At 42.6% G+C, this 65,692-nt stretch overlaps 2 protein-coding genes across 3 annotated transcripts; one reads left to right on the forward strand and one right to left on the reverse strand.

Moving 5' to 3' along the window:
* Positions 1-25,545: 25,545 nt before the first annotated feature.
* Positions 25,546-37,776, reverse strand: CCNE1 (cyclin E1). The gene is made up of 11 exons (XM_065733197.1): positions 37,688-37,776; positions 37,511-37,601; positions 37,257-37,325; positions 32,086-32,228; positions 31,870-32,005; positions 30,595-30,741; positions 28,767-28,862; positions 28,290-28,424; positions 28,089-28,200; positions 27,841-27,998; positions 25,546-27,033 (listed from the first exon to the last, which is right to left on the reverse strand). Exons 1-11 carry the CDS (start codon positions 37,699-37,701, stop codon positions 26,911-26,913), a joined length of 1,224 nt encoding a protein of 407 aa, XP_065589269.1. The 5' UTR covers positions 37,702-37,776; the 3' UTR covers positions 25,546-26,910.
* Positions 37,777-38,164: 388 nt separating this feature from the next.
* LOC136046590 (uncharacterized protein F13E9.13, mitochondrial-like) lies at positions 38,165-60,017 on the forward strand. Of its 2 annotated transcripts, XM_065733199.1 has the most exons (7): positions 38,165-38,397; positions 38,909-38,991; positions 45,187-45,367; positions 50,880-51,030; positions 52,968-53,095; positions 58,987-59,082; positions 59,893-60,017. In XM_065733199.1, exons 1-7 carry the CDS (start codon positions 38,325-38,327, stop codon positions 59,937-59,939), a joined length of 759 nt encoding a protein of 252 aa, XP_065589271.1. In that variant the 5' UTR covers positions 38,165-38,324; the 3' UTR covers positions 59,940-60,017. The 2 variants fall into 2 exon arrangements, with proteins under 2 accessions (XP_065589271.1, XP_065589270.1); XM_065733198.1 differs by lacking the exon at positions 59,893-60,017 and having other exon boundaries at positions 58,987-59,281.
* The last annotated feature ends 5,675 nt before the right edge of the window (positions 60,018-65,692 follow it).

Consider the following 65,692-nt stretch of genomic DNA (forward strand, 5'->3'; position numbering starts at 1 on the left):
AAACTAATTGGTCATGGATAATAATATAACATGCTTGCCCTCCACCATTAATATGTGGCTATATTAATATATCATAGCTTGGTAACATGGTTTGACTGGATCTATATCAAATGATTATGTCAATGGTCCATTAAGCAAATAGTATATTAAACCAGTAGAAGAACATTGAGTGTTTGCTCCATAAATGGATGTCTAACAGCAGGTTTAGGATTTAGCTAGAATCTCCAATAAATGAAATACTATATAAGCTGTAGGTTAGCAACAAATTTGCTCTACCTCGTTGGTTTCTATATAGAACCAGATACGAGGAGGCATTTCCTATCCTAAGATTTGTACTGCAGCCAATTAATATGAAATATTTTCTTATGAAAAGCCATACAAACATGACCATGTAATTCCCTTCTAACAGAAATGTTCTATTAACATTTCTGATAGAGGTCATCAATTCTTCATCATGGTATTTTCACCATGTCCAGCAGTTATAACGCTGAGGACACCAAGCATGCCTCCTATGCTTTTTCCCCTCCAGTGCTTGACTTGCTCAGAAGTTTAATGATGATGGAAGCTCATAGACAGGAGCCTGTACAGCCTGCCTGGAAGGAGGGTGAGCTTCCTCTTCCCATTTCACCCCTTGTGTTGGGAGGCAATTGCTAAGCCTAAAAGTTTTTGATTTCTGTGCCCATTCCCCCTAAAGCCTTGTTATTAGGGCTTACACTAAAAGAGGAAAAATTCAAGCTGAAACGTGGATGCGAATCCATTGAGGAATGTATTAAAGTTGCAATGCCTGCACAGGTCCCCAGCCATCCAGCCCTTAAACCAACTCCCAGAGCCACACTCAAAGCCTATGAGACGTCACATTCAGGTAGAATTGCCACTGCACTGGGAATGCCAGCCCTGCACTGAGCAGGTCACAGACATCAGGAAGCCAGCAGCAGAGGCCACGCAGCAAGCATGAAAGGCTTCATAATGCAGCCTTCAGGAGGGACACCTTACAAAGGCTACATCTTCCTAGTGCTCCCCCTAGCCCTTTAGCCCCAGGTGGGAAAGAAACTCCATCCACCTTATAAAGAAAATACAGGAGCATCTTTGCAAACAAGAAAACAGCAGTTGAATTATTAAAAAAAAAAACCACACTTAAGCACTTCTCTGTATATTGAGCCACCAAAGCACAGGGTTCATGTCTTCTCTGACATGAGGACCCCTTCATCTGCCCTTCAGCATACAGCTAGGTGATGGCAGCAGTCACTCCCTCAACACCACCGACCCCAGCATAGTGATGCTGTATACAATATCAAGAGTCACCTTTCTTGTGTATCCTTTAACAAATTCACATAAACAACAAACATGTGGGATTGATAGACCCTAAAGTTTCAATCCAGATATTATAAACCAGAAAGGAATCCAAAAATAAACTTCCAAGTCACTCAGTACAGACTACAGCTGGGGCTGCACTCACAGCACTGCACAAGGAACAGTCCAGCACTCCCACCCTGTTCCACACCTTACAGCAGGTCACTGCCCAGGCCAGGATGCTTGGATATAGGGATCAGGAGACAGCAGTCCTTATTTTCAAGGCAGTTAGTGGATTTATGCTCAATTTATCCAAACTTTGTGTACAGCCTAATGGCCTACGTGAAGTGAGCATAAAAGGTATTGTCTAACACTTTCTGTTCACTGTACACACGTGTAAAGGGCTTGAAAAGATGCAAGATAGTGAAAAATCAGTCTGGTGTCTTTCTGAATCACTCATGCCTGCCAATATCATTAAAAAAATAATCAATAGATTGCAATTTGCATTAATTGTAATAAATTTACATAAATGCTGGCAAATGTATCAAAAGCTTCGTCCCTAACAATTTTAAAGTTACGCTGGAGCACAATTGCAGCACAGAGCTCCCAGCCAGCAGCTGTGTGACAAGGGCCTGTTCCCTTCCTCACACAGGACATGAGTTGGGCACAACCCTGCCCCAGCAGCATGCTCCTGAGGGACAGACATCTCAGCTACAGCACAGACGTCGCTGCAGGGCAGGTGTGGCCAGGCCACCCTACACTCAGCAGTGGGCCTGCCTTGGCCATATCCCCACAATAAATCCTTGGGGAGCTCTCTGGGAGCTGTACTGCTGGAGATGCTGCTGACCCAGCGGCAACTTTTCACAAGTTGACCTACTCCAGAGTCACCCAGCCATCTCCAGGCAAGGATTGTCTTTTCTGAAACCACTTCTTGTGTCCCAGATTCATAACTGATCAGGTTTAAAGACTACTAGGCATTGAGATTACTTCAAATGCCCCAGATTTCCTGGCTCTCAGTTGGCATTGTCAGCTGTAGATGCTTTCTCTCAGCCTTGTGGTACAATCAGCCCTGTGAAGGGACTGTCCCCTTGCCCCACAGATGGGAGCACACCACTGGTAATGTGAGGAACACACACCAATGGGCACAGGCAAGGTAAACGCCAGGGAATTCAGCAGCACCGTGCCAGCAGGGAATACATGAGGCTCAAACATACACAGGGACAGCAAGCTCTTTCATACACCATATCAGCCCTTCACTGGGGGCAGAAAGGCAATCACACCCCTTTCTCTAGCCAGTTAGTCCAGGCTGAGCAGGAACAGGGCCTTCCTGAGAGTGTTTTAAGCCAGCTTATTCTTCAGAAGCAAGGTGACAACCATAGCACAGTGCTCTGAAAGCCTCAGCATTTGGTCACAGACAACCAGTGGCACACACAAGCCCCTACTAAGATTTAAAGGGGGAGAAAAACGTTGCTGCTTACAGGCCCAAAAGCAGAAATACAAGGGTAAAAGTGAAGTAAATAACCACTTTTCTATGAAACATATACAGCAAACATCACAAATATCATTGAAAGAATAAAATCTGCAGTTGGCTGGAATATAAATAACAAAAATCTCACCAAGTCATAAAAAACTGCAGCTAGACCAAAGAGCAGCAGTATACTGGAAAACACTCTTTCAAACTGAGTTCAGAGAAGCTGAATTCTGATCTTCTTCAACTCAGAGCTTAGAATAATTTTTTCCCTATAGGAACTTACACAGAAATGACAAAGAAGGAAAAATATATAAAAAGCCAAGAAATAATGACTTTTTAATCTTTGATGATATCTACTCAGAGGGTAACTATCTGTGAGGATTGCAAAATTTAACCTATCATTTTCATAGTGACAACAGAATTTATAGATTAAAGATTTATAGATTTTAAACATTTGGAACGAAACCATCTGGCTCTGAGATAGCCAGCCCAAGACTCAGCGCTTCAATAGCTAGAGCTCTTCGAACTGAACAAAAGCCAAACCTCAAGTCGTCAACAGCATCTGGCTATGATAAAGCCTTTCTCCAACACAAAGTTTTCAGAAATACACCACTAAATTAGCAGGACACGCCTGAGGAGTCAGGCTACACAAAGGAGTAGCTGGAGATGCAGTAGGTGTCCTTTGAGAGGGCTCAACACAGTGCTGAACTCATGCCTCACTGGTCTGGGCAGAGGCCAAATAAAGCTGACTGGACATGACATGTTTAAAGCCTCGCTCTCTTGTGCTAAGTGAGCAAGCACTCCGTGGGTGCTTGCAGATGTATCCGGCTGGGGAGGAGAAGGAGGCTCCCGGGATCAGCGAGTGGGACCAGGCAACACCCAGCTCTGTTTGCATGCAAAAGGCTCTCCAGCATCCCTCCCCAGGGATGGAAACCAAAAACTCCAGGGCCTGCTCCTCACAGCCTTCGGGCTTGCTGCCAGCCTGGCCACTCACCTGTCATACCACTCCACATGAAACCACTCTTCCTCAACCACAAGGTAGGAGCAAAAGGCTTCTGACAAATTTCTTTGGCATAACTGCATTTGTACTAACAACTGTAGGCAATGCAATTATTGACGCTGTAACAACTCCTTCAGGACAACAGCATTTTTTAAAAAATGGAAGAGTAAAGATAAATCTCCCCTAGATATTGCAATGAATCTTACACTGACATCGTAACGGCTCTGATTCAATCCTTGAATAGGGAAGAGCTCATTAAAAATATCTTCCACAGTCTCTGCATGGGGCCTATGGCTCCTTCAGACGAACTCCAGTGACAATGCAGGCACTGTGACTCACACATGCAGCTGGTGATGCCAGACACGAAAAATTTATGGTTTCATGAAATTGATGAAGTGACATATACGCTCAGATTAGTATGTTAGCAAGAGTTGTAAAGGTTTCAGGGCCAGATTTCGCAAACTACGAGTTTAATTGGCCCGCGATTACCATGACTGCATATGCAAATTAGAGCAGAGCAATTTCACATGTAAATGGCCATAAATTGGGCACTCCAGGCCCGCTGCGGACTCTGCCGCTCTACACGCATGGCACACACTCCAGCCCCATGGCTCTCTACACCTGCATACATTAGTGCTGCACTCGAGATCCCATCTTCATGAGCAGTACTGAACACTGTCATAAGGCATGTCCAAAGGATTAAGCACTGGGACAGGGTGGGAAAGAATGGAAGCAATGCACGATTGCGAATGCAGGAGATGGAAGGACGGGGTTGCAACCTGAAGGGTGCACTGACTCTCTCCTCTGTTGATGCAGTTCTCTTGCCACCTGAAATGTTCAGCCAGGCCTTCATGAGGGGCTCAACCACACTGTAAACTGACCAGCTATGTGAAGTGAGCATCATACAAAATTTTGCTTAGATTGTCTATTTCTAAGAACTTTCACAAGTTTTTCACACTTTAGTACATTCTCCTCCAGGACAGACCATCCTTCCCAAGCCTTGGCTGAAGGCAACCAGGACCTGCTGCTAATGACAACCACCAGCAGAAGCCACAGAAGTTGATGGAGCCCTCAAGGTTAAAGTGGTTTAGTACATTAGGGCCTAGACTGATACTCTTCCATCCAGAGCCTTGAAGGGTTGAGAGAAAGAAGCATATCATTGAGTACATTCATTTCTGTCCAGACTGAGGGCATCCTGCAAGCTCTAGTCACATGGCTAACACAGGCTCTGCTCTTGCCAGTGTGCAGGACAAAACCACACATTATTGTAAATGCAACAACATAATTCAAGTGAGAAACCTTTGCTATGAATTCAAGCTGCAGTTTTGGTGGCAGAGGGGCATGGCCAGGGCAGCACCCTGCCCTGATGCACCCAGAGCTGAGAAGAGCTGCAACAGTGCCTGGGGATACTACAGAAGAGCCACCAGCTCCAGACAGCAGCTCCTTCTCTGTTCCCCTAAATATCTCATTTGCACTCTGTATTTGTTGTTGTTCTTTTTAATGAAGAAAGACTTCAGATCTTGTGCTGTGGACTTTAAGCTCTTCAAAAAACTGAAAGGATAAAAGCCTAATATTAATGAAGAAAAACAGAGCTATGCAAGTCTGAGACAACTAATAACCTATGCAGAGCTATAAACTGATAAAGATTTGCTGGTCTCCAGTAGAAACACCAAGAGTTTTCATATAATACGCTCTTAAGGAAGACTCCAGCATTCAGTATATGTGAGTGGGATGCTTTAGGCTTAGCTTGCTGAAGACTTTTGTGCCATTTATAGACCATTCTGCATGTAAAACAGGAAATTAGTGCACTAAAAATGACTTATGCACCAAATTAGTCTGTTTTCATACCCACAAAATCCCAAAGCAGCTGTATTTAACTCTGACCCAAGTATTCACCTCAGGGGTGAATTACCTAGAGAAGCCAGAGTCAGAAGGAAAAGCATTCACCATTTCAGAAAGCACATTTCGCATGTTTGCTAATAGCTGCATTTCTTGGAAAAAGCTCCAATTCTGTGTGCATTGCACCATGACCCAGAGTGGCAGCAGCAACTTTCATAACACCGAATCCCCACAGCGCCTGACCATTGTTATTTTGCATCTTTCCATTTCAGAAGAGCTCTAAGAATATTTTGCCAACAAGAAAACAAGACCAGAAGGTGTTGCACCTCAACAGGGCAGTGCCACACTTCCCATATCCAGTGCACACAGGTAGGCACTCTGCAATTCTCACTCAAGGGTGGGCACTTAGACCTTGGGCCCATGCATCAGTTTATGTAATCATCACAACCTCTGTGTGTGCATTACCTTGGGGAAGTCACTAGCGAGAGCTAGAATTGGAGCGTGCATCCTTTGCTCATTTTAACTCAGAGCAATTCCCTCTGCCTACATCTACAAGATAGACTCAGCAAAAATTTCCTGGACAGATGAACTCTACAAGTGTGTAATAAATAAATAATAACAATAACAGTTTGTGTTAATATAGCACCTCTAATCTAATTATCTGAAAGCTCTTTGCAAATACTAATTAATTAAGTCTTGTGACACCCCTTTGACGTAGGTTATTATTATCCCCACTTTGCACATGATAAACTGGAGTCGCCACAAGCTGGTTTCCTCGAGCACATGGTTAGCAGAGTAGCCAAAGCAAACCTCAGCTGCACAGACCCCTCACTCTGCATGCCAGCACCAGCTCTCATTTTGTATATGTATAGCACTAATTTAAAAAAAAAAAACAAAAACAAAAAAAAACAAGGGTTTTTTTTTCCAGAAAGACTATCACACTACCACACCTGAGTGCTGGGGAGCCCTCATGCTGCAAGCACCAGGCTCCCACTTGCTGCTTTTCTGTTCCAGAAGACTCCCAACATGCATGTAGATCCATACAAAGAAAAGATGAGATTACACCTTGCCTTACTCCTCCAACCACCAGAGAAAGGCACCGCAGCAGAAACAGTAATTGCTTGCCTTGGGTTGGCTCCAAGGCAAGGACTGCAAAACAAGGAGATGCAGAGCAAGAGCTCAGGCCCCAAAAGCATTCACAAGCACACTGGACACTTTTATGGGGAGCTTTGGTGTCCTCCAGGTGCTGTGAATTGAAGCATCTCAAGGAAAAAAAAAAAAAATTGTTATTTATCACAGGTGGAACCATTTATGTTTAGTCAGGAAACGGCTCCTCCCCAGAAGTGAGGGTGGATGGCTCCTGGAAGACTGCGAGTGCCTCCAAATGGCTCTGATACCTTTCCCATGGCAGCGGGGGAGGGAGAATTAGCCCAGCACTGCCCACAAGGGTGTTTACACAAATAGGTTTACGTTCCTGTTGTATCTTTTGAGGAACAGGCAGGGTTTTTACCCCAGAAGGTCGTAGCTTTAAAGCTGTGCCACCTCTGCCACACAATGGGCTGCCTGGTAATACTGGGGGAAAACACCCCTTAGTCTGCAATGAAATCCATCCTCATGTTTTAACGTCCAAGTAATAAAATTCACACTGCTAAATGAAAGATGTTGTTAATTATTTTACAGACTCGTTGCCAATTCATTCTCTCCCGTGTTATATTGGGGTCAGTTAAGTGCTGCAGCTCGTTCCATACTTCACCAGCGGTGTGGCGCGTGCAGTGCCAAGAAGAATGGGCAAGAAGGTGTATTTCTTTAAATCAAACAATGTAAAGCATGTTTGCTCGTTGATCACTAAACCTGGGAAAGATCAAACGGCTCCAGTCGAGGAGAACTGGCTACAGCAGCTCCTAGCAAGTGCAGTGGCTAATTCCAGACCAAAGGGGAAGCAGGATAAGAGGAAATTTATGAGTAAGCTCTTGAAGTAATGAAACGAAAGTAATGCTGATTGGCCTCATTTACGGCAGTTCAAAAGCTGATCGTCATCGCTGAAGAAGTGGAGGATCAACGGGCAATCAGCTCAGTGTGAGGAGCAGTGCAGGCCGCAGGGCCACACAGAGCAGCATGGCACGCAGCCTGGCCTCTGCACAAGGGGCTTGCTCGCAGCATCCATCACCACCAAACCAATGGTCCCAGATCCTAGGTTTAGGACCGGGACATCTGGCTTGAGTGCTTGCCCAGAAGCAGGGCCAGGAGAGCGAGCCGCACATTTGTTACCAATAAGCATTCACTTTGAGACAGAGCTTGACCCGTGTCTGGGTTGGAGCTGTATGGGCAAATGTTATTTGTGAACACGGATGCATGTGGAAAGCAGGTGAACGCCGCTTGCCCACGGGTCAGTCCTGGCTGGGCGAGGACACGTTGCGACTGACTGCTGCAGGCTGCACTGCACAGGGTCAGGACGTGCAGTGACAACACCGCTCCTGACAACGCTTTATGAGAGACGATGAAAGAAAATGCATTTATTTCACAACGGCGGAACTAAGAGCCGCGTGTCCCAGCTGCGCATCCTTGCGGAAGCACTGCACTGCTGCCTATCACCCCATGCGGCCAAAAGCCTGGTGCTGCCAGCGGCCTTCCTCACACCTGCGGTTTCCCCCGGCAGACGCAGCGTGGCGGCAGCTCGCAGCTCTCAGCCCAGCCCGCCCGCTCCGCCGCAGCGCGGGAAGAAGCGCAGCGGGCGCCCAGAGGCGCGGGGCGGCCCCGCCGTGCCGCCAGGTGGCAGCAGAGCTCCGGCAATGGCGGGCAGCGCCCGCGGGCACGGCTCCGCGTCGTGGACGGAGCGGTGGCGACGCGCCCGGGGAGCGGCGGGAGGTGCTCCTTATGAAGCCGAAGCTGAGCTCCACGCGTAGCTCTGCGAGACTGTGGAGACCGCAGCCTCAGCTGAGCAGCCGCACTGTGTTTGCGGGGGGAAACCGCAGGTGTGAGGAAGGCGCGGTGGCATCTTGCCCCCTCCTCATATGCCTTCGGTGTAAAAGTGGCAAAGAGGGTGAACGGAATGAGTGCGGTTTGCGGTTAGCGCCTGGGTGGGCGGAACACGAGCATTCAAAGCGTCGCGGCAGTCCGTGGATGCAGGCGAATTCCTGGCTGCTCAGGGAAACGATTGTTCAATAAATGCAAACAGACAAAGCAAAGCATCGCTGAACTTGGGAGATAAAGGTCCTCACAATAGAGGCTTCTCAGATCGCTTTTTGTCTTTTTGGGGTTTTTATGTTTTGGTTTTTTTTTTTCCTTTGGCCTGTTTGTATAAGTCAAATGCAATTTGAGCAAGTGGAGCATCAATTCTTTGCAGTGAAAGATAATTTGGCTGGAGCAGCCAAAAAGATCACGTAAGATCCTCTAAAGAAAGCCCAAATGTATCTTCAATTCGTTAATAAGTGGCTTGAATTCAAGCATAAAAATGGCGTGACCTTAATGGTTCATCCAACTGGTAGCCACGCTCCTGCTTAGCAAGGGATCCCATGTGGGAATGTTGGGATAAGACATCCCCACATCGTCTGGGAGCGATGAAACATGACCGAGCAGCTCCAGCATGGAGCAGGGCAATCAAATGTTCAAATAAGCAGCTCAGCCCGAAATGTTTCTGTACCTTCTGGACATGCAGATTTCAGAACTGGGATTTAAAGATCTTTGTATTTCTGTGTGCCAAGTTTCCATCAGTAAATCTGAAACAAAATGTAACAAGCTGAAAATTAGGACCCAGTTTGTCACTGGGAATGTAACAGGAATCATTTAAACCCATGCTTTGGCTTTGCTGCGGAAAACCAGCAGAACCTTTCATCTCTCTGTGAATAAATCCTTGTGAACTTGGCATGCCACAGGTGGAAGAGGGACCATGTGATATGGTAGGTTCTCATTTTTTGCTTCAGTACACTCATTTTTTATTGAATAGCAGAGTAAATATTTAAGCAAAACTAGTGTAAACTGCTGGCAGGTATGCCATGCTAAGTAGCAGTCATTTACTTTTAAATAATTAAAAGTCAATATACAAGCATAGCATTCTTGTTTCTGCGCAGAGCACAGTACCACCACTTTGCCTACACATCACTTCTGAGCTTGATTTATTAATAAAACGTTTAGTTCAGCTCATTTCTGGGGGGGAAGGAGGAAGGATTTTTTTAAAAGCAGCCCACTCTGTTGTGTACAGTTTCAGGTATTTTGGCTACACAGACCCCAGCAATTTCTGTGTAAGGCTGAATTCGCATTACTTGTGGGGCTGATAAGGAAAGCGCTGATTTCCTTTGCATTATGCATAGTGGAAGTGTCAGGATGGCTCTGATGGCGTTTAATTAAATATTTGGCAGTGTTTAATTAATTAAATATTTAAACATTAAATACTAAATAGGATGTGATATCTGCTTAGTGGACATTATGTCTCAATAGCCATTAGTCATTAAATAGGACTCAAATTGGCCCTAGAAGACTCCCCTTAGCTAAGCAAGGTCTTAAGTACATGCACTTTCGGATCTTCATTAATAAGTAATAGAGGCCAATTCAGACTATGTAGCAACACAGATATCCCTATTAACGAAAATGTTAATGTCTCTGTTTGAGACCGAGCTCTCCAGCCCAGACAGCTGGCGAGGCACTGGGCTCGCCACTGATTTACGGGGCGGCCGGCCGGAGCACGAGCACTGCCCAGACCTTCCCGGGGAGGAACAAAGGCACGGAGCTCGGATGCCTGTGGTCTGCCAGGCTCAGTATGTCCGTATGGGACTATTTTAGGCTAACTTCAGGGGATTTTAAATTAATGACATGGTTTAGTGTTTGCACACACTTACACTCTCTGCAAGAGCCCTGCTGCCCAGGGCACCGTGTAGAGCTGCCTCGGCGTAAATGAGAATCAGGCTCTGCACATCCTCCCTCTGCCAGATTCTCACAGCCGTTTGCCACGGTGGGATCCAGCCAGATGCTAACACATGCCAACACTTCCAATGCACGTTCTTCCCACAGACATCGGGGGAATGACTTACATGCTTAACATTAAGCACGTGCGTAAGCACTTGGATGAAACAAGGTCATAAAAGGAGGGAGGGGGAGATGATGCTTTAAAGATTTTTCTGTGAGATATTTTTAGCAGGAAAACAGTGTTTTACAGGCTCTTGTGGTTTTGAATTTGCTATTTCATTATTCTCCATTCCCTAGACAACTACTAGTGGCAAACACTTCGTGCTTTTCATCTCGGCGATAGTTTTGGTGAGATTTATCATTTTTGCCATGCAGCTTGAGTGCCACACTCCAGGATTCACTCTGAGTTTCTTTCAGCACCACCTTGCTCAGCATTTTGCAGCCCACACAGGTGGTGCCCAAGAGTCTGGTGGGTCCCAGGGTGGGCACCCCACTGCCAGCCCCATACTCGTCCCAAGCTGTCCCGCCAACCGCAGCTCCTGGGCTGCTGACATGCTGCTAATCAAACTGCACTTCTGCCAAGTGGCTTTACTCAGTGTGTCATTGAGCTAGCTGTTGAAGGATTTGTGTCTGGTGGCATATACATTGGTATGGAAGTCAGAGGTCTCCTATTGCAAAGATCCTCTTGATAGGATGATTATGGAAAAGCCGCTCTGGTTAGAAGACCCTCTAGCTAGATTTGATCTTCTCCCTTCAGCCTCATATTACCGACTCCTGGTTTCTCTCTCTCTTTTAGTGATTCAGTCTTTCTTCTTATGAATTTCTCCCATGGGACCTCTCTACACAGACATTTTAATATTTCACACTATTCTCTGCAGAAATCATTCGCTCAATAAAGAGACCAGATTTTTTTTTAATTGTACCATTAGCAGCACTGTGCAGCAGCAGTTAGCCCTGTGTCTGTGCCTGGCAGAGGCTGGGAGGGGCCAATCCTGAACCAAAACCTCTTTGGTATGGAGTCAGCCCTCTCACCTGGGTGTCCACACTGCACAGCTCCCATTGAATCATAGAATCATTTGAATTAGAAGGGACTCTCAAAGGTCATCTAGTCTAACTGCCCTGCAATGAACAGTGGCTCCTACATCAGGTGCTCACAGTCCAGCCTGACCTTGGGTTTCTCCAAGGATGGGGCATCCACCTCCTCTCTGGGCATCCTGTTCCAGTGCCTCACCACCCGTACTGTAAAAAACTTCTTCCTAATGTCCAATCTAAATCTCTCCTCTTTTAGTTTGAAACCATTTCTTTCATCCTGTCACAACAGACCCTTCTAAAGAGTCAGTCCCCTTTTTCCTTACAGCCCCACTTTGGATACTGAAAGGCTGCTCTCAGGTCTCCCCAGAGCCTTCTCCAGGTTAAACAGCCCCAGCTCTCAGCCTGTCCTCACAGGGGAGGTGTTTCATTCATTTTTGTGGCACTCCTCTGGACATGCTCCGACAGGTCCATGTCTCTCCTGTACTGAGGACTCCACATCTGGATGCAGCCATCCATCAGCATTTTGTTCCATGAAAAATCCTGCTGCACCCTTGGTGTGCTTTAAGGAGTTGTTAGAGGTGGGACAGACACAATCAAGCCAGCCACACATCAACTATTAAGCAGCATATAAACCACTTGCTGCATTACTAGTTAACTGCCAAATGCAGATTTATTTCTCAGTTTTAGTGTTTCCTGTTGTGCAATGTCAAATTGTCAGCAGACCCCATCAGAAGAGCACACAACAAATCTCCCTTGCACTCACAGTGGCTCTGGCTCAGCACCCTCTGCCTGCAGCACTGCACCAGGTGAGCACAGGGGCAGGCTGCTCTGCTCCCCTCCCTGCTGCTCTCACAGTTATTTCTCTTGGTGCTTTTGCATGCTCGTTGCGTGCTGTTAAAAGGCTTTTCATTTCCTGACAATTTATAAATATGTATTGGGCCTGAAGGATGAGGGTAAAGCAACTGCTGTTTCTTTTTTTAAAGAAAATTAAACATGACAAACTTAGTTATTCATGCAAACCATCCGCCTGTTATCTCTGATTATGCAGGATCCAAATGGTGAATATGAGTGAATGAGTGCATTCATCAAAGTAAACTGTCAGAGGCAGGAACACAGCTTTAACCCACCCTTACCTATTCTCCTTTGTACTTCCATTTCATCATCTTCAACAGGCAGCTCAGTTGCTCGCTACCACAAGCACCTATTCCACGGCTCTCTATTTTAAGGGGATTAATTAGCCTCCAGAGAGCAGAGAAACACTGCATGTAGCACTCATGCTTTAAAACACCACTCGTTGGGGTATTTTAAGCTCACTGGCCAGAACATATGGTGTTTCAGGAAGGGAAGCTGGCAGTGCAGTACCCGTGTGCACATGCAGCACTGGGGGAGGCTGCGTACTGTGCTCTGTTCAGTCTCTCTGCGTGCATATGGACGTGTGTGGGGGAGAAAGAAGCAGAAATAAACTTCCCACACAGAAAGGTGACAGAGCTATTTTCACCCATCCGCCAGCCTGTCCAACACCAACAGGGATATGTAAACTGGAGAAAACAAGACACATTCCATCACTCTGTCTGAAATCCATGCAAGTGTCAGCGCTCACCTTCCTGTCTCAACCTGGAGAAGCTGCCTCAGAGACATCAGCTGTGGTGCTGCTGGAGCATTTCTGCTGCTGCTGTGACTCCAGGGCTGCTCATACATGGGCATGAGTGCAGGGGAAGCCACCCACAGTGCAGTCCTGGTAACAGAGGGAGTTCAGAGTGGCTCAGTGGGCACCCAGCACAACAGAAAGTGGAGCTGGGAGGGAGACCACAACGAAGATGCGCTCAAGTGAAGACAGAATCTCTTGCCGCACACTTGCTTTGAGTAACTGGCAGGGTAAAGGCTGCAGGCAGGCAAAAGGCGGCTACCATAATGCCTTACTCACACAAACAGAGCCATTTGCCCTGCCAGTTCTACCCAAACTGTAACAGCTGGCGTCAGAAACCGTGCTCAAGCACACGCTCACATTAAGAGGCCCACGCTACCCCGGGTGTGCACATGCAACTCTCTGTAATGTCTTTTAATACCTTTTTATTTATCTCAGAGTGCACATACACACTGGGAAGGACCAATTACTGTTTAATGTGGCACACTTGGATCATCTGTGCAAAATTTGCAAGTTAATTAATTGGTTACAATTCTTCTTTTCTTCTTCCACCCAAAACATTAACAAAGTGCTGTGTAGCGACGCTCTGGAGACCACAGAGGTCCCCTATTCTCCAACAGCTCTGCCGTACACCTTCCTCTCACTGCTGATCTCACCCATTCTGGTGCACACTGGGGAGATTTTCACATGGTGGGGATGCTGACAGCAGGCACCGGCCCCGTGGCACCGTGTGGTGCTAGTGTTTCAGCTGGTCAGGGGAGTGCAGTGGAGGGCAAGAAAGGCTCTGTGCAACATGAGACCCCAGCTGCGGTGGGATGTGATGTTTCAGCACCAGGAAGAAGAGGCTGCCCGCTCTGCACCGTGATTTAAATGCTGGTTGAGTCAGTGTGACAGCGGGACTACTTAGCGCTACCCTCCGCCCCCACTGTTACAGAGTTACGGCTTTAAACGCCGGGTATGAATCAAGAGTTTCCTTCCCATTGAAATCCTCCTTCTGCCCTTCTCATCTGACTCATTTCCAAGCTGCCCACTGACCTTCATGCTAATTGATCATTACTAAAAGATAAGGATAATGCAGCTTTTGAACTGTACTTACTGTATGCTCTGTGCTTCCTGATTGGCACTTACTGCATTTCCTTTTTTTTTCTTTTTTTTTTTTGCCTGGGCTAATATCATCTGAAATTAAATCGTAAGTCAGTGGACAATACATCAAAAACACCACGGCACACTGGAGGGAGCTGCTTCATTGCTGCACATGTCACCAGAAACATCTGGAAAAGCCCACTTCCACCTGAGGTGTGGGTGATAAGGTGACAATGTAGGTGACACAAGTTGCACTGCACCAAACCCCGTGGTCCCTCGGTGGTGAATGCTCCTCAATGAGCTCAGTCTGCCTGCCATCGGGTACAGAGAGCAGGAAAAGTGCTGGTGATTCAGCAGGAGTTATCAAAGAGCCCAAGGCACAGCTCGGAGCATTGCTGTCTGCAGGCTCTGCTCCAGCTGTCGGGTAACACCAGCACTAACACTGAAGAACACGTTTTGTACACAAATGGATTATTGCTGGATTCTTGTAGACTCATCTTCTGAGGCCCTTGGGAGCCTGAGTAGTTAATACATATCACAGCAGCAAGATATATGAAGCACAAAGTACAAAGACACAGCGAGAAGCATGTATAGAAGTGTTGAAAGGGAGAGTAGAGCTGGAGGAGAAGAGCAAATCTGCATGAGGTACAGAAACCAGCAGATGGACATGTGAGTTGGCCATATAAACCCAATTGTCAGGAACTTTGAGGCAGCAACTTCAAAATTGCCACATAAAGCAAAACCTTCAGGCTCCTACTGTTTGGCCACCAGCAATGACACAGCACTGCTCCTTCCAGACCAGATCTGCATGGGCAGGGCTGCAGACACACATGTAATGGAGTGCATCGTGGCACAGAGACACACAGCCCACACCGCTCAGCTGCTTGTACTTCTGCCCCTTCATCCAAGCCCTGGTGCCCCAAATGAAGAGCAGCAATCTCTATGCCCTGCTTTTGACAGTGCTTTTGCCTTCCAAGTGCCCATTTTAGGCAGAAGGAAAAAGTCTTGAGGGAATAAAAGAGGTTTGAGTCACATATCTTACACCTCTAATCAGCTGTGACAAATGGTTGTATGAAGTCGGTGTAAGGCTCATAGCTGGCCAGAATGCAGATAAAGCATGTGTGGGCTTCCAACATATTAAGCAGAGCTCATTACTGGGAGGTGTTGATCATTCTTTCAGTTCTGAACGCATCATTTACTTGTTAGGGTCTCACTTAGACCCCGTTTCTCCCCAGGACAGGTAATACAACACATCAGCCTTGCCACACCCACAGCCAGCCCTGGCTGGATAATCCAGCAGCAGTGACCAGAGATCTTGTGTTGGTGCAGTCAAGAGATCCCCTGGCATTAAAACCACACAGCTTCCTGTCCATGAACATGTCTTGTTAAAAGCAAAGAGGGCACTCTGCAGCAGCAGTGCCAAACATGCAGGTTAACAGCAATGCCTTGCCTATGAGAATGGCCTTGCACTGTCCTGAGATGCTGGATTTTGTAAGTTAGCAAAAATGTTGAGCTGTCTGTTTGCTCTAAACAATTATATCAGCTCTGCAAGTGAAATATGTTCCTTCGGCTGACCGCCCCGTGCTGATAGGTGGCATTTGGCTGTGTCTGGCTCTAATGCTGACTCTGGGGACAGCTGCAGAGCTTTCTTGGCACAGCAGGACACACTTGGGCAGCAGAGGGACGTGGTGCTGATGGGCTGCTGCAGTAATGAGCTCTGCTACAGGGAGTCATGCTGGGTTGGATTTGCAAAGACCCAAATTTCCAGGAGCATAATCTCTACCTCTTCACAAGGCTTTGTCCAAAGGAGTGAGGTATGTGCCTCCAGATCCATCTCTGGTCAAAAACCTCTCCAATGCAGACCAAGCCTTCAATGAAAAGCAAAAGCAGACCTTCTTTGAAGAGGCAGACCTCTGAATAAAAGTTGTCCAGTACCACACCTTTTAAAAATCCCCCAAATAGGCAAGATGGAGGTTTTTATGCCTTCTCCTGCAGAAATAGCAGTTACATGATTTATCAGAGGTCACACTGGAAGTTTGTGGCAGCACTGGGAATTGCTGAGCATCCCCTGGGTGCCCTCCCAGTACTCTAAGCACAAACTCAGCCCTTTTCTCCATAGCACAAAGCCAAAGGCCAGGGCACACAGCCTCACTGCCCTGGCAGCCTGTCAGCATGGGCACTGAGCAGAGAAATGCTCGCTGCCGATAGTGAGGGCAGAGCAGCAATATTTATATCAGAGCTAATGGAGGCAAACAGCCACTGCTTCCTGGTGATTTACACCAATTTATAGCCGATCTCAGCCAGAGGAACTGATCCCTCCATCCCTTCCCCAGGAATGCAGAGGAAGTCACACCAGCATCCTCATTCCAATGGCACTGGGCAGTGCCACTCTGCAAGGAGAATTTTCCATTTGAGCCATTTCTTTCTTGAATTTTTTCTGCAGCTTAACTCCAGGCTGTTACTTAACACAAAACCTCACTAGGCTTCCAGCCCAGAGGATACAGTAGAAGTCTGCTTGGACAAGGCACAGCCGGGTGGCTGCAGCGTGGAGAGAGCGAGGGAGATGGAGCTCGATGGCAGCCTCGTGCCAGCTCTGGTGCATGCACATATCCCTAATATTTCCTGGCCCTTACCTCCTCATCCCATCTAGGCAGCCTTCTGGTATGTGGAAGATCAGGTCTGAGAAAGCCAGAAATGTTCTGGGGGTTATGCTGAAATGGATGATCATAGCATACAAGCCATTCTTTAAAAGACTGCAGAGGGAAAGTTCTTCACTTCTGCTGTTGCTTTGAAGGCCAGTGGGATGGCAGATGTGGGGATCCCCAGGTCACACAACTCCTTGGGCACACCAATGTTTCCCATTGGGAAAGTTCAGAGCTGTCTGTCCTACAACAGGAGCCCCAAGAGCTCTTTTAGCCACTAACCCCATGGCAGTAATGCCCTGGGATGCAGTGTATATAAAGCCAACGGCCATCTTGTCTGAAACACAGACAAATATATGTACAAGAACACATGGTGGTTACAGAAGGTTATTTCCACACTGTGATCATGTGAAGACAGACAATGGCTGTATGACAAACACAAAAACTACAGCACTTTTGTCTGCTATGTTTCAGCCTCCAAGCTGTCAGCAGGTGAGAGGACAGCACAGCTTGCTCTCTTCAATATTCAGATACAGTTTAGCATCAAAAAATCTTTCAGAGCGGTCATACTCCAGGAGAATACATCTAATTCCCTCTAAAATAATTTGGAGCTTCACTGGGTAGAAAATTGCTATTTCTGCTCCATTGCCAGAGAATTCCATTTTTAATTATAGAAATTTCTGTTATGAACAATTATAATACTCTTTTGCATTCTCTCTCGCTCTTAGTTCAAACATACTATTAGCTTTTTAAACTACTGCTATGCACCAAGTAGGCACAGGTCACTCCTGATGCACAGCAGCTCAGACATCCACGCCTCCCGAACCAGCTCATGCTGAGTAAGAAAATACAAGGCTTTTTTTTTTTTTTTTTGCATGTTCTATAAATGATCCTAAAAATAATGACTTCTGGCAGAGACCTTTTTTAGCACAACCTTCATTCAGAGGAAACGAGAACAGAAAAATAATAAAGATCTTCTCCAGAGTGCGGATACAGGACCAGTAATGCCTTGTGCAGATGCAAGCGGGCTGGGAAGAGCCACCTGAAATGCAACAAAGTCAGTGGAAAATGACAGACCTTCAGCACCATACGTGTTTGCATGATCTTCAAATAAAGGAATCAATTCTCAGCTCCCAAACTGATAAACACAGAATTACTTTTACACAATAATTAATCATCCTGTAAGATTAATCAGACAAATAAGAAATCCTCCAGTTTCTGATGAGAGAGCTGCTCTTGGGCAGCGGTGTGGGATTCGCAGCTCACAGCTGTCCCAGCTAGAGGAAATGAACAACTGCAACAGCACAGGAGTTGGTCAAGACCTACATCCCGAGGATTAGTGTTTGTAAAGAGACAAAGATGATAAATCAGTTGCTTTAATCCACTGCTGCATTAAACAGATTGTCCCCGTAAGTTTAGTACTTGCTTTTCTGTTCCAACTGGAATTTAGTACCTTTACTGATCTGAATCGATACCTTTAATTGGTAGTTTAGAGTTATGTGCAAGGCGCACTGACACTAATGAAAATTAGTTGCTTAATTCCCCAGCTGTGTCAGAGAGCACACCAGGCAGGCCGCAGGGAAGATGGAGAAAGGTGCTGCTCCACATCAGCTCCTTGTGAGGATTGGGGTGGGATGGGGACAGGCATATCCCCTCCCAGGGCCAAACCCTCATGTCTTCCCATGCTCCAAAGGGTTCCTCACCCAGCTCTGCCATGCTTGCCCCTCCCTACAGGCACAAACAGCAACCCTGTGCCTGCTGCCGAGATTCCTGCTCTGTCCTACCAAGGCCACTTCTGGCAATAGCCATGCTCACGGAACTAAACGGGGCCTGTAAGAGAGAGGGGGACAGACTCTTTAGCACAGACTGTTGTGACAGGACAAGAGAAAGTTTCAAACTAAAAAAGGGGAGATTTAGATTGAATATAAGGAAAAAGTTTTTCACAGTAAGCGTGGCGAGGTACTGGAACAGGTTGCCCAGTGAGGAGGTGGATCCCCCGTCCTAGAAATGCTCAAGGTCAGGATAGACCAGGCTCTGAGCACCTGACAGAGCTGTATGTGTCCCTGTTCACTGCAGCAGAGTTAGACTAGATGACCTTTGCAGGTCCCTCCCAACTCAAACGATTCTATGAAAAGGACATTCACATAAAAAAAAAAGAAAAAAGTACAGCACCTTCCAATTAAGCTCTTTTGGTATGGATCAAAATTAAAATACAGTCATCATGTAGGCTTATTTGAAGCCCTGCTAGCCAGCAACTAAAGGGTCCAGGCTGTCCCCGCTGCCTTTGAAGCATGCCTGCTGGCTGTAGGTTTCTATAGTGCTCACTTGCAATTACAGCTCTTTTCAACTTCTCTCTCTCTCTCCTTTTTTAATTTAAAGAGATTGAGAGGAATTAAAAAAAAAAAACAACCCCTCATCAATCAGACTTATCTAATAAACTGTAGAGGTAGAGCCAGCTGAGGCTACACGTGTCGAACTCAGCTGTAGATACGAAAAGGAAGGCTGTAATTCAGCACTGTGCTTGTTATGGACCTAACAGTGAGGCCAGGCCTGCTTGTCTGCTCCCAGATGTAAGGACACAGGGTGGAGGTCATGTCCCAGCTCCATGTACTCAAGAGGACGTGGGGCTGTGCTGCACACCTGCAAGGAGCTTGTGGGCATCACTATGATCCTGAGCTGATGCTGGGCTTGAGAGCCATAGGGTTTCTCTCTTTGCCCTGGTCCATCATTTGTACACCCCTTCTTGGCCACCTGGGCACACTGATGGCTCATGTTCAGCTGAGCATCAACCAACACCCCCAGGTCATTTTCCTCAATGCAATCTTCCAGCCATTCTGCCCCAGGCCTGTAGCATTGCGTGGGGCTGTTGTGATCAAAGGGCAGGACCCGGCAGTTGGTCTGATTGAACTTCATCCCATTGGCCTCAGCACAGATATCAGCCTATCCAGATCCCTCTGTGGGGCCTTCCTACCCGCAGGCAGATCAGTACTTCCTCCCAGCTCAGTATCATCTTCAACTTCCCAAGGGTGCACCCGATTCCCTCATCCAGACCATCAGTAAACATATTAAACAGGACAGGCTCCAGTAATGTCTCCTCGGGAACAGCACTTATGACCAGTTGCCAGCTGGATTTAACTCCAGTGAAGTCACAGTTATTATCACACAGACCCAAGTGTTACAGTCGTGGGCACGAGCGATGCCTGTGGTTGTCCTGCAGATCCCATCTGCTGTCTTTGTACATACAGCTCCTGCAAGGACAAAATACATTGAGTCAGGAAACATATACTTCATCTTTTGTTTCTCCCAGCAAATCTGTGCAATTTTGGAGATATTTTGTAAATTCAGATTTATGATGATTATTTTTCATACTGTGGCTACCACAGTGACCATAGGAAATTTATCGAGGTAATAATGCCTTTAAATAGCCAATTTTCAAAAAAACTGAACCATTGCACTGGATTAACATTCAAACCATTAATATTCAAGCATATTAAGTCACTTAAAGGTTTTTCTGTGTGGGTGTCATTTTAGGGCATATTCTTCTCATAATACACAAACAGAAGATATGCTTTACTGTTGACATTTAGCACATTTTCTTTATTGCTTTTCATTTCATTATGAGTAAAAACGTTATTTGTCCATCCAGCCTTTTCTAGGACAAATGCCATCGTTTCTGTTTGCAGAGGCAACCAAAAATTAAAGGAAATATTTTAGACGTCAACATTAAATGTCAAAAAATGATCTTAAGTAGTTATTAATACCATAGCATCGTATGCATTTTATTCAGAAAATCCCTGTTAAAAATATTCATCTGGGGATATTCAAATTTATTATGTAGAACAACACTGCGTTAACGCACTGGCTTCTATTTAATGCTTTGGTTCATAGCAACAAAGATACCAATGGGAAATCATTAGACAAATACATGTTTTTTGCAGCATAATAGGTCTATGTTTGGTATCATTTGAAAAAAAAGAAAAACAACAAAACCTCACCGAGCTCACTGACAGAAAAAAACACAATGATCACGTAAAGTATGGCAATATTATAAATGTTAACAGATTTCAGAGAGAGATTTTATGTTAATTCAAATGTTAAAGTTGTCTGAGGCTGCTGAAGGGAAGGCAGGGCTGTGGGATGAGGCGACATAGACGTGGCAGGTGGATGGAAAGCACCGGGAGCACCAGGGGACAGCTTGTGGTGTGAGTGGGTGAGTTTTCTAATTGTATATCTCCTAGAGCTGTAACAACAACCTGACAGTAATCTGCACATTCAGTACATAATTGTTAATGATTTTGTTGGCTCCTGTCCTTGTTGCCATCTCCTCATGCTGGCCCCAGCCATGGCCTGGCAGAGAGCAGTGAGAAGCCCAACCATCTCATGCGTCTCTTCACCATCCCAGCTAAGTCAGTGAGCTGAGCTGGGGCTGCTGTTTCCAAGCCAAGACTCTCACACACATCTTTCAGTCTACTTGAGTCTCTCCAGATGCCTGAGACCCCAGTGCTGCCCCTCACAAAGGGAGCCTATCTCTTGCCCAGATCTTGAAGTTTTCCATGATGGGAAGCCAAGAGAAAGGAAGGAAGAAAAAGAATCCCTGTGAGCCTAGTTTTGATAGGAAACTGTGCTAAGAATCAATTAAAAAATCAGCACATACACAAGCAACCAACCCCTACCAGAAGGTTTCAGGAGAAGTCACCCATTGGGAGACCAGGGACACCCAGGTGCTTCTCCCAACCCCTGCAGAAGTGGGTGGCCCAGGCTGCAAAACATTTAACAAAGTTCTGCTGCCGTTTCTCAGGGGAAAACATTTGCTTAAAATTACACAAATGAATTTGAAGTGATCTATGGGGCACTTTGTTATGTTAATGACTGTTACCAACTGTCTCTTCCTTATATTGAAGTGTTTGCTCATTGTCAGCCAGGACGAGACAAGACAGCCTGCTTGCACCTCGCAGTCCTTCTGCACCCACCTAAACTGATCACCTGAAAACACACATATTAAACACAGCCATTACTAATCTCCAGATTGAAGCCCAGAAGAGCTTCCAGCTGAGCCAGTTCTTTTCAGTTTTACCTGAGGTCTCTTCTATCCAGGTTTAAAACTCAACCATGAGCTGTGCCACTGGCTGGTGAAATGGGTGCAGCTTCACTCTCCCAACACTAATCCTCATCCCAGTGTCATCAACCTGCACAGCTGTTCAGAAAGCCTGGCTCAGTGTGCAAGTTACACTGGAAATCTTTGTTCAGTTCCCCTGCTATCACTGAAAACAATCTGCCTCCAATGAAAATGAAGATGACATCCCAAACTGTGCTTTCAGCACTGGGATTATCATGGCTGCAGCAGGTGCTCCAGCTGCAGAACTTCCCAGAAAATGACCAGCCTTGTTCCTCCCTCTGGAAAACTGCTTAGTTCATGATTAAAACCATGATCATTTCAGTTTCAAGGAATTTTATTATATACCATTTGTAAATAAACATTTCATCATTTGATTTTGCTTTCATGAAGTGAAGACCAACTGAAACATTGCAAGGCATTAAAGTCATTAAGGTTTCAAGCACTGTAAATCCACTAGCTCCTCCTCTTTACCACGCTCATAAAAAATTAAGAAACGAAACTCTTGTTTCTGTATCAAAAATAATTAAGAACTGAAGCATTTGGGAACAGGAAGTACAGATCTGTCTGGTGCACATCCCCAAAGGGACACCAAGGGGAGCCCTGCTGAAACTTCAAAAAGCAGTCAGTATTTTATTAAAAACACACCTGCCTTCTCACCATACTTCTCACCATAGCACAAGATCACACCCTTCTCACTACAGCAAAAGCAGTTTCCACGTAGACATGCAATTCCAATACTCAGTTGCCTTCTGTGAATTGCCAGCAGTTTTAGAACCACAGCCCTCTGGGGTCAGGAAGCTTTTCCTTTTTTCCTTGATAGCCATTTGATCTCATGTGCCTTCAAATGCACCAGACTGCAGACTTGAAAACCCCAGCTTTATTCAGCCTACAAACCATACGTTATTGCTTTTTCCAATCTCAAACTTAACAGAAATTCATAAACAGAAATTAAAAGCTTCATATACAAAGTTATTCTTTTGTGCTTGGCTTGAACTGATTATTTCAAGAGCCTGAAAAGAGACAGATTACACGGTATAGCAATATTCTGCAGTCTTAATTAAATGTTTGATTAAATATTAGTTGTGTCAGGAAAAGACAATTCAAAACTTGACACAGTTTTCATACTTTAACAATAAGATCTTTTTTTTTTAAAGGACAGAAAGAGTAGGGTCTGAATAACGTTGTACTGTACACATATACTTTCCTTGCTCAGAGCAAGCACATTCTCAGAAGAGGAGTTAAACCAACAGGAAAGGTAACATGGGCCCACCCAGTGACAGCCTGTGCACTGCTGGTTCCTCCTCCACCCTGCATGATGCACCCTGGCTATGAACTAGCATACATACCTCATCTTGCTGTGCCCCCCTGGGTGCACACCCCTCTGTAGCCTGGAGGAAAGTTACAGTCTCCAGCAATTCCCAAGCTAAGGTTCTTGCACCTCAGTGCTGGTCTGATGGAGGTGATGCTGCATTTAAAGCCGTGTACATGCGCATCGAGGTCTGTGGCCTCAGCCTGCCCATAGAAGAGCACTTGGCTTGAGTGCCTGACTCCAAGTGGTTGTTGTGGGAGCTGAGACCCATAAACAGAGAAAAAGAAGAGCCAGGGTACAGGAGCTTACAGGTACCACAGCTCCTGCAGCATGCCTGGCTGAACAGTGGTGCACTGTCACCACTGCACTCACACAGACTGCTCAACTCCCCCTTGTGCAAGCAGGGGTGCAGTAAATGCTGTGGTTCTTGAGAACCAGGAGCAGATGCTGTCCTGGGGCCCAGAAACTGACAGCCACGGGCAGATCATCGTACTGCTTTATGGGGGATGAGCTATGCAGGAAAATTGTTTCTATGAATTAGTGTTAGATAATTGCAGCATTTTCAACTGCTTAGCAGCTGGCAAAACCACTACGCTGACCTGTGCATTTCCAACCTTTCTGCTAACCAGCTCCCCAAGCCCAGCTCACAATTACAGCCTCCCCTCACTAATTTAGGGCTGCTTCCTTCAACACAATCACAGCCGCCATGAGCTTTCAAGGGCAATTTTCTGACAGCAGCAATAGAGAATTAGCTCTGGATTCCTTTCCTCTCGCTCCAAGTTTCTCTGATGCCCCCCAGCTTTCAGACCAAGGTGAGGCTTTGATGCATAGTTATGGCAAACCTTTCAGAAGGAAGGAGATAATCATATACCACCTGGGTTAGCACAGAACTCAATTTATTTTGCAGCATGCTTTATGCTGGCCTGTAGCTATTAAAGGGAGAAACAGTTTCAAGCTCAAGAGTGCAGAGCAGCGTGCAGCTGAATTGCTGTTTCCCAACCCAGGCCTCTGCACAGGAGCAGGCCCTGCCTCCAGTGAGCAGCACTGTGTGTTAGCAGGGCCCTTCTCCCCACCTCCCAGGGTAGCAGGTTCAAGACAGCTTGCAGAAGCATTATCTGATGCTCACCTCTTGCACAAACTTCAGCTTCTTTGCAAACATGCTAAAATCTTCTTCGCTTACCCCATGAAGCAGAGCTGCCTGCTTGCTTCATGCTAATGCAGACCCATCTCCAGGCTGGTCTTACTGTGAGAATAAGATCATCAGGCAAAAATAGAGAGGGAACGCCCTCCTTTTGTTTTTACTTGTTTTTTAAGCACCCTAGAAAGACAGCACACCTAAACAAGCATGCACACCCAGGTATATTGCACTACAACCAGAAACAAGACATACTTAAAGTGAAAGAGTTGAGAAAATAGAACCAAGTCCTCTTGGAAAGCACAGCATCTCCAGCACATGACAGCATTGGTACCTGGGAGCTCCGAGCAGAACACTTTGAAACAACACTGACCTCTGAAGAGAGTGGAAAAGTTATTACATTAGCAGGATTACCATCAAAAGCAGAGAGGGGACTTAGAAAGAGGCCAGACATGTGAGCAACTTCACATAAGTTGGTGTATATGCGTCTTCAGCAGATAGCTGTCCAACATGGCCCAGAGATCACGAGGGACACCTACACTCACAGCTGAGTGATGCTAACCAGAAAGCCATATTTAGCTTCAACTGAAATTTGGCATTCATCACATCTGTGATGCTTTTCAGAATATTTTCTTGAACAGTTATCAACCATCTACAGAGTCAGTCAGTTTAAATAGAAGTAGGAAAACCTCAGCTAAGCACTAAGGAGTACCCAAACCCCCCCGTGCTGTGCTCAGTGAACAATTCAGAAATTAAAGCCCTGAGAGCACCTTTCAGAAGGCATTTTTCTAATTTACTCTTTGTTTGTTCTGCTTTCTTCCCTCTCCTCAGGTTTGGGGTTCTAAATGTAGGGACAAAAACTTAGGGACATGTATTAAAACGTGTCTTGACAGCTCCACTGCTACAAACACTTTTTAATGGGCAAATGAAGTTTGATTGGCCAGGACACGTAGTGCTCCAAGAAATGAAAGCCTCTCTGAGCTGGCACCAGCAAACTCAATCAGCTTATATCTACACTTGTCTCATGAACACAATTTACAGCCATTCATTGCAAGTGGAAAAAAAAAAAGCCAGCAGCACCAAATAATTTGCTTACCATTAGTGACAGTAGGTGTATTTATTATATCAGAGTTTTAACAACAGAATGTGGGGTCAGGGAGAAAGGAAATGGAGAATAACTTAAAAGCAGTGTTGGTGGAAACTTACATTTAGAAAAATTAACCATCAGCAGAGAAGCAGCTTCCAGAAATACAGATGTAGCACCTAAGTAAGCTACAGGACGTGGCAGATCCCAGTAAGGCCACAGCAGCTCTCAGTGTTGTGGAACAGTCCTCCAAAGTGAACACCATGAAAAAAAGTCAGCACCTGTTTTTGCATCTATTTCCCTTTTCTTCAGAAATGGGCTTTCTATGAACTCTCAGATGCTGCAAAGGTCAAGGGCTATTCTTCCTATAAAACAACAGATTTACAGGCACACACCATTCCAGAATTCAATTTTGCACAGATTACTTGTTGTCAAAGCATATGCCAAAATCCCAAAGTTTAAACTATTACATTTAAAGGAAAGGCAAGCTTCTTCCCCCAGTACGTCTTGCTATTAAATACAATGATCCAGACACTGATTCAAGAAGTCCCCAGCACACTGATCATCACAGCATGTGTGCTGTGGAAGGATTCCCCAAACACTTGTCATGTTTATTATCCCCTCTCTAGTCATGTGCAACTTGATAAGGAAAAATCTAAATAGACATAAAAATTCATCTCAGTATCCAAAAAATGAAGCTTCCATTGGTAAGCTAGTAGTGCTAAATAAATAAAATGATAGTTACTATATTCTTCGTGCCCAGTTCCCACACTACACTAGCGGTCACAGTCTGAAAAACCTTAGCTGACCGTAATCAAAAGAAAAATAGGAATATACATAAAACCAGCTGTCTTAGACAGCATTTTTATTAAAAATGGATACACAGACATAGCAGCATTTACAGTAAAGAGTTTTCTTTTAAAAAAGGTTGTAAGCCAACCATTTGAAAAAGAGGCTTTGAAATGTAGCCTTGCACAGCACGTTTCGCCCAGTTGTCAGCAGGGGACAGCACAAGTGCTGATTACACAGAAGACAAACAGGCACAGTAAGTAACCTCATCTTTAAGCCTTTTTTTCTGAACAGTTGGTCACATCAAGCATCACCCTCCATAGCAGCATGTGGAGCACTCTTCGGTGTTCTTTTCAGTGGCAGGCGTACTCGATCCATTTCTATAAAATACTTTAACGTTCAATAAAAATATTTCAAATAGAAAAAAAAAATCTTCTGTCATGAAAAAGATAAGGTTTCCTTTTCAAATTCCATAAAAGCTTATGAATGTCACCGGCAGCATTTCCATAACGGAGCAGGAGTTAGAACCAGCAGAACAGGCACTTGAGCAAAGTCATCTGTAAACAGCCGGTACGGTCACATCGGCTTCAGTCCAGCAGGCTGCTTCTTACTGCTCTGTGGTGGTGTAAGGACACCAGTGGGGAAAGGTGAAGTCCTATTTTGCTCAGCCAATATGGCTTGTTTTGCTTGAGCTTTGTCCTGAAGGCAGCACGGGAAAAGAGGAAGAATTAAAACCTTTACTTTGGTGTATTCACGCAACAGATCAATAATGTAATTCAGGGTTTTGGAGCTTAGTGCTCATTCCCCAATTGCTGATCTATATCCATACCTATCATATGTATGCAGTACACAATAGCCAGCAAATATCAACTCCGGGAAATTAATATTCACTTTTGGAATCTGACTGTCAGCATTATGGTAACTTCAAGATTGAAAATTAAGAAGCTACTGAATGCTAACATTTAACTTCTACTGTATCACTTAAAAATTAATAATAACGAAAACAACTGATAGTTTAAGTTAAAATACATCTTGATGGACACGATTTTGATCCTCTTCAAGTTCCTCATGCTAAAAGCCATTGTTGTTCAACTTACTGTCAACCACCACTGTCACACAGCAGCCCCACAAGATCACTCAAGTGAAGAGTTTGTTTTTTCATCACGTAGGTTACGTTACCCACATTTCCTATAGATTAAGGCCTAGTCTACAATACTGTAAGCATCTGAAAAGGCACAAACATGCTTCCCATTTCCAGAGCAATTATTTGTTCTTTGACGTAACAGGACAAAATCATGACCACCTTTTTATACTAACTACTATAAAAGTCAGGTCTTTTTCCTGGTAATTTTGCAACCAGCATACAATCTTAGGCCTTTTACAATCAGCACACACTCAGTCTCAAGCTGATAATGCTTCACTTGAACTCAATTTCTGTTCGAATCAAAGAAGAAACAATACTTAGAGATTTTCAGCAGATTTTGTCTTCAGTATGCACATACATACCAGCAAATCCAAGCTGTTTATGTGCGTCTGTATATTGTGCAAGTCTTCAGGAGCTATACCTCTAAAGTGTTTGAGTTTGGAACTTCCTACTTCCCTTATAGCCATAGCAAATGGAACCATCCATTTTACACATTCCTCTATCTCACACCATTCATAACCTAGAAGACAAGACATAGGCTTATCTGCCTGACTTAAGATTTAATGTTGGTAAATACATCAGGCAAGCCATAAATACCACTCTTACATACCTGAAACTTTCTGCATCAACTCAGATGAGGAGAAGTGGTACAAAGCAGAAGCTGCAAGTACACCATATGTATATTCCAAGCAGCCAATATCCAGCACACAGAGGTCCAAGAGCTACAAGATGACAGATGTTTAATACGTCTTTTGCAAAACAAAATTTTTTTTCAGATGAAATAGTATTTGAAGGATGGAATCAGTCTTACCTCTGCTATTTGTACAAATATTTGCTGTGGATATTGTGGCAACAGTACCTCATAAAGCTCATTTAAATAGGCAACTTGCATGTAAATGTTTAACCATGATACAACTGTCAGTGGATTTAAGTTCCAATTAAGAGCCTGAAAGAGTAGACATACACAGCACTTGAGTATTAATAAAGAGTTCTTAACTGAGACCATACAGCTTTATTTACTCTAGACAGGAAGCTGGGCAAAGCATTTTTGGAACATGCAAATCAATTCTTTCCCATATCTCCTCCTACTGATAGGGAGAAACAATTCATTTTGTTAAATACTTGCACACTGAAAGATGCTTTAAATCACACTTGTTACCTAAAGGACACTGTTTTCTAATTAGAAACTGTGCCTCCTACCACACATAAGATTAACTGAGGCTCTTGCTTTTAGTCTGATTATGCTATACCTTAAAAAAGTACAACAAATTTCACTTTGAAATATTACCTTCATAATGATCAATTCCATACTGAGGATTTCATCTTCCGTACAAGCTCCATCGGTAACATAGGCAAACTGGTGCAACTTTGGTGGATAAATTTCCTGAGAGATAGAAAAATCAAGTATTTAATTTGACAAATAGATCATAACTAGTCCCCCCATATATTAAGAAGCAGAACATCCCAGTGCCACTCCAGCATTTCAAAATAGACAGGAGGGAAAAAAAAGGAAAATAACCATCCTTCTCCCCACCCTAACTCATCATGTTCTTCTCTGTCTTTAATCAACATGGATTCCTTTTTCAGCCTCTCTGCTGATAGTCTTCACCTTTAACTTCTGATGGATCAGTACAACATGTATTGATTGGCTACAGCACCACTGAGGTGCATATATTATGCTGTAAATGGCATCAAGATTGTTTCAATGCAGTCTAAGGAACACTTTTTTTTTAATCTCTTTTAGCTCTACTGATCATAGTCATTTGTGCACCTACGAGGGTGTGCAGCCTTATAAAAACTGCTGGAGTGGCAACCTCAGGTCTTGCAAGTAGCAAACAAATACAAATTAACCACAGCTATTCCAGTGGACATTTGGAAGGCAGTATCAACAAACCTTATCCTCACTAGATTTCTCACATTAAGGCTACAGCTAACAAGCTGAGATATACTGTTGGTCCAAGGTTAACTTCAAACAATATTCAGTGGATTGGAAACAGATCATAGAGAGCTCCTCAAACACTAACATCAGAACTGAGCTGCTTTTCAACATGAGGAGACAACCTGGCCTAACTGCTCAACAAGTGTAAGTTTCACCTTAAACAAGGCTCTCTAATGAAGCCTAATGATTAAGCAGCTGCCTTAGTTTTAGCTGGGACAGAATTGTTTTCTTCAGTGTGTCTGGCACGATGCTATGTTTTGGTTCCAGGAGAAAAACAACACTGATAACAAACCAATGTGTATAATTTGCTGCTGAGTAGTGTTGTACAGAGCCAAGGCCATTCTCAGCAGAGAGTTCAAGGAGTGGGGAGGGAACAGAAATCTGACAGCTGACTTAAACCAGCCATGGGGATATTCCATACCATATGACATCATGCAGGAGGAGTTTTGAAGGGGTGGAAGTTCATCTCACTCTTCCACCGCTCGGGAAGCTTGCTGGGCATTGGTTGAGGGGTGCTGAGCAATTGCTTGTGCATCACACATATAAATATATATTCATCTACAACAACTATTATCCCTTTTTCTTTTCTCTATCTTAGTAAACCTACAAGTTCCACATTTTTTCCTCCAATTCTCTTCCCCATCCCACTGGGAAGTGGGGCAGTGAGAAAACGACTGTGTGGTGCTGAGCCACCTGCTGGGTTCAACTGCAACAGCAGCAAAACAATTTGTGCCTAAGAACAAATCAAGCATCAATATGCCTCTTAAAAGAGGAAACAGCCAGAAGTTGAAAAGCCCTATCTTAACAGCTCAGTTTATGCCAGTAAATAAGAATGGCTTAGATTATATTATGCAGTAGGTACTCCAACAGCAGTAGAGTTGCAACAAGTGGTCTCTGCATAGAGCAGCCAGACAAAAACTCATTTAGCAACAATTAAACGCATTTTGAATTATTCTAACACTAGAGGGACTATTCCTTTAATACAGATACTGAGATGTTAACTCACCCAAATTTTCACCAATTTTAAAATATTGGAAGGATTTTGAAAAATTATTCTTGCTTCCTGCTCAAATCAAAGTAATAAGCTCCATAAAAGCTTGCCAGAATTCATTTAGTTTACAGTAAGTACTCTGTGCAATCACATTTTTATGTTTAGATGAAAACTAGAGATATTTACCTCGAGCTTTGCTGCTATGAATAAAGAAGAGATCCCAATAAGTTGCAATAGTGTCTTTACAACATTCTGTTGTGTTGCCATAAACCTATCAAAGAAATCTTGTGCTAAATAAAAAGTTTCTCTATGAAGCTTGTAGACTTCACAAACCTGGAGAGACAGAGATGCAGAAGTCAACAACAGTGTTAGAGAGTCAAGAACAGATGCTACAGACTTAGTAAAATAAATGCAAAACCTAAACGTAAAATTTCATATTTGATTTCTGCTTCACTGATAATGAAAACCAATATGTCAACCAAGAGCAGGAGCTAAGCTGCTTCCTTTGACTCACAGGATGGCCACCCCTACAGTAAATCCTCACTCAACAAATATAAGAGTGCCAAGTGAAAGCCCTTGTAGGAAATGGGAGCATACATTCTAACAATATTGGAACATCAGTTCCTCGTATTCACAAACATGCATCATTTCAACACCTCAGAAGAGAAAATTCTCAGAACTGCTTTAGAATCAAGAACAGAAAGATTCAAACAGCAAGAACACTCTCATAAAGACAGCAGAGTTGCTATACATTCTACAGAAGAAAGCTGCGGGGTGAACTTGCAGCAGCCTACCATTACCTAGAGGGTCTACAGGAAAGATGGAGAGGGACTTTTAGTCAAGGAATATAGTGATAGAATAAGGTGTAATTAATGGCTTTAAACTAAAAGAGCATAGACTTAGATTAGATGTTAGGAAGAAATTCTTTACATAGAGGGCAGTGAGGCTCTACAACCAATCAGGAAAGTTGTCCATGCCCCATCCTTTGGAATACTCAAATCCACATTGGATGGGGCCTTGGACAACCTGGTCTAGTGGAAAGTGCCCCTGCCCATGGCAAGGAGTTGAAACTAGACAATCTTTATGGTCCCTTCCAACCTGACCCATCCTATCATCCTATGCTGTGAGATGCATCTAGTCTCTAAGACACTAGACATCCCCTTTTACAGTAACTTTCATAATCATTTGTCCAGGTTTAATCCATTGCGTGACCTTAAGCTTACTTTACAGAGCTTTAGGAACAAACTGATGGTTACACACCATTCAATTAAATTACTATCTGAATATATTGCCAGCTCATGCACCATCACTTCAATCCACTGCATATATACTTGAACATACATATATATTTAATTTGGTACCATTCATTGACAAATTCAATAAGACAACAATAGTGCTCATGACAGTTACTGGCATGCTAAAACAAAAGCACACTTTAGTCACAGGCCTAGAAAAGCTTACCTCCATTAGCCAGTCTAGAAGGATTGTTCGCATTTTAGGTTGCAGGAGAGGGTGCCTTTGCATATACAGTTTATCCCTCACATACGTCTCCTCTTTGTTTATCATGTTTTTCCATACATCATCTCTGTTTGCCCAGCTAAAACAGATGAACACATTTAGTTTCAAAACATAAGACAAAAGAAAGGCAGACAAGCAGTAGCAAAGCAGCATACTTACCCCAGAATTGGTAGTGGTGAAGATCTAGTTGGAGCAACATTCAGATGTATAAAGTGAGAGTAATCAACACCAACAGGATCATCATCTTTGTCTGGAGTAGGAATCAGCATGTGAGGATCTTTGTTAATGTTATTCCAGGACAGCTATAAAACAAGAGAGAAGATTTGATGCTACGCCTTTAAAAGTAATAATTTTAGCCATAAATAAACTTGAAATAAACCATGACAAGCTGTGATTACCTCTTTAAACTGTACAGAACAGGTTGAAAGGAACCTGTGGAGACTATTTGGCCCAATGCTTCTGCTGAAGCAGGGCCACCTCCAGCAGGTTGCCCAGGACCACCTCCAGACAGTTTCAAGCATCTCCAAGGATGACTCCTCATTCTCTCTGCACAACCTGTTCTAGTGCTCTGGACACCCACAGCAGAAGTTTCCTGATGCCCAGAAGGAACTTTCTGCATTTCATTTTGTGCCCATTACCTCTTGTCTCACCAATGGGCACCACTTAAAAGAACTCCATCGTCTTGCAACCTCTCTTCAGCATTTATATATACTGATGAGATCAACCCAGGCCTGCTCTCCTCCAGGCCAAATTCACAGAGGAGATGCTCCAGTCCCTTCATCGTCTCAGGGTCCTTCACTGGGCTCACCAATAACTCTCAGTTCCCCAGGAAAATACTATTTATTTTATTTCACTGTAGAATACAAAGTCAGCCCCACATCATCATATCTAAGCAAGTTAAAACAATCAGCATTTCTGCTTAAGAGCAAAGTCAGCCATCTTGCTGAAAAAATAGACCTATTCTGCAGCACTAAAGGGACAAAAATCCTTGACAAGATTCATAATAACCTCCAAGAAATAACAGTAAAGAAAAACAAACAAGCAGACTCATGAGGTGCTGGTAAGTAAAATGCTCTATATGAAAAATTTGCACCAATAAAGAAGTTTCCACACCTGATTTTTGCCCTGTCATTGCTGCAGGTGACATCACTTCCCAGCAAAACGGCTACCCCATAGCTCCAGCTTCAGGAACAGAAAGCACTCACTTCCAAAATGAAAGCCACATTCTCTTGCAGCTATGACACTGTGTTACCATCAGATAGAGCAGTAGTTGCACCTCTCAGAGTTTTACATACAAACTCAGCATAGCTATTTACACACCCATGCCACGATTTACTGTGGCTGGAGTGGAAAGGATAAAGAATAGCACCTGTATTATAAATTTGACAGATTTCTTATCAAGTTTGATCGTCACATTAGCATTGCTTTAAGTTAATTTTTGTCCTCCCTCAGAGCTAGACTGTAGACACACTTTGTCCTCTCAGCTGCATGGCAAGTCCAGCTGCCAGCAGCATTAGGAGAAGCACTGCCATATCAGTTAATCAGCAAGCCAACAGAAAAGCCATGCATTAGATCTTAAAGGTGCCTTCTACACCAGCAGTAGCTAAAAGAAAAGGGATCTGCTCCACTGCTCTCAGCCCAAGTAGATACCACACACCAATCAGTTTAAGATTTCATCACTCCCTATATTCTATAAGGAAACAAACCAAGATTCAAGACCTTCTTAGATGTCTTAAGAGGTGAAAAGAAAGCTACTAGATAACAGCTCATTGAGAAGATGGGAAGAATGCAAGCAACAGTGAAGCATATAGCTTAGCTAGAGAGAAGAATGGAAGTGAATATGAAGGGCCCCAAAAGCAAGGGAGACAGAAGTCTGAACTAACTGAAGTGAAGGAACGTTTTCACATGCACTTTGGTTGAGTGAATGAGCTTAGATCCCTGATTCTTTAAAGCAGGTTTAGCTAGATACTCAGCTGAAACCAAGAAGCAGTATCAAGAAACCACAGAACATCACACTGTAACAGTAAGGAAACAAAAGGACTGCTGAACTGCTTTTGAAAGTGAAACAGTTTAAGGTGGGGAGGGTGTGAGGTAACCAAGAAGAGCTTCCTTTGGGCTGGCACAGTGCAAGGCCTAAAGCACACAACTAGGAACTACATGCAGGCAGGACATTCTCAGAGCCACCAGAGAAGTTTCTAGGGGCAAAAGGTGCTAACAGGAAGGTGAAGACGACAGTAACCCAGAACTGCACTAAAAACAGCAACATCATTGGATTTTCAGCATGGAAATCAAAGTCAAAGAAGTAAGAGAGGGAAAGGACACCTCAAAAAGTAGCATTTCTGAGCAGACAGACTTCAGCTATTAGACTGCAGCCTTACTTTGCTGATCAGAATGCATTAAGACCTACAATTCAAGCCAGTTTTCACACACAGGAAGCACTAGAAGGTTGAAGTATAGGACGTGTCCACTAGGAAGAGATTCCACAATTAACAAATGAAGAGAAAGAAGAGCAACAATTCAATCATTCCAATTCTTTTTGAATAGCATAGCTTCTCATACTTTTCATTCTCTAAAGAGTCTGAATATTGTCCTGTCCTATATATTAGGGCCAGGTCAGGCTCTCAGTTAGGGTATAGTTTATGTTGTTCGCTTGTTTGTTCAAGTGCATGAGGTTTTTGTTGTAGTTACTGTTGTATTTGTCTGGTTTCTTTAATTTTACCTTTCAGAAATAACCTAGGCTTGTTAAATAATCTCCTCAGAGGACGTTTTCAGTTCATTAGAGAGAGCGTTTTGACAACAGTAAGACTAGCTTCTGGAAAAATGGCTAGTGAGAAATTGCTCAAAACTGATTACTGAAAGCTTACTCTGTCTCCTCTCTATCTGAAAAGATTAGCTAGCCCCATTCCCAGGTTTCTTACCACATCTAGTTTCTATTCTCCACTCTAGATTCAGGAGAACATCGATTTTCTATCAAAATTGCACAGATTAATCAAGTTCAATGAACTTTTGTTTTATGCAGAGCCTTGGAAGTGTATCTGTCCATAGAAAGCAGCCAGAATTAATATGAGAACTGCTTGCAGAATTACAGCAGTGCCAGATCTCCAAAATCAAACAGAATTGATGCAATATTCTGCTGTCACAAGCCTCATGATATAGCTGCCCTTCCATCACATAAAGGGTAACAGCATTCCAATTAAGAACTCAGGCCTTATGTTCAACAGAAACAAACTAATGAATTGACTATGAAGATGCCATAAAGTGGGATGTGACTGCAACATTTTGCCTCACGTATAACCTAGTGTCAGTAAACAATTTATTCAGGGCAGAAGTCACGTGGTACAGGCTGCAGCAGATTTATAGCTGCCTACAATTCGGAATTGTTGTGCCTCAACAGAATAACTATCTCACTGGCTATCATACAAGCCTGCAATACTGCTGCTGGAACCATAAACATATTCTCATTAGTGGCCCATGGCAATTTATATCAGAGAATAGCTTGTGTCACACCATAGACTGAAGAGCTGCTGCTGTGCAGCCAAATGTTAGGTTTTTTAAACAGATCTGTAACAATCTGGCTACTTTGTCATAACAGAAAACCTTCTCTGTATAGAGACTGATACGCAGGTATCCATTTTTATCTACAGTTTACAGAATCAAAGGGCCAAATTCCCACCGGCATCCTGAAGATAACTTGGAAAATTCCTAAACAATACTTGGGATGCCTCCTGCCTGAATTATCTGAATTTTGATACACCTACCATTCCTGAAGTGGCATTTAATAGCAACACACACACACAAAACAAAAAAACCCCACAAAATTGGAAGTCTGTATCCACTTCCAGAGTTGAAGGAGTTGCACAGAATATATTTCCAATTGCTTTCCACAGACTTCCTGAAGAACACAAAATTAGGTATGCAATAAGTGGTTTTTCAGCAATACCTTACTGTGGAATAAACATTAAGAAGCCCTGGCTCAGCTCTTACAGAATGTTTTGCTAAAGGAGGGGACTGTAGCAAAGGACAGGCAGCTCTTCCTTGTCAGAAGTGAGAAATTAGTTTAATACACTGCACAAAAAAAAGACAGAAGGGAAGGAGAGATCCCCTCATTAAATGCTCACCATTTGAGCCCTGCTTAATATGTTGACTGATAACTAGTATACGCAGTTGCAACAAGCAGAGGCCATTCCAAACAATGATGCCCATCTGTTATGGTAGCACTTTAGTCTTAGAACTTCCAGCTGCCACTTCTGGTTAGATGTGCCACATTATGCATAGCCTCGTGTACCAAATGAGTACAGCCTGTACTCCCTGATCATGACTTCTGCAGCTTAAGTATCACCCTGCAAGTGCATTAACTGGCTGAAGTCCTAGCGACAGAGTGAGAGAGCATCTATGTGAATGCACAGGAGAGAATCAAAAAGAATAAACCTACTTCCAAAAGGCTAATTTCGCTCTTTTATTTAGAGCAAACATTTCAATGCACAAAAAGATCTTGTTTTCAATACCAAATACCAACAAAGCATCCAGTAGAAATACCAATAGCACGTCAAGTTTGAAGAACATGAAAACAGCACTAAGTTTAGGGGATGATACTGGAGTTCATCTGGACATTTTAACTTGGATCGTGCCACATGTCCTGTTTGGAAAGTGGCATTGGTCACTGTTAACCCCCACCCAGCAGCCTGATTTAAGATCTTTAGCCTACAGCATAAGTGACTTTAAAAAAGTCATCTCTTTCATCTTCAGAAGCACGAATCTTACATCACCACCACAGCACCATCTAACAGCATAAACTTCAAAGTTTTATTCTGGAGCTCTGAGTACTCCCTCAGTCTAATAAACGTGCTTGGTGGTGAGAATAGGGCTAACCAAAAGGAACGAGTGATCCTTCTGCTCTCCCAGGTTATAAGCAAGCATAGACAGGGCTACAAGGAGATTCACCTCAAAACTTGGTTCTGTTTGTGTGCCAAAAGGCCTGTAGGATACAGCACACGAACTCCTGCAAGACTCCAGGTACACCAGTGTGGAAGACTAAGTGTGCGTGTGAAACCTTTCGTAGGGAACATCCTAGCAGTCCCAGGACACTCAGGTACACTGAAGCATTAATACAATGGTTTAGACCAACGTGACCTCATCTCTTGCAGAGGCTCCAGAGCAGGCTGTGCCACCGAGGTGGTTTGTGCTCTTCAACAGCGTGGGCTGACAGTCCCCCACAGCTGCTGCTACACAGCACGGAGCGGCTGCGTATCTGTGGCACTGCGTAATACCAACGTCCTGCACCAGTGGGTTATCAAGATGAAAGGAACGTGATCTAAGGCCACATTCGTTACCTGGTTTTCATATTGCTTTTTCCTACTCATTTCAATTTTGGCAATTTCTTCATCGGGATCCTGCAGGAACTACAAAAAGAAACACAGCGATTTAGGGGCAGGGGCCGCTGCACCGCTCACCCCGTGTCGTGACAGCCCCCGCCCGCGCCCCGCGCCGCACATGGCCACCCACCCCCCAACAAAAGGCCGCGGGAGCGGCGCCGGGCCCGCACCGCCCTCCAGGCCGTGCCGCGTCGCGCCGGGCCTGCACTCACCGTGCCCACATCGGCTTTCCTCTTGCGGGCCCGCACGGCACCCTCGGCGCCCCCTTCCCCCTTGGCGGGAGCCTTCTCCTCCGCGCAGTCGCTGCCAAGAAACGAGAAGCGTTTGAGGGCCGAGCGCAAGGGGAACTAGCGGAGAGCCGGCCTACCCGAGCGCCCGGCCGGACTCACCTCTCCCGCCGCATGCCGCCCGCCGGCCCGAGGGCGGAACGGGGCCCCGCGGGGACGAGCGGAGCCGAGAGCCGCGGCGACCACAAAGAGCCGCGAGGCGCGGAAAGGCCCCGCCGCCCCCCGCCCCACACCGCGCCCCGGGACCGCTCGCTCTCGCAGCCCGGTGATCCCCGGCCAGAGCGCGGGTGCGGTGCTCGGTGCCCGCCCGACGGCGACGGGGCGCGGGGACGGGGCGGGGCACCTCCTGCCTCACGGCGCGGCCGCTCCCGTCCCTGCGCACAGCGCGGGCCGCGCCGAGCGGGACATTTAAACGCGCGGCGCGGGGCCGCCTCCCGCCCGCCCGCACACGTGGCCCCGCGCCCAAAGCCGGGGGCCGGCGGCGCCGGGCGGGGCGGGGTCTGTGGGGGTGCTCCGGCGGCCCCGGGGGAGGAGGCGGGGCCGGCGGCCCGGGGCGGAAGCGGAGCGGAGGGGGGCGGCCCCGGGCACGACCCCGCGGCGGAGAGGTGAAGCGAGGTGAACGACGCGCCGACGGGAGCGGGAAGGAGAGCGGGACGGCCCCGGCGCGTCCCCGCGGGAGGTCAGGGGGCGGGCCCGCCGTTGAGGTCCGCCCGCCCCGCTTCTCCGCTCCACGCCGGCCATGGCGCGGCCGCGGCTCTTCGGGCGGCTGCGGGCGGCGGTGCTCGGTGTGGTGCACGTGGGCGCGCTGCCAGGTGAGCGCGGGCCGGGCCGGGGGAGGCGCGGCACCGCGGGAACCGCAAGCACAGCGCGCCGGAGGGAGTCGGATACTGTAAGGGCCCCGCTCCTCTGGGGAAGCGATTCGCGGGCGATAGGCCGGGCCGGGCGGGCCCGGAACTGTGGGAGCTCGGACGCGTGGCTCCCTGCGGCCCTGCGCCCGCTGGAGCCGACGCGGGGATCGGTTCTCACCACGGCCGCGCGCCGAGCCGTGACGAGCTGAAAGCAGTGCCGGCACAGCGTCACATAGATCTCTCTCAAGTCTGCGAATGACTTCAGGAGTGGGCAGGTATGGCTGGTCTGTAAAGCTCAGCCAAGGGAAGAGGTGCTGCTGGGCATGTCTCAAGGAGGTGCAGAGCCTTTTAGCTATTTTGCCCCATTTTTTCCAGTTTTATTATGCCATTACTAATAACTATCGTATCTGAAAACTGTTACTGACTGTGGTTTTGATTTGCCTGTGCAGTGGCATAAATAGCACTGTTGTTACAGGGACACCAAGAAGTTCTCTTCCGTTGGCACAGATCATCGATCAAGCTTGTCAAGAAGCAGAAGCATACAAGGATGCTGGAGTTGTAAGTCCTGGTTTCCTTCTTCCCGTGGCAGTATTTACACAAAGCTGTTTCTGCATAGACAGAGCTTTGAACTGAGTCTGAGTGACCTAGAATTCACAAACAGCACCTGAAACCTCCACATTCAGGAAGACATTTAAACCTGTAGTTCTTATTTCAACACAAGTAGGCCTTCTAAATTTCAAAACCTGAACTATGCATCATGCACACCCTGCAGAACTGGAAAAGTTTAGATTCAAACCATGCAATTTGAGTGCCTTAAATAGGATTGCTATTGATTGCAAAGAATCAAGTCAACTAAAAGAAAAAAAAGTAGATGGAAAGCTGATTGCAGTGTGAACTGTTGCTGACATTATAGATGCCTGGATGTAAAATGGTTCATCATCCAGTCCAACAAGCTGCTTTACTTAGTTCTGCATGGCACAGAACTTCCATGAAGTCCTGGCACAGGCATAGGCACTGAATATCTTGCTTACAGGCCTCAGGATTCCCCTGCAGTTTGTGTTGTACTACAGTAGCATTATTACAGGACCAAAAGATTATTTTAAATCCTTTTCTACCCACTTCAGTCCTTGCATCCTGGGAGCAGGCATGCCTGCTTCGGCTGTCCTCAGCCAGTGGCAAGAGGAGGCTACTGCTGAATTGCCATCACAGTTCTGAGCTGCTGTTTTCTGCAAAACTTTGGGAAGGTTTCTAATGGGTTATACTTCAGCAGCATAAATTACAGTGACATTTTACAGACAGAGTGAAATTGAACTTAAGAGCTTAGCCTTAATTATAGAAGACTGAGTTCAAAATGCAATACAAGTCACGTGATGGAGGCGATGGACTGAGCAGTGGTCAGGAAAACCACTTAATTAGGAAAGCCCTAGGAACAAAGTTGTTGAAAGGGTAAATAGTAGTGCAGAAGGACAGAGCTTTGTGATGGGCTTCAGTGCCACCAAGCAAGCTTGGCACACGCAAGACATCTACCAGATAGAGTAGTCCAACTGCAAACTACAGAATAAATCAGTTTTCTTCCTTTATATACCTTTTGAAGGGGAGAGCACAATTGCTCTGCATTCGGTACTGGTACATTCTGTCTTGGCTTTACAGTTACAGTATCAGCTTGAGACTGAATGTGATTTAGTCTACATCAGAAGAATAGCAATCACTAGTCTTCCTCATCCTGTGTGGAAGTGGTTACACGAGTGATGTGTAGCTCTAGAGCCATTGCCCATATTCTAGTAATTGTTAACTGGTTTCCCTTATATACCAACCATACACTGACACCTTAGCAGCTGAGAGGAAACACTAAGTATGCCTAAAGGTGAGAGAGAAGATAGAAGTGATTATTTTCATTGATGACGTGGGCAAGGTTGGATTAGTCTCAAGACAAACTTCAAAATCGGTGCTACCACAAAATTCTAATTTGGATTTTGTATCTTACTGTCTTGTCAACAGTTGTATAAATTAACTCTTCCAGGTTTACCTCTTTGTCTGCTGTATTACAGTTACTCAGCTCACAGTTTAAAGCCACCTCTCAGCTAGGCAGATGAGGTGAATGCAATCATTTCTCTACTTATTTGAACAGATTCAGGGTATTCCTGTCTAAACCATAATGACATCAGTGTACAGGCCAAGCCAGCCCATACGTGATAGTGTTGCAGCAGTATGAAAAACAGATCCTTTGTTAATGCCATAAAGGTTAAAAATAATCAGAAGAGCTTCTACAAATATCACTGTGATTGCCAAACGCTTACTGCAATTCATTTGTCAAATTTTTCCCAGCACTTACTGAATTGCTGGGAAGTGCCTGTTTTCAAAGAAGAAGAGTTTTCTGGTTTCTACACAAAGATCAATACTCTTCCAGACTAGCTCTCCTGATTTTGTAACGGGAGTCTGATTTCCTGCCTGACTACTCAGGCTGAACTGCTAAACTGTCCATTTTTCCCACAGAATTAAAAGTTTTTTTTTTTCCTGTGAATGTTTCTACTGGCATTATTTCTAAGTGCTTGTGGTAGCCTATAGAAGATAACTGTGTTGCCACTGCCAGGTGTTTGCATGTTGACTGGTTACTTGAACCAGTGTTAACATTTGGAAATGTACTGTATAGCTTGCTCACTCAGTATGCATTGCACTTGGAAGTATATCCTAGTTTGTTCAGGAAAAAGGTGACTTGCCTGGCATATTAGCAGCTGAACATAATAAACATGAAAGATTTGTAGTATTAGAGCACAGTAATGAAAAGAAGCGAGTGCTCAGCTAGGAAGCCATCTGTGCTAAAAATGTATATGCTTTGTCCTTGTGTTGCTAAACAGTGACATTCCCTAGACAAGATTTGAGAATCAGCACCCTATGAGACATCATGGTCCTTCCAATTTTTATCTGCTTTTGATTAAGCAAAAAGCACTTGCAAAATATGCAGTGAAAGTTAACTTTCCTTCCCACAGGTGAACCTGAGTAAAGCTTGCTTTATAGCCAGGAGACAGAGCATAAGTTCCCTCCAGTTTCACTGATGTAACTCATCTTACTAGGTACTATTGAATTGTAACTACTTTAGTAGATGACTTCGAAGATGAGATGTGTTTTTACTTTAAGAAATACATTTAGTTATATAACGTAGCACTGTGTTGCAAGTATTCCAGTGCTTTTTATTGCACAAACTTTCAGGCTTGCTTCTTTTTCTCAAGTATCATTTCTGGAGGCGCATTCATTTTCATCCTCCCAATTCTTTTGTCTTCGTACCTGTGAAGGTGATGGTCAGTACCTACTCTACAGTAAGCTGTCCAAAAATGAGCTATTCCAAGCCAAATTACCACTGTAGTTGCAAGAATAATCAAGTTAAAGCTGTTTGGTATTTAGTAGCAGTTGAGGTAAGCTATCCTTTCTGCTATAGAGACATGCTTCCATTTGGGTTACAGAGGTCCAAATCTATTACAGCAGAGTAAAATAGCAGGCAAGCCACCACAGACATCTTTTGTGATGTACTCAGGAGAAACGAAGATACTTCCTTACCTAAGTAAAAGTAGTAATCTCTTGTTCTAGAAGTAGAGTTTTTAAAGTGATTGTCTAGGTACAGCAAATAAATGCATTAAAAAGCTGATTTTCTTCATGTGAGGGTATGTGACTGTGGTGGTGGGAGAAGCTGTAATTCTCAGTGTGCATCTGAGTCTAACAATGAGTGCAATGCAAAAAGCCTTTCTTCTGCTTCTTCTGTAGGAAGGAGCAGTTGTTTTACACTTGCAAAGGTTTTAATAATGCATAGGCAGCTGTGGGTAAAGCCTCCCTGTTATGCAAAGCATTGAGGTTAAAGTTACCGTAGCAAGGAGTTATGTCAGACAGGAGATCAAGGTGTAAGTGATCACTTCCAGATGGAATAAAAAAAATAGTTTTTCTATGTTATATTGTACATATGATACATACAAATACAGGTTTTGCATATGGACAGGAAGCTACTCTAAATGACTTATTTTCCAGCAGCTGGCATTATAAGGGATGCTTCACAGATAGATAGCAGTCTATTACTTTTTCACTTCTGGAGTGTTTGAGGATTGTTAAGAATAAGGCTACATTATAGAAAAATAACATTTCAGTTGTCCTGATAGTCGGTGGAAAAGAAACTCAGAAGATTTTGCTGGTGCCTTACCTCACGCTATCCAAGGAGATTCCACTTTGGAGCATGAAGTTTGGTCGCTGTTCCTCTAGAATTAGACACTGAGCTTAAGTGCCAAGATCTTGAATTCAGCATCACTGTTTTCTTTCCACCATTTCAATTAGTTATCTGATAGCACTCAAGTCTGTTCTGTATGCATATAAATTCAGTGAGCACCAAAAACTGTGGTGTTACGTTTTTATACAAAAATATGAAAAAGCTTTTGGTTAATGCTTCTGTAATTCAGCTCTCTGTATTACAGGACATATGTTTTAATTAAAAAACAACAACAACATAATATGCAAAGGAGCAAGGTCTACTAGATAGGACTAAAAGAATAACATTATCAAAGTAAAGCCAAAAATAGTTGCAGGAACTGTGGACCTTGAAGCTATGAAAAGAGAGCTGCTGAAAAGTGGATATAATAAGTATAAGGTTGAAGAGAAAAATGCTGGAATCCTCCCACATGTTGAACAGGAAGTCAATCAGATGTGTCATACGCACAGTAATATGGCTGCAGTCTCTAATTACGTTTTAAACAAATATTATTTTAATATAATAGAATAATTTGCTTTATGCAAATACTGAGCTGTTAAATCAGCAACAATTCATGGAAAGCTCAGTGTCACTGTGACGTTGCTATGAGATGATGCCCATGTGTTCCCTGCTTGGTCAGAAGCACCTCATGGTCTTTCCCAGGACTGGTTGTGCCCTGCCTGCAGCCCTGGAGCAATCCTGGCTGCTCCTCTGTCTGATTTCCTCTGCCCTGTTGAGGTTTCTTGGACTGGAATTCTGTATTAAGATATGCTGATGAGTGGCATGAAATACTGTGTAGCTCTAATATCATGCCTTTTGTGTATTTAAATGCTTATCCGTTGGGTTATTTGGTGAAGGCAGTTGTACTCAGGTGCACCAAATGAGTGCTCCTCATGCACCTCCTCATGTACTCTTCTAACGGATTATCTACTGTCTGTTTCATCTTCCCCATCTCCCACGCTAGGTGTTCATTTATGATGCCTGTGGCTTAGCATGTAATTCAGCCATGAAATGCTGTCTGTTTTTTGTATAGTTTCTTGTCTTTCACTGCCCAAAGGGCTTCTGTACTACAACAAAGATTGAGGGAACATTGCATCTACAATTTTTGTTAAGGAACCTTATTTTTTCCTGCCTTATTCCTGATTCTGTTATTGATGGCCCACTTAAAAAAAATAATAATCTCCTTGTATTTAATTTCTTTTAATTTTTTTTTAAATGTTCTTTCTATTCTGAATATTGGAATGCCTTTGAAATACACAGCTGTCATTTTAGGGATTTTGTGTGGTTGTGGGGTAAATAACTCCCAAGGATGGTACTTAATAAAAAAATAGCATAGATGATGGCATATTTTGAGTAGCTCTATATAGACAGTATACAAATGAGAGGATAGCTCACCTTCAGGATGACAAGGCTCACAGGGGACTCCACATGGGAGGGATCTCCAAGAAGAGATCTTTCCCTGGTGGTGGTCAGCCCTTAAATGGGGTTTGGGAGAGGTGGAGCCAGGCTCCACCCCTTCCACTCACGCAGGTATATCACCTCCACCTGTGGCCCCATGGCTGACTCGGTGCTCACCTCAGGTGGCCAGTCAGTGGTTCAGGCTGTGATTCAGCAGTTCCCATACAATGGTTAAACTTCAGAGAGAATAGAGCTTGTTTTCTTTATGTACAATCAATTTGTCCCATAACCTTTTTGAATTTTTCAGCTGAAGCAGGTAAGGTTTGGCCTCATAGAAAGTTCTCACTGCAAATGCAAAATGTCAGGCTTGAAACGTGTTTCAGGGCTGTACTTCTACTTTTGTTATTAGTCCTCAATGCAATTATATGATTTGCAGTTGATGATGTTCTAATATATACAGTATCATGATTGAAAATGTCCAGGGCAGCAGATGATATACAAAGATTTTCAATAAACTGCATCAGCTCTATCAGTAGAGAATTTCATTGTCACTCCATTGTTTGCTAAACGTTTGTTCTTGTGGAGGGAGAGGCACAGTTGATAATAAATAGCAGTAGATTTCTTTGAAGAAGTCTGAATCTGAAATGGGGAGAAATATTGCACCCTGGGAACAGGCATGTTAATAGTCACACAAACAAACAAAAATCCTTTATTTTTTCTAAAGTAACACTTATTTTCTGACATTAATTCAAATTGAAAATTGCCTTGATTATCTCTAAATCATCAGTTATCCGAACATACTCAATATCCTATATTCCATCTGGGTAATTGAAGTTTGACTCCACGGTGCTTTTAATGAGGTATAAGATTTAACTCATTCGCCTATAGTTCACGTCCTAGGATGGATCAAAGGAAAACTAATTGATGAATGTATAATTAAAATCACATTTATTTCTCCTCCTGATTTCTCTGCAAACGCCGTGCTGTTGATGAAAGCACTTTTATAAGTGGTTATATGCATCAACACAATTTACTGGAGATAATCCACCCTTTGAAGGAAAACCTTTAAACTTCTGTGTCTTTTTAACACAAAACTTAGCATAATAGTCAACTTCTTCTGATCCCTGCAGGATGGCTTGATAGTGGAGAACATGCACGACCGGCCCTACACGCCATGCCCCGGGCCCGAGGTGGTGGCTGCGATGACAGCGGTGGGCACGGCGGTGCGGCGGCTCTGCCCACACCTCACCTTGGGTGTCCAGGTGCTGTGTGCTGCCAACCAGCAGGCCACGGCCGTGGCTCTTGCTGCAGGTAATAGAAATGACTCATCCGTTATTACTGTTGTTTGCTGTGGCATTTACTCTCTGCAAATTGGGCATTGTACTAACATAGATACCGTGAAAAATGAGACATGAAAAGCTCACTGTACCCTGAAAAAGCAGAAATTAGATTTTGAGAAAGATGCCTGCTTGATTATAACAGATGATACTCATACAGTGCTTCAGTAGGAGGCAGCTTAAAATTCCCAAGGCCACTGCTGCTGCTTTCTAGGTGAAACCTGTCTAACTGTAATGATTAGTTTAAACCTACTCATGTCTAAAAGCCACCTTTGGTGTGACTCTATTTACTTCGGTTAAATGGTATTTGAAGATTAATTTAACCCACTGTGGTTAAGCATCCTGTTTCAGCATCTAGTTATATGTTGTTTCTGCTACTGGTTTCTATTAAAACTAAGTTTTCACTGCCTTTTTTATGAATGAGTGGAATGAGGCTTTCTATTAATTTTTTTAAGTGTATAGCTACCCAAACCAGTTAACGTTAAATTGCATTCAGGGCAATTAAGTACAAATTAATTTATCATTACTGCAAGAATCCTAGATTTGCTAACCTTTCAGTTCCTATGCTTTGCTGAAGCAATTTTAGTTTTTTGTATATAACATTCCCTGACTGAAAGATGGAGGCTGGTTTAATAGGGAACATTTGTACTTCCCAAGTCCCTCAGAAACTGAGAGTTGATGTCTTCACTTACCCAAATTGCATATACAGCTATAGTAAGGTTGCACAGCTGCAGTAAGACTGCACATTTTGTAAATTTTACAGGTTTTCTAAATGGGCAAAGTTCTGTGAGAATGAAAAATTAAGATGCTTGTGCTGTATGAAACCGATACTTCAGTTAAAATAACATTGAGAAGCATTCAGTTTTCTTGGGCAATTTTTGTTTGTTGATATGTTTTGCACATGGATTTGGTTTGAGTGCTTTAGAATCAGAAGCTTTCAAGGTGTGCTTGAAGGCTGTCTGACAAAGTGACAAAGCATGCTATTTCTGCAGGGGAGCCTATGTGAAAAACTAAACGAAAAAAGCTAACAGAACCCAGATTTGCTTTAGTTTATTCTACATGAACTGTATGCATGTAGAATACTTGAGATGCATTGTATTTGCACACCTTACTTTTAAAAGTAATAGCTATGCTTCCTTTTAGGAGTGAAATTGATTACTGTATAGGGGATGCAGTACATAAGCCACGAGTTTTTCTTACTCCTCGGCAATTATTAATGAAGGAGAGAATTCCTGAAGGGCTTGGGTTTTGTTCAGCTCTACTTCTGTTCTGCACTATTTGCTCTGTAACTGGAGGACAGCAACTAGGAAGGGCCTGTGTTTAATGCATTTCATTGCACTTCTCTAAAAATGATTCTCAGGCTCACTGAGCAGGAAAGCAAAAAGAAAAGAAAATCACTTCAGGCAAAGCCATAGTAAAAGGACTGACTTTGTAGGTAGCAAATCTTGGAGTATTTTTTCTATAGCAACCTAGTAGTGACTTTTATATTGATACCACTTCAGTAGTCATTAAAGGTAGCTATTAATAAAGGAATCCTCATTTGCTTCAACTACAAAATATTTGCTGAAGGTGTTATACCTAAAATATGCAGTATGTTCTGCATATTTTTCCCTATGGAAACTCCTGCCTCTGGTAGAAATAACTTCAGAAGAGAGCTGTGCAGGGAAACTGTAAGTCGTCTTCAAGTGTAGGTAATGATTTTGTATTGTCAGAGGGGGAAGAGGTGAGCAAGTTTATGGTGAGACTGGAAGGAACTCATCAGCAATGCGTGTTTGTGCTCATACGTATATTTTAGATAGCCAAATAGTAACAGATTAAATTACTAAGTTTTCCTAATGTATCAATAAGTTATTGTTATTTTCAGTCTTACCCAATAATAAAATCAGGGGATGAAGAATATGAGAAGGCTGAGGGTTTGGTTTTGTTTTAAATCTTAATCTCAAACACTTATTCTTGGGAATATTCTTGGCACACCACCTTACTAGCTGCTTTTAATGACATCCTCCAAGGACTGTGCATCTCCTTTCTTTTCTGCTTCATGAAACTGAACTGCAAGGCAGAATTTGTGTAGTAGGGTTACTTTTCTCAATTGGTTAATTATTTACATGTGTACCATGTGGTTTATAGAGGTGCATTATTTCCTGTTTGTAGTTTCTTATTTAATTAACTATATCTGCCTAAGGTTGAAACAGAATCATGTGTCCAAGCAGGTCCTGTGAGCGCTTGTAGAAGTGATAAAAAAGTTCCCTTACTTGTTTATGTTTAGCAAATATTACTGATTGTCATTGTTCAGTGCACAGGAGCATTCACTAAGCCCAGGTCAGATCTGGACATCTTATTAGCTTTCCCATACTTATTTAGCAGTGTGTCTTGTTTTCTAAGTAGACCACTATTTATGCTTGGGCTGTTGACTGGATTTCTTGTACTCGTGCTCTGTTGTTGACCTACTTCTGTACTATGTGGCTTTTCTTTTATCAAAAGTTTGTTAATTATGAAGCTGCCATCTTAGACAGGACTGTTGTGCCTAAAGAAATCATGCAAAGGCCCTCAGCTGCTATCTGCTCTTTGCCTTGCATTAGTGAGACACTGTGTGGCTCCAATCCATCAGTGTATGTCTTTGCAGAGGAGCTGCAGAGCCTTTACAGTACTGGGGGTATACACCAGTAATGGCCTCCTTATCCTTTTGCAATTCTGTGTGCTCCCATTACAAACGTGTAGCAGTAGCAATTGAAAGAAAGAGCTGGCCCATCATTAAGCTAATGGAGACAGGCACGGCCTGCAGGGCCTGCTGTACCGTGCAGTGTCCCCGTATCCAGGTCAGACTGTATTACTCTTCCAGAATCAGAACTCAATTTTTAAAAGCTGATGTTCTACCATCTCCAGCTGACTGTGAAAATGCCCTTTTTCTTTAAGGATCATTTTATTGAAATCCCATGTGGTCACTGTTTCTTAATTAGTCTTCAGTAATGATAATGACTCAGTTGGTAGCTGATTAAGCGAGGCTTCATATCAGAAGATATCCCAGGTAGCCAGATATCTCCAGGTCTTTTATAAATACAGCTTTGCTGTCTGAGACCGTTCTCCAGCAGCCACCCACCAGCAGAGATACTCCACAGGAATTCTTGGCTTTGTGCAGACAGTGATAATGTAGATAGGATAGAATTGGCTGAAAAAGTATGCTGAGTTTCATTTATATTTATATATATATATATATATTATTTTCCAATGGACACCATGCTAATATAGCTAAACTGAAGTTCAGCAGGTGGATGCATATTTGGGGGGCACCTGCAGGTGCTGTGGAGCAAGGCAGCAAGCACTGGAACTGTCACAGAGGTGAGATGAGTGCTGCAAGTGCTGCTGGAGACACTGCTTTTTCTAGGCCCGGAACTCTGACTTGTGAAATGAGCTGCTTCTCAATACAGTCTTGAAGCTGTTTGATAGGATCTGTTGGAAATTTCCTGTTCTTGTTTTCCAGTGAGATTTGAAGATTCTTTTTTTGTTCCTGTATAAGTCAGAAATGAGAATGCCTTTTAACTATTTCACTGCTATTACTTTTTAACTTGCTAAATGGGAAAGTAAGAAATAATACTACTTTCACAGTTCTAGTGAATTCATTAGTGGAATCCAATTAGGACTTCATAAAACAGAAGAGTAGTGAGTTGGTGTCTTCACCTACTAGAACTGGTTAAAAACAGCGTCTTGTTAGCCTCCATAAACCCGAATAGTGTGCAACTCCATTAAACTAAGGACAACCCTAATGTTTGCCAGGAAGTGTCGAATTCTTAAGTTAAGGAAGCACAAACCAAACACTGATAAACGTGCAAGTGGTGAGCTTCTGTAAGTGAATAGCCCTTGTCCTGAGATTGCTGTGAACATTTATTATATTTCTAGGCTCATTGATTGTCTTGTGATTAGAGAATTACTTTTTTCTTATTTAAGTCTGATTTATACTATAAACTTAGATGATTTAGATATAGTCTATGGCTAATATTCCTAGATGCAGAAGTCTGAGTCTTACCTACTAGCACCTTTAATTATACTTGTGACATATTTGTGGTTTTGAATCCTGAGAATATTCCATGCTTTCTCACCTGCTAATCTCAAGGCATAGGACAGCTTATATTTGAGTTGGCACCATCTGTGATGTTTCGTGTTAGCTGGAGTCTGTTGCTAAGAGATACAGGCTCTTTTCTGTCGGACATAAGCTTCTGTTTCTGCAACTTCAGGGCTTTTGGAATGAAGCTGATATCTAGCTTTTAAAATAAACAGGCACCTTGTCATTTGGTAAATACATTTTTAAAGACCCTTTCTGTTTACATCTAAAATATGTTAAGGTGGGGTCTTCATTGCCTGAACAGTTCTCTGTTAGATGGAATTGCATCCCTGAAGGCTGCTCTCATGTGCATTTAGTTCCTCGGTACGACAGCTCTGGTTAGATGTGCAGCTGTCTCAAATCTGGAGAAGCAGTAGAACTTCAGAGGGCCTGTAAGAGAAATCTAAAGCAAACTGGGACAACAGCAAAAGCTGCATAAGGTGTTTGCAGAGCTTTTACACATCCTAAAGGGCATGTGAAGTAAGCTTCAAGGCTGTGGAAGCCTGCAGAGGAAAGGAATACAATAAAGGAGTCACAGTTGTCATTTTCTGCAAAACAACTGTGGATTCATTGTGCCGTGGCTGAAGACATTAGTATGTCAACATGAAGAGATTTCAAGGCTTTTTAGAGGGTACCTTGGAGTAGATAAATGGTCTATCAAAGTTGTTTCTGTTCTTAGTCTTCCTCTGAAGTACCCATCCCACAAAAGCTTTCTGATGCAAAGAATGGATGACTGAGTTGGTAAGACAAAGTAGAATTGATGCTTACTGTAAATTTGAAGTGAAAATGTAATCTCTCTGCCCCTTTGGCCCTGCTCTAGAAGTCAGTTGTTGATGTGATAGTGTGCAGAAAACACAAGTTGCATACAGATGGAAAGTCAATGTTTATAATGTTTTGCAGGCTGTGCTTTCCTGCTAGATTTCCTGAAGAAAGAAGACATAGGCTATTCTCATCTCTTTGTCCATGTCCTTGTTGCTTTTCAACCTGTTGTCCAATTTCGGGCATATTTAGCAGAGGGATAAATGTTGAGAAGGAAGTAATACAGTGATGCAGTATCTAGACAGGGGGGAGAAACCCAAGTTAATGCCCTTTGTGGAGAGAAGCTGAATTGTTAGGACAAAGGAGCTATGTTTTGGCCTTCCTACTCTACTCCTTCATTCACTCTTGCCTGCTGGCACATCATGGCAAGCAGCAGGGCAGGGTGTGCTGTTGCTGAGTCTGTGCCACAGGTACAAAGATTTAAAAATGTGGGAGAGCAAGGTTGATTAGTCTTAAAGCACGCAGAACACCTTGTGTGGAGATCAAATAAGGGACAGATATTTTAGTATTAATTCTTCAGTCTTCAGGTCTAGCTAAGCGAATCCTAGTTTTTTTCTTTTATTTTTTTCAGGTCTTGATTTTGTCCGAGTTGAAGGTTTTGTGTTTTCTCATGTTGCTGATGAAGGAATCATAAACGCCTGTGCAGGAAACCTGCTACGATACAGAAAACAAATTGGAGCAGAGAATATTCAGATTTTTGCTGACATTAAAAAAAAACACAGGTAAACACAAGCAATATTTATGTAAATATTAATGTAATAATGATCTTATGCTTTTCCCCATTTTCTGATTATTTTATATCTGCTTGATGCCAGCAAAGTTAATGATAAAGGGAGAGCTTTATTGTCTGAGCAAGGTCTTGCAGTGCTATTAGGGGATATGTTTAAAAATAAATTTGCACCTGTAAGCTGCAGGTTGCCGCATCTGTGAAGTTTGTAGTTTAACCTTCAGGATTTATAAATGCAGACTGTAAATGTCTCGCATCTGGTGTCAGGTGAGATTTTACATCCTTATATGCCTATTACGCTTAAAGAAGTTATGCTTCGGGAGGCTAAGCATCCAAGGTTATTTTTAGTTATGCAGCAGTTTCCACATACAAAGGATCCAAATCATAATATTCTGGCACTTGAGAAAGCTATTCTCTTTTTTCTCCTGGCTGCCAATAATACTGGTTTCTTCTACTTAAATCAGTGCTGTCTATGTACGGATTATATGCTATGATTATCAAACAGAAGGAACTTTTGACAGATGAACCCAGTTTCTTTTTTGCTGATATCTTAACTGTCACACAGTACTTTTAGCTATTTATATGTCACTTTTTTTTTTTTACTGAAGAACTGCTCAAATGTTATGTATTATACATGCTAAATAACCTAATTAAAATGTTTGTGTGTAGTAGGTGGGTAACCATGAAGACTACCATGTTTGGAAGATCTTAAATATCTGTGGTTTTTGTTTTTTTTAATACCTTTCAAGATAGGAAAGGAAACAGTGCATTATGATAACATTAAACTTTTAAGGTCCTTTCAGATTGGTTTCTTTCTAATGACTTAAGCTCTTTCATATATATGTGTGCATACATATAAAAGACACTGCATTAGACTTCTTCGTAAAAATTGATGATTGTATCACGTGGCCTTTCCTTTGTCTTGTATATCAATAGACTGGTATTTCAATTATACTTTGTAGGTGAAAGGATTTGCTTTTGAAGGGAAAGGTTTTTGCTTCAGGGAGATTCCAAAGCTGAGATGATATCAAGAACCCCATTTCCAGTGTATTAGATACTTAGGCCTGCCTTCCTCCAGCTACATAAAGGGAGTGCTTTCTCTTGCACCATAACCACTAGTGAAAAGCACTGCACTTAGTGTATTCTGCCTTGTACTGTAGGACAAAACAGGGCTCCAAGTCTGTTGTCCATCCACACTGACCCAGGAAAGGGGCAGACTGTCATCCCTCTTCAACACAATGGGTTTACCATAGGTGCTGTTCCTTCTATATTTCCAATTAAACAAAGCAAAGTGTTGAACTAGCAAAGACTGGAAGTCTTTTGAAGTTTAGAATTGTTTAAATTAAATTACTATTGCTGTAGGTTTCAAAGTGTATCACCCATATATCAAAAGCTGCTGTTGAAAAGCCAGACTGCAGGTAACTGATGTTTGTAATTGCTATGTTGGGTGATTCCTGTGATTATGTTATAGGTAATAGCTATACTTTCTGTGAGTTGGACTTCATGAAATGAAGTGGAGGGTGATAATTCCATTCTGGGTAACAGAATGTGATTTATGAATGACTGAACCATCCACTGCTCCCACTTGAAGTCCGAGCTGTGTGTGAGATGCAGGCGTTCAAAAAGCACACAGCTGTTTGAACTGACCCTTGGTAGTTAGCAGTTGCTCCGTAGAGGAAGGAGACCCAGAGCAATAGAGTGTTCAGTTATGGCTCTGTGATGGATAAGGTTGGGTGTCCTTCCCCTCGTTGGCATTGTAACGTTACTTCCCATTTTAAGACAGACCCCTTACCCTTTCTCTTGCAAAGCCTGAATTTAGCTATTGTGAAAGTGGGGAAGACAAAGAAATGCAGCCTAAATAAACATCGAGCAAGACAGATAACTAATGCACGTGCCAGAAGTAACCATGGGGTATGTTCCTGCTGTTGACAGTGCTCATGCTCTGACTGCAGATATCAGCGTGGCTGAGACTGCCTCTGCTGCTGAGCTCTTCCTGGCTGATGGGGTGGTACTGACTGGTACGGCCACTGGGCTGCCTGCTGACCCTGGGGAGCTGAGAGGTGAGTGGTCACACCAGGGGCACACAGCAAACCCCGAGTCAACTTCTGGCCGTACATCTCTGTATCTACTGTTCCTTGAGGGGAAAAAAAGAAAAAAAGACATTCTTTCATTGCCAAGTTTGATTGGATAAAGCAAAGCTGATGTGATTGAGGCTCTGTGTGGATTGTCCGTGGTATGTTTCTAACCAACTGTATGATGGGACAAAAATTATTTCAAGCCCTTATAATACTGAATGATACTTAGTATTACCTTAAAATAAATAAAGTAAATTACATGAAGGCTTTGTTTTAGAAATTGATGCATTTTAATAACTTAGTATAAGAAAAACCTTCTTCATAGATACAATAAAAAATAGCTAACTGAAAGTGCTCAACTCTTCAGTGAAAAGATTTATATCCTTCAGAAAGAAAATGAAAAGTGCTGCAAGAAAAGGATTATTATGATATGGCACCATTCCAAACAGTAATAGCAGGGAAAACACTGTTTAGAAAGTTTTCAGACAAAAAACAAGAGTTCATTGGTAGATAGAAAGATATAACATCAAAGTCATTTTAAAATGGTGTGGACTCTTTATTAAGGAAAAATGGTTTGACCTGTGAGTATGGCCCTTTGTGTAAGCATTACGGTGGTTCTTCATGGTTTATATTGGCATAAGTTTTGGCTGTCTTCATGAAACTTGATTGTTCACATGCTATCATGAAAATTCAAATTTTCATCACTTAATTTCAGTTTAGTTTCATAGCTTGAATGTCAGAACCTCTCTACATAAAATAGAATGTGTAGTTCTTAGGTTTTACTTCTGCTGGCACAATACAGTCTAGTGTTTTGAAGTTCCAGTGCAATCAACCCAGTCTGTCAAGGTGAACTCTAAGCTCAGTGAACGTGTATCAGTATGTCTATTTGTCTAATCTGAAACTGTTAAAATTCTTGCATAATTGTAGCCAAAGCAAGTATCACTTCTTCTGCAGACAAATCACAAGCTCTACTGGACTTCTATTGAACAATCTTTGTTTCAAGTTGCAGTGATACTTGTAGGGATCAATATGCAGAAATAACTACTGCATGTTTGGTCAGAGTTAAGTGATAGTACCTTTTGGCAAAATATTTTTTGAATGAAGATAGTGGTATGATCTCTACTTCTTAAAGTGTGATCTTGTCTAAACCATTTAATCACAATTCCTTCTTTATTTTACAAAAGAAGGAGTTGAGTAGCACACTATACTTGGTATAGAGACCAGCACCCCAAACATCTTGTGGAATAATTTTAAAATCATTCCATGTTTTCAGGGCTTTATCCATACTGTACATGCTTATCAGCATTCAAAAAGAACGTTGAACCTGTCAAAATGTTTTCCTTATTTCACATATGTTTAAAACACAACTCTTTTTGCCAAAGAGCAGATGAAAGATAACTATACTTCAGTCACCAAGGTTAAAATAAAAGTGGTGGTTTGTAGGTTCAGTAGGTTCATAGGTACATTAGGTTGGAAAGGACGTATAAGATCATCTAGTCCAACCATCCTCCTAACACCATCCCTACCCACTAAACTATTAAATCACTAAATCAAATCCCTTAGCAAATAGTAGTATTGTAGTGAATACTGAGCTCTTGAATTCGTTTGGGTGTTTGGTATGGTAAACTGGAATTGATTCATGGAACAGCACACTCGGAAAGCTAGGCTGCAAAGGAGAAAAGCTGAAACGTCCATCGCTGCCTGCAATGTGTATCACCATATACCCTATCTCTCTTAATGCAGATTAAATTAAAATAAGTTGATTTCCTGCCCTGGAGAGCACTGGGTGACCAGCAGGCCTGCGAGCTGCTCTCAGACAGGACTCCAAGCAGACCTCACTGCTGCTTTTCTTTCATGTGAACCAGTGTGCCAGTCACAGTCTTGTTCCTTTTCTGGGCCCAAAGAACAAAACGAATCAGAGTTGTCATCAGTAATGATGTGCACACATCGATTTTGTGTGTTTGTGGTGAAAGCAAGAACATGGATCATGGGTTTGGCTTATGTAGGTCATGGAATTTGGGCATTAGCAGTGCCACTCAGGAGAGCAGTGGCTTAAAACAGTTAAGAGAAGAATTTAAAAATCAGCACTCCGGAATATGAGGAAATGACAAATTAGGCATATCTATGTCAGTGTATTCTTAAAAGGAATCACTTGTACATTGTACAAAGTTGGTGTGATGTGAGTGAAATTCGGCACTTGCGAATGTACGCAGCACTGGATGAGCCGTACTGCGCTGATACAGTTGGGCACCTTTCATCCTGCTGCAAAGCAACTCTTGAAAGATGAACCAAGAGACAGATGAGGTTTTGTCACGTTGTTTTTTTTCTTCTTTTTCCTGGCTTTGTTGTGCAGTAATATAGAAGTGTTTTTGCCTTTGTCTGTGTGTTGAATTGACTGACTTGTGATGGGGTGTGGGAAATGTGAGCGTGTCCGTGTCAAGCCAGAGAAATGTGTTTGGGGGGGTTTTGTTTGTAGTTCTGTCACTGCCTTCCCAAAGGAGCCTGCACTGCTGCCCCCAGCCACAGGCTGTCAGGTTTTCCCACTGGGATAAATGCTCAAGTACCTAGTTCAGATCCAGCTTGTGTTTTAAGCGACCAAAGCCTTTGCATAAGGGCTGCTTGGGTACCTACCTGTATGTACAAAGTAAAAGGCCTCAGCTGAGCAACTAGTGGAAAATATCACAAAGCCCAACAGCTGGCTCTGTCACTTTATCTCTTAGTGTTCATAGAAGTGACTGGTTCACCCTCCCACCTTTTTAATGGGCTGTTTAGGTCGAAATAGAGGCTGCTGCCTTTGCAGTATCCTCCTATAGATAATCAGGAGATACAAGTCTCTGGTCTGTACTTTTCATAATCCCTAAATTTAATGACAAAGTCCTTTGAATTAAAAAACTAAAATGGGTTGCAGTGGAACATTACCATAAACACAGAGTTGTGTATGGTACAGTGATTACTGCATATGAAAAAGCTGTTAAAGAAGAGTAGTGGAGCAAGTTATTAGCACAGTGGTACTTATTTTTACGCTGCTCTTTGCCATTGTTTTCAAGCTAGGAGCATTTGGCCTTTATTTCATGTAACTTGTGCACACCATAGTTCAAATGCTTTCATTGTGCTCTGCAACCAAGCACTATTTCATTTGATTTTATTGAAGGCGTCTGCAGATGTTCTGTCAGAAGAAAGAGCACAGTGCCCTCTAGTTACAGTTCACTGAAATAGAAAAACGTGCGAGTTCTGTAAACTTCAGGTTCTTGTTACTTTAACATCAGAAAATTGTCTGCCTTCCTCTTTGCATCAAAAAATATAATTGTGAGAAGAAAGCTGAAGAAGCCTTTAAACAAGGCTCTATGTTTACAGACATTTTGACAGTGACTGAACGTCACCACGCGGAAGCGTATCTCACTACTGTTGCTTTATTTTCTTTTACAAGCTAGAATTTGTATTAACGCAGACAGTAGACAAGTCATGTTCTATTCATCAACTTTTAGGCCTTGATATGCTTGGAAATGACTTAAAAGTAATATGTGTAGCATGTTTAATTAGATAACCCAGTCTCATTGTAGAGTGGGCACTCCCATTACTGTTCTTCACATTGACAGCCTGAATAAATCTCCAGCACAGGAGTTGAGTGTGGGCTGCGTGTGCCATGCGTGGATCACAGCAGGAGCTGCATGCTTTGCTACTTATGAAAGCTTCATTACTGAGTTATTTTCTTAGTTTTGCAGCAGTCTTGGGTTCTGCTGTTTAAGTCTTTGTCTGGTAGGGCTAAGCTATCATCACGTACCCCTGGGATCATGCTCTGTTTAATTATTTGTCTCTTCATTTTTTCTGCTGATTTGAAATAGTCAAGCAACTGCCTGCTTATGTACCGTATGCATTCATCTTAAAAACAAATATTGACTTGGAATGCTGCTCCTCTGGGAATGCAGGAAAGTTGTTGCATGAATCTGTGGTCAGTTGTAGCACCTTAATTGTGTATTGCTAACTACATAGATAAGGTAGGCTATTTCTAAGAGCACAGATATACTGTACATGCAGAATTCTATTTTTTCTAGAACAGGACTTCAGTAATAATGTTATAAATAACAAAAAAAATTATTTTGTTGCTGCAAGGAGGATGGATATAAAAATATAAAAACCATGAAGAAATTAGCATTGTTTTAATCACATACACGCAATCTTGCTTTGCTTAAAGTTTTCAAAAGAGATTGTGTGGTTTTTTTTCTTTTATGTTAAAAAACAACAGTTACTGTTCCTAGATGGGCAAATGGTAGGGCATGAGCCCTAAAAAGAGATTCAAGAGCGTTTTATTGATCCCCTTTCTTTGGTGAAGTAGGAAGGTGATGCATAATTTTCTCAGAAGCATCATTAATAAGTTAGGCTTATGATGAAACTTTATTTAAATAAACACTGTTTTGAAGCAAACTATTTTTTAACGTGTGCTTTCCCTAATTCCCTCAAGCTTTAGCCATCTTACATCAGCTTATTATCTCCAATTAAAGCAATTTATATGCTTTTAAAGATCAGAATAATGCTTCACAGCATTTTTCTAGTCAAACGAGGAAGTATCCAGTGTTGAGTGACTCTTAGGATGGTCAGTTCACAACAAGAAATTGAGCAGGATTCCCTGTAATTCTAGCACTGGGGCTTCTATTTTTTACTTTTTTTTTTTTCAGAGCTAGTACTGAGTTGAGTTCTGCAGAAGATACTCTAATAAACTTTTATATGTCTGTGGAGAACCTTTCTGTGGTCAAAACAGTAGCACATACTGAATGCAGAAAAATGTCTTTTTCATTCCATTGCCATTTCTAGAAAAAAGTCATATCAGCATCACCTTTTGTGTTCTGGTGAGCTAGCTGGAGGTATCAATGTAGTCTGTCTGTGCTTGCTTTCCTACTTTTGTGACCCCAAAATTTAGCAAGAAGCAGAGTGCATGTTCATTTTCCTTTCCCTGTGAATAAGGCCTTTTTTGTTTCTTCAGTGAAGAACTTCTGCTAGTTGTCAACATAGCATAAATTCAGCAGAAACCTGGCAGAAATATACACCAGTCTAACTACCATTATTGTGATTTAAACTGATGACTGAAGAATTGTAATGAGCACAGCTCTACTGAATAGTTCTGCCACTTTTAATGATCTCACCAGACTCGCAAAAGTCTGAGCTGATATAATAAATGGAAACAAGAATTTCATCTTATTCTTGTAGCAATATTCTGATTACTTCATAGAAACATGTAGGGAAAATGCTATCTATCCTATGTGCTGCTGCAGTGCAATAGTAAATGATTGCTGTTTTCCATTTATGTGTAGTACCTCGAGCACATTGAGTCTCCAAGCACGATGGCAAACAGACACGTTAAGCAGATGGGTTAGGTCCTGCTTTGTAAAAGCTTCCTGAATCCAACATCTCTTCTTACCAGGGACAAAAAATGAAAATGAATTTGATGGAATGCAGTGAAATGCACTGCACTCTCAGCCAACCTTGAGAGGGGAAAAAAAAGAAGTGTACGAACGCAGTGTCAAGACACAGCTTTCATGCGCTCTATAGTGCTGAAACACTCTGATATGTGATCAGGAATATTATGTTGGACTCAACAATCCTTGTGGGTCCCTTCCAACTCAGGATATTCTATGAAAATGGGATTTTTCTCTACAGTTATTCAGAGATGAAAGGTTTTTTTGTTTGTTTGTTTCTTTTTCCTCTGGAGCATCTGTATCACTACTGTAGAAGTAAGAGTTGCCACACTTACAAATCTCTTAATACTCACCTTCCTTTGTTGCTGAAACTCCGCGTAAGTTTGAGCACGTTGTTTTTATAGAATTTTACAGATGGATTTAAATCTTAGAGGATTAATCCTAACTTTTTCTTTCCCACTTCAGAGGTTCAACATGCTGTGAAGATTCCTGTGCTGATTGGGTCTGGAGTGACTCTGGAGAATGTGAAGAATTACTTGGATGCAAATGCTCTAATAATTGGTTCGTATTTCAAGAAAGAAGGTTATTGGGCGAACGGTGTTGATCCTGACCGAGTGAAGAAATTTATGGAGCATATAAGTAAACTGAGAGAATGAGTTTGTCAGCAGGCAGTATTTTCCTGTTTGTGTACATAAATGCAGCGTGATATATCATACAGAATTAAAGCACAAATGTGCACTTGAATGGCTGGTAACTTTAAATGTAACTCGCTGCAGAGCGTGGCAGCACTTTACAACGAACTGGTGCTCTGATCTTTGTTTCTAGGCTGTACATTTCTGTGGCACTCAAAGCCATCGCCAAGACAAAACCAGCTCTCCAAATGTGTGTGTAGCATATTCTCTCCTATAAGTAAAGTGCTTATGGAGTTTAAGAATTAGTAGTAAATGCTGATTGCAGGATGAGCTGAGTTTTGTTTTGCATGTTAATACAATAGGACACCCTAAGTTTACAGCTAACAGTATTGTAAATTGGACAAGTTAATTAGCCTTTCAGTTTCCCCATCTGTAAAATGATGATAATAGTACCTACATCACAGGGGGGTTGTAAGACATAATGAATGGATGAACGTACAGCACTTTCATCTCTTCAAATGAAGGGCTCTATTAAAGTTCAAGATCATTATTTTTTCATTAGAATTGTGCATTTATTACAAAAATGTAGTAATTGTATACCATACAAAAATTTAAGATAATTGGGAAATTGATTTACCTACAATACTTACTAGAGAATAAATGTAAATATTTAATTACATTTTAAGTAGTGTTGGAATTTAGTCAAAATGCTTTGCAAAAATTGGAAATTTTAATGAAGTCTTATTTTTCAGTAAGCTCCTACATCTTTGTGCCTCTTCAGACTAGCATTAGTGACGTTAAATCTGCCAGGTTCCTTCCAGCACACAAGGTGTTATTATGATGGAATCATTTCTACCAGAACTGACAGGTAAACACGGATTTTCATTTCTGCTGTAAAACATAGAGGAAAAATGTGACAGACTAACTGCATACTGTGAGGCTCCCCTTGAATTTGATCTTTTAGCTCCAAAGAAGTTCTTTAAGAACAACAACAACAAAGGAAACCTGTTGTGTCATGCCCGTATAAACTGTGGGCGTGTGTTTTCATTCCTTGGTACTATGAGCTACGTTTGCCCTCTGGGATCTCTCTCTTTCCTTGACATCTGTGCATCAAGCTTCTGCCAATGCTAATGAAAGTTATATCGTACATATCAAAGCAAGTATACAAATGTTTGTTTTCTTCTGTCAGCCGGTAGAGTGCCCATGCTTCTCTGGACAAAAGATACATCCTCCTTTAAAAGGCAAAATTGATTTTCAGAATCTTAGCTTCATAATCACTGTTTTGGAATAGTGACTCCAAAACATCACAGCGTGAGATTATCTTCTCCTCAGGTTCCTTTTTTTTCTGGAGCAGTGTGTCGCCCACATGACTCCCATCAAAAGCAAGACAAATAACTTCTGTGGGCTGACCACTAGAAAGTGACTGTTTAGACCCTATGGCAGCCTTGGCATTCTTCTGCTTTTCTCCATTTTCCTCACAAGTATGCTGACAAGGTTTCAATGCGTAGAAGTTCTAGGAGTGTCTTTATTGTCAGTGGCACTACTTCTCGAGTCCGCATTTATGCAGGCGATATAATCTGCTGAGTGTTTGGGCTTCCAACAAAACTACTTGTCATAAAAGAAGGAGCATTTGTGGACGAGCCACTTGCAAAAAGTAAAAATTAAGGAAAAAAATGAAGGAAGAAAAAAAAAGACGAGGTCATCCTCAGTCACCTCCAGCTCTCACTCCTAGCTGCCAATATAGGCAGTGCAGAAATAGCTGAGGATCGTGGAAATGCTTTCAATTTTTTTTTCTCCACACACTCATTCACTCAGCATATTCTGAGGTATTTACCAGGTAAGTCATTGATCTCATTTAACATCTATGTTGTTTGAGTTCCATCTTATACCCTCTTTATTGTGGAAAAATATAACGCTAAACAAAATCACTGATATTATTAAGATCTAAGTTTGCTTAGATTAGCAAACTTCCACCTTTCTGTATGAAGAACTGTTGTTAGGGTTTTCACAGTTTTCATTGTTGCACAGATGATTTAGTGATGTTTGTACTAAAAAATATTTTCTGTTGTTAACAACTTCAGAAGTTATTTTCAGTAAACCCGTAAGCTAGGAAGGCTAACGTGTGAGCAGAGTAAACACTTGCACGTAGTCAGTTGAAAACTACAAGCAATATTACTGTTCATTGTTAATTTTATGTGAGGAATTGAATGCAGTTGCCGAAAGTCACATTAATTGCTGTATGTAAATATGTGCTACCAGCACGTTTCTGACTTGGCTTCTACTCACTCTTGTCCTAAAACTCACAAGTGATTATGAATGTGGGACTTTCATTTAAAAAGACCAAAAAGTTAAGTGGGAATTATTTCATTTAGACCTTGCATATGGCTCAGAGGTAATGTTGTACACGGTTTTTGTATGACAACAGCCTAGTGCATTGTGTCATATTCATAACGTATCTTAGTAGGCAATACTTTCACTGTCAGTACTTCATTTCACACCACTGTGTAATGCTTAGAGAGGGGACAGGCCATGAGTTGGGCCTGTATTACTGCAGATAAACTGTAAGTGCAGCATGTAGGGACCAGAAGGAAAGGAAAGCTGATTTTAAAGCCTGGAAATGTGATTGATCACCATCTCTCTATCATTCTTTGTGCTGAAGGTATTTGTCTAGCAGCATTAAGCATCTGCTTGCTTGTTTCACACAGATGCTGTAAGTAGAATTTGACCTTTTGTTCAGAAAGTGTTTGAATGTTTAATGTAAAAAATATGAAGTTATCAGAAAGGCTGTCTCTTTTGGGAAGAGTGTTCAATTTTTATACAGCCCGAGTTCTTGAAGTACTTTGGAGCATGAATAACTTCAGAGCAGAACAAAGAAGGCAGTGCTAATGTGTAGAAACTCCAGAAGTAAATAACAGCTGTTCAAGAAGACTTCTATTAAATATGTATTAATTAATTTGAAGTGCATCACTTAAATATGTGAAGAGATTATCTTGTGTTAATTTACATTAAAACACACAGCACTTGTTAGCCTCATTACTGTATCCTAAGTGTATCCTAAGCTATCACCTCATCCCACACTGAACATTTTGTTGGGTGTTGATTGCCTTCGATTTGCCCTTTTAAAATGTCAGATAGTGACCTCTTTCTTGTTGGACTTCTTCTTTCTCTCATGTTTTGCTCTTGTATGGATACTATATGTACTTGTGTCTGTTGTGTGCTTAAGAGAAAAAAATAGATCATGAAAATGTAACAGTGACCACCCACAGCTCAGTTCCCTGATGTGCCCACCTGAACTTTGTGTGTGGTTTTCATTGTTGGCTTGGGAATCAGAAGGAAGAATGCAAATGCCTGTTCATGTAATACAGTTACTGAGATCTTTAGCGTTACCTTTAGTACAGGAAAGACACCTAGAAAAATGGGATTTCTTTAGTAAGGTTACGAGAAATAAAATTTGCTGATAATAAGAGGCATTGTGATCTAAGTCAGTCTATAAATCTCATTCCATTCATAAAACCAAAGCCCTACAGGGTGAGCTGAAGAGCTGCTATCCAGGATGGTCATGCTAGCTTAAAATGCCTATCTCCTAGTTCTGGATTTTAACTTCTGAGCTGTACCTTTGTCATCCTACTTACTCATCCCTGCTGTCTCATGACTCTCATGAGAAAGTGCTAGTTAGCCCATAGCATTTCATAGCAGTTTTTGTTCCTGTATCTATTTCAGCAGACTCATCACTGATAGAAAACTGAAAAATATAAAGGACTTGCGGGCTGGTTCAGGCAGAGCAGGAAAGGGAAAGGAAGCTAAAATATCTGTCTGTAGTGAAATCTTGAAGTCCGTGACAAATTACTACATAGCATGATTCTCTTGAGAGAAGTGAATGGGAATGTTTATCCCTCTTGACTGTAGTTTCAGGTTGTTTGCAGCCTCTTCAGTTAAGACTCCGTGAGTTTGCACCTGGGTTATGTTTCCAAGATCATCTCTGCTTGTATGTGCGCTTAGGGAGACATCTTTTGCTAAATGAAAGCTGAAGTTTAGCAGGATAATTATGGCAATAGGGATGATATCTGTGGAGAAATCCAGGCTTGGAATTTGCAGTTCCTTGGGTTAGGAGCATATTTAAATACTGCATGTCCTCAAAAAACAAAACAAAACAAAACCAGCAAAGGTTTGCATTAGAGAAACTTAATTTTCTGCACCCTTACCCTGACAACCACACACTGTATGTGGGACTGAAGCCATTTCTGCTCTATAAACTAGAGCGAGAGAATTGTTTTTAGCTTGTGTGATGTTATAAGCATGACATCCTGGAGCTGGCTTTGAATGCATAATAAAGACAAAGAACTGGTACTTAGATGTTGGTTGAGCTTAGAAACAGAGCTGCCTGTTTTTGTTTGTTTATTTTGTTTTGTTCTTTTACATTTGCAATGCCAATCTTTGAAGCCTAGATGATATAATGTTCTGAAAGGACAAAAAATTGGACTGAGATTTTCTTTTTGCAGCCTAATATGCTGTGGTGTGTAGTGGAATTGGACCCCCCTGCTTTACTCTCCCTGCTGCAGAAGTACTATCAGAACTTAAAATCCTTCCAATAAATACTGAGCTGGATTTCCTCCATAGAGATATCAGGGAAAATTATCCAATTAATTCCTTGCTTTTATAAGAAGCACTGTTTTTGCTGGAGCTTGCAAGAAATTGTGACATGGAACTTCTCTCCATTTTTTTTCTACTCATTGTTTGGCTGTTTCAGACAAGGGGTTTTTTGATCCTTTGAATGCTTGTTTGCATTTAGAAAACCACTGCTCCTTCCTGTCAGCATATGGCGCCTGTTTGAGGGGAATGTTTGGCTTCTGTGTATTCCTCTGCTAATAGACATATTCTGCTGTAGCTGTGTAATACATGGTCCATTTTTTTAAGGTGTGGTTTAGAATTAGCACCAGGCTGAGCAAAAGCAACCCTGTTCTGTCACCCCTGCCTGTTAACCAGGGTTCTTGAATCCTTCTCCATCTTTGTTTTCCCTTCTGTACATTAAAATGCATATAGAACTTCTATTTTTGTCCTGCTATCAGCAAAGGGAGATGGAATCTAACGTAGGTGGTAGAAGCTGATGTGCCTGCTGGTATTTAGGGTCCTTAGCAGGGTCTGTTATGACAGAACAAGGTGAGATGGTTTCAAACTAGAAGAGGGGAGATTTAGACTGAATAGAAGAAAAATGTTTTGTTTTTTTTTTTTAATTTTTTTTTATGATAAAGGTGGTGAAGCACTGGAACAGTCTTCACTGAGATTAGGTGGGTGCCCCTCCCTGGAGATATTCAGGGTCACACTGGAGGGAGCTCTGAGCACCTGATGGAGCTGCAGGTGTCCCTGTTCATTGCAGGGGAGTTGGACTAGAAGGCCTGTAAGGGTTCCTTCCAACTGAAACGATTCTATGAAATTGTGTGAGATAGTAATTAAACTCAGAACTGACTGACTTAGTGCTACAGCTACTGTGTTAGCTGTGCCATGTTTTACCACTATCCAAATGAGGTCACAAAACAGAGGAAACTGAAATCATGCTCCATATAAATACAGGAGGAATCCCAGATTCAACAGTAAACAAGGATGAAGAGGAAGGCAGTACATTAGGGACAAGAAAAGCTGCTGAAGTTTCCTGCAGTTCCTGTCTCATTGTTAATTGCAGCTTCCTGCTTTTTCATTCTGCCTTTCAATTGCATATACATAGATTATAGTATGCAAAAGACTAAAAATAAGCTGAAGGAAGAAACTGAATTAATGAAGACATTCTTGTAACAGAGAAAGGATTCTGTTGTCCACAGATGCGCAAAGAAAAATAGAGAAGCAGCTGCCCTTAGAAATGGAGTAAAGTAGAGATAAGTGCCACGTCATTATGCTTTAGTCAAAATCTGAACTGTTGAATGTATTTGTATGAGAAGATTTGTACTTGTGTGCAGGCATATAACTAAGAGGAGAAACAGTAGAAACTTGTGGCTCACATACTGTCCTGAATAGTGCTGACATTTTGTTTAACTTCCAGGTGGAGAACAATGATAAAAGTGATTAACTTTCAACTGTTCTGCTATGAACGACAACATTAATAATTGGTTTATTGCAAAAAAACTTCAGTTTCCTTGAGATCAAACTATCAGATGTATAACTGTGCCCTGTCATCTTCTACAGAAAGATTCTGAAGGGCACAAGGCCCCTACTCACCATAGAATCATAGAACCATAGGGGTTGGAAAAGAGGTCATCGAGTCCAACCTCCCTGCCAAAGCAGGTTCCCTACACCAGTTTCCTCCTCTCTTCTGCCGACTGTTTGCTTGTGTTTTCTGAAAGCCTTTGGGCAGATTCACTAGGAAGGTGATGGAAGAAACTTACGTGGCAAGCTGGGAGTTAGGTTAGATGAAGAGGAGTTGAGATGCAGCCATCAAGGGTAGGCTTCCTGGGTCAGCTGGTCTGCAGAATGAAGAAACTGAGGATGTTGTTGGCTGGTGATGAGCTCTTAAATTAACAGAGTATCTGTACCACAACCATGAGGCAGGG

This window comes from Cyrtonyx montezumae, unplaced genomic scaffold, assembly GCF_038088225.1.
Source record: "Cyrtonyx montezumae isolate F1298 unplaced genomic scaffold, pur_monq_1.0 scaffold_17, whole genome shotgun sequence".
In the NCBI taxonomy this organism is placed as follows: Eukaryota; Metazoa; Chordata; class Aves; order Galliformes; family Odontophoridae; genus Cyrtonyx; species Cyrtonyx montezumae.

Coding starts and splice junctions, on each gene's coding strand:
- CCNE1 (XM_065733197.1), bottom strand. Junction 32,229..37,256: donor AAAAGCAATATGAAAACCAG/GTAACGAATGTG, acceptor CTTGTTTTATAG/CTGTCCTGGAATAACATTAA. Junction 32,006..32,085: donor TCACCACTACCAATTCTGGG/GTAAGTATGCTG, acceptor CATCTGTTTTAG/CTGGGCAAACAGAGATGATG.
- LOC136046590 (XM_065733198.1), top strand. CDS start 38,325: ATGGCGCGGCCGCGGCTCTTCGGGCGGCTGCGGGCGGCGGTGCTCGGT. Junction 38,398..38,908: donor GCACGTGGGCGCGCTGCCAG/GTGAGCGCGGGC, acceptor CTGTTGTTACAG/GGACACCAAGAAGTTCTCTT. Junction 51,031..52,967: donor GACATTAAAAAAAAACACAG/GTAAACACAAGC, acceptor TGCTGTTGACAG/TGCTCATGCTCTGACTGCAG.